Below are 68,035 nucleotides of genomic sequence, written 5' to 3'. Positions count from 1 at the left end.
CATTTGGTCTTTGGAGCTTCCTTTAGCGTGCCTTTCTTACGGAGTGTGATTATCTCCTTTAGTTTGGGAGCTGTATTGTCTCAAAGTTGATGAAAACAGTAAAAAATGCCTTTGAATGCCATTTTGATCCACTTTGAGACAATACTGCTCCCAAACTAAGGCCGATAATCGCACTCCGTAACAAAGGCATGCTAAAGGAAGGTCCAAAGACCAAATGCCCGCTGAGGGAGGACGAAATACCGCCTCGGATAAGACGCAGTTGCTGCTTAAAAGAGGCCTAAAACACGAGTTTTCAAAGGCATTTTCGACCGTTTTGAACAATTCTGCCAGCCGGGAAACAGCCGCGACTCCAGGTGACCCCAACCACCTCGCCGCGACCCCTCGAAATTTTTTCGCGCCTGCCTGCTCGTCCGTCCGCTCGCCCGCCATCGATTGCGCTGGAGCTGTCGCGACAAAACTCGCAAACATGCGCCATCTAGACATGCGGCCGGGACAGCCGACAGCCCGGCGGCTCCCCGGAGAGTCCTGGAGACTCTAGAAGCGGAGGACGGACGACCCCCGTCCCCGTCGGCGTCACCTCGCCTCCTTCGCGCGACAGTACGCTTTTCTGAAGCGCGGCAAACCGAAACCGGACGCTCGGTGCGGTGCTTGGCTTCGGCGTGGCTTTGCGCTTCGCTCAAGTCCCCGACGGGCCCCGACGGGCACGCGAGATACGGCGGAGTTTCATTGCCGCGGTGGTCGGGCTGCCCTGGGCTGCCCTGGGACGTCCCCGCTCGGAATGAGGGTCGGTTTGCTATGACCAGTTTGGCCGCAGATTGCCACGGGCCGGCCCCCCTGCAGGGCCAGGCGGGGCCTGCCTGCCAGGAGGAGCTACACTGGGCGCGGGGTGACATCACACCGGCGGGGGGAGAGGGAGAGGCAAGGGAGAGGGGGAGAGAGAGAGAAAGAGAGGGGGACGGATCACATATCTTGAGAATGAAGTTGACCCTTCCCTGGCCAGCCGTCGCCAGTTCCATCATCGTGACAGGGTGCCACAAAAGCTCGCGCACCCCCCGCCCCGCCAACAACAACAAGTCCAACAACAACGAGAGGGGCCCTAACGGGCCAAACGGAGCGAGCATTGGGCCGCGGTAGTTGGCGCCCTGATTCCCACCCACACCTGACCGGGGAGGGGCGGGGAGAGGGAGGGAGAGGGAGGGAGACAGAGAAATTGGCCGGCGTCCACGGGGGCTGCTGGCTAACTGGCTAATCCGCCGGTGGCTAATCCACCAGCGGCTGATCCAGCCGTCCGCCAGTGGCCACAGGCGCCACAGGCCACAGAGGTCGGCCCGGCCGGGCGACCTGCTGTCCCGGCCTGGCGCTGGCGGCACCGAAATACCTTCCGGGTCACACGTGGTGTGAAAGACACCGTTTTAACCCCCACGAGAAGGACTAGTGGGGGGAGGTTCCGGATTCAGAGCAGAGCCGGGCAGGCGGTCAGCCCAACGCCCCGTGAAGGTAGACAGCCCCGAGATTATCTCCACCGCAAGTCTTTTCGTCGCTCTGTCTCTCTCAACCTTGCGCCGTGCTCAACGAGTGCGAGAGAGAAAAGCAGCAGCGCTCGGCGTCCACCCGCAGAGAGAGTGAGAGAGACAGAGGCTGGCCTACCTCCTGGGGGCAGCAGCGCGCACTCACTCGACACACTGCTAAGCTGCACTGCCGGAACGGGAACCCCTTTCCTTTTCGGATCGTCTGCCGCGCACTGCCGCGCACTGCCGCGCTGCCAAGCCAAACCGAGCGTGGCGACGAAGAATAGGGTCGCGAAAACGCCACCGGGCCGCGCGCCACCGCCTCACCACACCACACCGCCCCGCGCACGCCGTCCCGGCCGTCCCGGCCTGCTTCAGTGCTTGCCCGGGGCACGACACGGGGTAGGCTGGCACGCCCCGGGGGGTGAGGGGGGGCCTTAATTACGGAGGGGGGGCTTAATTTCATGCAGCGTGCCCCCCACACTGAGGCGAGAAAGGAACGCAAGAATGTCCAACGGGCCAGGGGCGCCAGGGGCGGCGGAGGGGAGGGGTTGGCGGGCAGGGGGAGGTTGAGGCCGCGGGGGTGCGCGAGGGTTATTAGGGCGGAACACACCGGCAGACAACGAGCAGCCCGCCCGCGCGCGCGCCAATGTTTTCGTATAATAAATGAAAATTCTTGGCCGAACTTGAGAAATCTTGCCGCGTTTCCGTAAGGGGAATCGCAGCAGCGGCCCACCCACATGTGTCTTGAAATTTTCCGAGAAACCGATCCTGCGACCCCACCAATGGATTCCTCGTTCGGAGAGCAATCCATTGGTGGGGTCACACGTTCGCTTCGAGTCCCGTTCAGCGACTCTGGAGCTCAAAACGCGTCTAGAATTTTGGCCGCCGGTTGTCTGGCCCACTGTGCGGCGGCGCCACACTGGTTGTCCGCGAACCGGATCCGCCCGGGGCGTGGTCGGCCACAGTGTACTCACTTTATCCGCGGCTCGGTGCGGATGGGCTCGAAGCGGGGCCGCTGCTCGTCGTTGTCGCTGTCGCCGTCGCCGTCCTCGGGCCGCGCGTTCTCCTCCTCGGACTCGTTGTGGTGCTCCAGGTGGCGCGCGCCGCCGGCTGCCGGCTGCCGCTTCGTCGTCGTCGCCGTCGCCGTCGTTGTCGTCGACGGCGTCGCTTCCGCCCCGGGCAATTTCCTGCGCCAAACAACGTAAATTGCATGAAACGCGCGCCAATGCAGAGCGACGCAGCGCGACGCAGCGCGCGCCTCCCCCTCCCCCTCCCCAGCGCCACGCCTCGGCACTAAAACAACCTATTTACAGGTGGGCGGCGCGGCGCGAACGGCGGAGCGTCGTCGGTGCGCGCCGAGGCGCCTTTCACGATTGCAGATGTCATGGACGCGGCGCGGCCGGGGACAGGACGGCCGGCACGGGGGCAATAAAATCTAGAGCAGCATCCTAAAGACTCAAAGGCAGCAGCCCTGGGAGGGGCGGGGCGGGGCGGGGCGGGGCGGGGCGGGGCGCTCGCCAAACACAAGGACCCTTTCTCTTGGCCGAGGCACCGAGGCAGCGGCTGGACGTCGAACAAACGATCGGATCGCGTCGGAAACAACACATGGCGCCCCCCAGTCGCGGGCCTGCCTGGGCCTGCCTGGGCCAGCCCGCCGGAAGTTCGTCTCGGACATGTTTTTTCTGGGCGACCGTCTCTCGCGTGCGTCTGGCCGCCGTCCGTCCCGTCCGCGGGTTCGAGTACCGCTACCCGACTCAGAATTACGGCGGCAAAAAATTGAGACCGCGCTCGATTCCAAATCGCCTCGCTGCTGATTGGTGGGCGCCGCGGCGCCGCCCTCGGGACGAGTGATGAGGAACCCGACCCGACCCGACCCGGAGGAGTTCGGCCTTCGGGTCAAGACGAGACAATGGCACGGCCAGGCGCACCCAGGCGGACATACCCCGCGCTCTCTCCGAGTCGCGGGGTAGAGACGCACATCGATCGCAGGGACCGAAGTCCTGCAGGACTGACTTCGTCACCTGTCCCTTGCGAGCCAGTGACTCGAACACGGGGCACTTTAAGGCCAGCGAGCGCCTGGCGGGTAGGCCGTCCCGGACGCGGCGCTGCCGCCGGGACGGCCTACGCTGCGAACAGGACGGGGTTCGCCTCGCCTCGCCTCACCCGCGGGCCGCGCATTAGAATTGTAATCCGTTTCCTTCCTGTTTTTCGTTTTTCACGCAAACATGCTTTTGTGCCGCTCCTTTACTTTGGAAATCCAGGTCGTTGTTTGACGTTGTTCGTCGCTGTACACGTCTCCGCGACTCGGGGCCTCGGAGCAGCGCAGTCATGCAGCCCCGCCGTGTTGTGCGTCAGTCGGTGCGTGGGATGGGTCCGGCCGCTTCGCCGCTTTGCCGCTTTGCCGCTTTCGAGTTGGGAAACAGCGTCACTTTCGATTCCCGAAAGCCCCGCCCCGCACTAATGGCCGTTCGCAAAGACGGAGAAAGGGGCGGGGGACGAGAGGGAGAGAGAGAGAGACAGAGAGAGAGAGAGAGAGAGAGAGAGAGAGAGAGGGGGGGGAGAGAGAGAGAGAGACTGCTGCGACACGTCACGGCGAAGCGATGACAATCGGACCCTGTTGCTGTCAATCACAGCGGGTCATTCGACGTGCGCGCCACGGCCAAAGAGAGAGACAGAGAGTAGAGAGGAGGAGGGAGAGAGAGAGAGAGAGAGAGAGAGAGAGAGAGAGAGAGAGAGAGAGAGAGAGAGACGCGGCGCGCAGCTCGCCGTGGGGCCACGGTGGTGTGGAGGCAGCGGCTCTCGCGCTTTTGGACGGTGAATCGGCCCTACCCCTCCAGAGCCCCCTCCCCTTGTCTTCACTGCACACACACGGTGAGTGGCTTTTGACCGGCGCAGCAGCTTCCAGCTTCCACCCGGCCTGGAGCAGCGCTACGGCAGGGATGGAAGGGAAGGGAAGGGAAGGGAAGGGAAGGGAAGGGAAGGGAGAGAAGGGGATGGTTCTCCGATGGCTGGAGGCTGCCGGGCTGGCTAGGCAGCCCAAATTTTTTTCATAAAGAGGCCCTCACTAGGAAGACTCCCTGTAAAATTTTTTTCCCAATCGGACCAATAGTTTGGGAGAAAATGACAAAAAACCATTTTCACCCTTTTTAGCGCAATTTAAGGTTGAAAAATTTCAAAGTCCCAAAATGCTGCTAAATTAAGGTCCCACTTCCCCAATGCTTTTCTTATTTAAAAAAGCATATTAAAAAGTAATTTTGAGCCACTTTGGAGTCAGCTGACTTTACGTGTTACCCCAATCGTGTAACATTATGGGAAATTTTTAAACGCAATTTTCATTTCTCAAATACTCCGACTCAGAACTGGACCGAATCAGGCCCAAAGCATCCTATATAGCCCTAAGAAAATATCCCAAGTAGTCGTAAAAAATATATTTCATTTGTGGATTCTGGAGCTGACTTTATAATTTTAAAGTCTTTGAAACTCGATGAATTAACTGTTTTGGACTCAGATGCATATTTTCTCCATCCGAACAACTCAGATGGAGCTCAAAACAGATTCTTAACTTCAAGAAACTTTCTCTTTTTTGTAAATGAGCCCAAACCACCTGGGGGAAGGGGTAAAAATTTCCCTCACAAAAAATTCCACTGCTTTCCGGCAAAATTCCTAAAATGTTACTCGATTAGGGAAAACGCTTAAAGTCAGCTGCCTCCAATGTGGTTTTTGACATAGCAAAAACATAAAAAATCTGTTTTTGGATAAAAGAAATAAAATGAACACCAAAAAAAATAATGTTTATCTGATGAGACAGACCCTTTACCTTATGCTGGAAATGATTTTTTTCAGAGGGGAACCACTTACTATAAATTACCTTGTTTTCTTCTGGTGGTCATGTAATTGCTTTTATCAAAAGACAGATTTTTGATGCTTTTTTTGCTATGCCCAAAGCCATATTGGAGGCAGCTGTTAAAGCGTTACCCTAATCGAGTAACATTTTGGGAAAATTTGCCGGAAAGCGTGGAATTTGTTGTGAGGCAATTTTGACCCCTTCCTCCAGGTGGTTTGGGCTCATTTACAAGAGAGAAAGTTCTTTAAGTTATGAATCTGTTTTGAGCTCCATCTGAGTTGTTCGGATGGAGAAAATATGCATCTGAGTCCAAAACAGTTTTAAATTTATCGAGTTACAAAGACTTAAGATTATAAAGTCAGCTCCAGAAACCACAAATGAAATATATTTTTGACGACTACTTGGGATATTACTTAGGGCTATATAAAGGGTGCTTTGGGCCTGATTCGGTCCAGTTCTGAGTCGGAGTATTTGAGAAATGAAAAATTTCGTAAAATTTCCCATAATGTTACACGTTGGGGTAAAACGTAAGTCAGCTGACTCCAAAGTGGCTCAAAATTACTTTTTAATATGCTTTTTCAAATAAGAAAAGCATTGGGGAAGTGGGACCTTTAAATTTTGCAGCATTTTGGCACTTTGAAATTTTTCAACCTTAAATTGCGCTAAAAGGGTGAAAAAGGTTTTTTGTCTTTTCTCCCAAACTATTGGTCCGATTGCAAAAATATTTTACAGGGAGTCTCTCCTAGTGAGGGCCTCTTGATGAAAAAATTGGGAGGCCAAAACTCCACATTGACCCGGAAAGTTGATTTGGTTTGAGAAAGAATGCATCCCTTTCTCTTGGCCGAGGCACCGAGGCAGCGGCGGGGCGTCGAAAAAACGATCGGATCGCGTCGGAAACAACACATGGCGCCCCCCAGTCGCGGGCCCGCCTGGGCCTGCCTGGGCCAGCCCGCCGGAAGTTCGTCCGGACATGTTTTTTTTGGGCGACCGTCTCTCGCGTGCGTCTGGCCGCCGTCCGTCCCGTCCGCGGGTTCGAGTACCGCTACCCGACTCAGAATTACGGCGGCAAAAAATTGAGACCGCGCTCGATTCCGAATCGCCTCGCTGCTGATTGGTGGGCATCGCGGCACCGCGGCGCCGCCCTCGGGACGAGTGATGAGGAACCCGACCCGCCCCGGAGGAGTTCGGCCTTCGGGTCAAGACGAGACAATGGCACGGCCAGGTGCACCCAGGCGGACATACCCCGCGCTCTCTCCGAGTCGCGGGGTAGAGACGCACATCGATCGCAGGGACCGAAGTCCTGCAGGACTGACTTCGTCACCTGTCCCTTACGAGCCAGTGACTCGAACACGGGGCACTTTAAGGCCAGCGAGCGCCTGGCGGGTAGGCCGTCCCGGACGCGGCGCTGCCGCCGGACGGCCTACGCTGCGAACAGGACGGGGTTCGCCTCGGCTCGCCTCACCCGCGGGCCGCGCATTAGAATTGTAATCCGTTTCCTTCCTGTTTTTCGTTTTTCACGCAAACGTGCTTTTGTGCCGCTCATTTACTTTGGAAATCCAGGTCGTTGTTTCAATGCGACGTTGTTCGTCGCTGTACACGTCTCCGCGACTCGGGGCCTCGGAGCAGCGCAGTCATGCAGCCCCGCCGTGTTGTGCGTCAGTCGGTGCGTGGGATGGGTCCGGCCGCTTCGCCGCTTTGCCGGTTTGCCGCTTTCGAGTTGGGAAACAGCGTCACTTTCGATTCCCGAAAGCCCCGCCGGCCCCGCCCCGCACTAATGGCCGTTCGCAAAGACGGAGAAAGGGGCGGGGGACGAGAGGGAGAGACAGAGACAGAGAGAGAGAGAGGGGGGGGGAGAGAGAGACTGCTGCGACACGTCACGGCGAAGCGATGACAATCGGACCCTGTTGCTGTCAATCACAGCGGGTCATTCGACGTGCGCGCCACGGCCAAAGAGAGAGACAGAGAGTAGAGAGGGAGGGAGGGAGAGAGAGAGAGAGAGAGAGAGAGAGAGAGAGAGAGAGAGAGAGAGAGAGAGAGAGAGAGACGCGGCGCGCAGCTCGCAGTGGGGCCACGGTGGTGTGGAGGCAGCGGCTCTCGCGCTTTTGGACGGTGAATCGGCCCTACCCCTCCAGAGCCCCCTCCCCTTGTCTTCACTGCACACACACGGTGAGTGGCTTTTGACCGGCGCAGCAGCTTCCAGCTTCCACCCGGCCTGGAGCAGCGCTACGGCAGGGATGGAAGAGAAGGGAAGGGAAGGGAAGGGAAGGGAAGGGAGAGAAGGGGATGGTTCTCCGATGGCTGGAGGCTGCCGGGCTGGCTAGGCAGCCCAAAGGGAAGCAAGCCTCAGGATCAAAGCGTGAAACGCCCCACGCGCCGCCACCGATTATTGGCCAATAGAATAATAACGTGGCCCGTTTGCCTGGCACGGCTGCCTCGCACGGCCGGCACCGCAGGTGAGTCTCCGGAGCGACTTTTCCTCTTACAGTGGAGCGTTTTCGAATATTTCCGCGCGGTCGGTGCAATGGCGGGAGCAGGAGCATTCTCGGCCGTTTCGCGTTTTTCCGAGGCCATCCCTTTCCAGGGCGACGCGGCGACGCGCCTAGCAGCGCGCTGCGGCCACCGATAATAATTTCGGCCAATTTCGCTCATTTCCAAGCCATCGCGCGGCCGGGCCGGGCTGGGCAAGACCGTCGCGGCCGATGAACCGTGCGACCAGCGCGGCCGTTCCGGAGACTCGTTTCGTCGCTCTGTCTCTCTCGCACCCTTCCGGGACGCGCCGCGAGTGCGAGAGAGACAGAGCGACGAAAGTCCTCGGAATCAGCCTGCAGATCCACGAGGCCCGCCGGGGCCAGACCCAAGGCGTCGTGCCGTATGGGCAGCGGGCCAGTTCACCATTCGCCGTGAATGGCCCACACGTCGTTCGGGTCATTTGCACCTAAAAAGGCACGGCGTGGGGCGGCGCGGCGCGGGGCGCGGGACTTGTCCAAGCTACACGCATTGGCAACACGCTCCCTGGACGGCAAAAATCCCGAGCCGGAAGTCAAATTAAATCAGCTCTGCGTGAGGCCTGGGTTTAGGATCGCACAAAATCCCGGCAAGACAACTTTTTCCGGCGATCCTCTCTCTCTCTCTTCCGCCGCGCGGGGGCGTGCTTCCGGTTCCTGGCCGAGGCCCCCCTCCCCCTCCCCTTGGCCGCCTCACCGGCATCCTCGTCTCACCGCCCCCGCGGCCCCGCGCTCATTCCGAACCCCAAAACGACAATACTCCCGGCTATCGCGCCCCCTTCCTATAACTCAGCGATCAGCGCCGCGCCGCGCCTGGCCGGGTAGGCCTCGCCGCGCGCCTGGCTCGCCAGCAGGCCGGTCGCTCCGTCTCTCTCGCTCTCATGGGGCGTCCCGCACGGCGCGTGGGGGATGGAGAGAGAGACGAGCGACCCGGTTCGGAACCGACCCAATGGCTCGCCTGGCTGCCTCGAGATCACAGCCCGCTATTCAGCGCGAGCAAAGGCCTCGCATTCATCACCAGACCGACAGCCGGCGGGGCGGGGCGGGGCGGGGCGGGGCGGGGCGGGGCGGGCCGAGGCCTAAGGGAGGCCCAACTTACCGGCTCGCGGCCTCCTTCTCCTTCCGCGGCGGCGCGGCCTTGTTGGTGATGTCGACGACGGGGAGGGGCGCCGCGGCGGGCTCCTTAAGTGTACGTGTCCTGCCTCTTGAACTGCCGCCTGGGCGGCGGCCCCGGGGACGTCTGCGGCGTGGTGGAGCTGGGCCTGGGGATGCGGGACTGCGGGTGCAGGGCGGGCGACGGCGTGGTGGCACGCAGCTCGTCGGCGGGCTTGTCGGCGGTCCGCGGCGGCGTGGCGGTGGGCGTCGTCGGGAGGCTGCAGGTGACGCCCGCGTCCACGAGCTGCCTCCGCGCGGTGGCCGTGCCGGCGTCGCGGCGATGCACGCCCTCGGTGTTGGTGGCCCTGCTCGCCGTCGGCGTCCTCGCGTCCGTGTTGGTGGCCCGCGAGCTGGTGGGCGCGCGCACGTCGGCGAGGGTGGCCCTGGACACGGTGGTGGGCTTGACGGGCGCGGGTGCGGGGTCCGTGTTGACGCCGCGGTGGATGGCGACCGCCACGACGGGCGGGTCTGTGTTGACGGCGCGGTTCACGGAGAAGGGGTTGATGCGCTCGCCCGCGGTGCCGCAACCCACCGTGCGAGTGCGCGGTTTGGCTGGCGCGGCCTCCACGGCCGGGGCGGCCGGGGCGTCCGGGGCGTCCGCGGGCACGGCGCCCAGGGCGCTGAGGCAGACGCGCTTGGCGTCCGCGGCGTCCGCGTCGTCCCTGGGCGTCGTGGCCTCCGTCTCCACGCCGATGCTGCGCTTCCTCACGCTGCACTTGGCGCACACCTCGCCGTCGACGGTGTGGTCCGACGAGGCCGCGTCCCTCGTCTTGGCCACGCACGAGACGCCCGCGTCCGCGGTGGCGGGCCGCGCCGTGACGCCCGCGTGCGTGCGCTGCACGGGGGTGGGCTGCACCTGCACGCCCGTGTCGCGCGTCTCCTTGCGAGCCGGCGTGGGCGGCGGGGGCGGCGGCAGCGGCTCGGCGTCGGTCTGGCACCCGCGCGTCGACGCCGCGGCCGCGGGCGTCGTCTGCACGCCGCGGGCCGCGGTGCGCGCCGGCACCTGGGGGATGTCCTCGGTCCACGTAGCGGACAGCGACAGCCGCGGCGAGGGCGGCGGCGACGGCCGGTCCGTGCCGACGCCGACGGTCCGGAGTCGCGGTGGCGGCGGCATGACGCCGACGTCCCTGGTGATGACGGTGCAGCCCACGGCCACGTCCCTCGTCAGCACGCCGCGCCGCCGCGGCGACACCTCCCCGTTGACGGCGTCCTGGCCGCACGGCTGCGTCGGCGTCGCGGCGCCCGCTGGAGGCACCCGCACGTCGCCCGGGGCCGCCGCGACCACCGGCTCCTCGATCTTCAGCACGTCAAGGTAGGACACACCTGCCCCGAAAGAAATGAATCAGTTGAGACAATTCCAGCACACCCGTAAACTCCCCCATAGCTTCCTCACCGTTCTGCTTGAGGCCGTGCTGCGGCCTGGGCGGCGCGTCGCCGCGCGTCTTGAGGTGCAGCAGCATCTTGCGCTTCTCCTCCTGCAGCACGGACAGCTGCACCTGCAGCACGGGGATCATCTTCACCTCCTCCTCCAGCTCGCGCATCCGCTCCAGGCTGCGCGCAATCTGCTGCCGGATGTTCTGCAAGCACAACGAGATCGAGATCAAGACGAGAGTCGAAGATCAAGCGTGCCGTGCCAGCCAGCCCGTGCCAGTCAGTCAAACAGCGCTCGCCTCGCCAACACTTTGTTTTTTCTGTTTCTGTTTTCGTTTTGCGTAATTGAAGCTGACGGGCTGGCGTGTCCGCGCGTTGCGTGCTCGACGGCCGAGTCCGATCACTTGGAGCTGTTTTTCGAAATCCGCTAAATCCATTTCCAGCCGTGCTCATCCCATTACCGCGGCGCGGGACAGCCGATCCAAACCAAACCCACCGAACCCAGCTCCCCGATACACTGTAACACAGGCCACGCGGCCTCAGCCACGCGGCCAGTCGGCCACGCAACCTGCCCGCATTGCTGCCAACCAAACAAAATATTCCCCCGCGCTGCCTTCCATTAAATTTTTTCCACGATTTTTTTTTCGAAACGCCACGCGCAACCCGGAAGGGAAAAAAACCGTAGCAGCAGAACGTTGCCAAATTAGAGTAATGCTCCCTTCTTTTTTTTCCCTTTTTTATAAATCTCTGCGCGCGGCGTTTCTTTGGAGCGGACCGACACGGCGAGCCGAGGGACCCAATGACCCCGCCGGAGAACTCGTGCTGCCTCTGGCACTTGTTGTTTTGCTCCGCGGCGTGGCGCGGCGTAGCGCGGCGTAGCGTGCACGACTGGATTAGCGTTCGGCGTAAGACCGATTAATTTGATGCCCGGGCCGTGGGGCCGTGGGGCCGTGGGGGAGGGGGAAGGCAGAGGGGAGTGTAACTGCGGGGGCGGGGGCGCGGGCATAACCTAATTATGACGATGGAAAAATCACTGGTCTTCCATCGGCGCGGAGCAATGGGCCATCGCGCTGCGTCGCTGCTAGCGTCACCCGCACGCCGCGCCGCCACACGCGGACCTTCTTTATGCCGCACTGTTAATGCATAAAGCCTTATGGCGAGAGGGGCGGGGACGGGGAGGGGCGATCAATGTGTCGTCTGCTTTCGCTAAAAGCCCCGGCCTGGAGAGGGGACGTATCTCATTCAATAAAGTGGTCATTGCAGAGTGATTTAATGTGGGATCGGCTCCGGCTTGGCTTTCCAGTGGCGGCGCCGTTCACAGTGCGGTGGCAGCGGGGTGGCACTATGGAGAGCAGCCGGGCACTCCGTTCGACACGTCCAAGCGCCGTGTAAATCGACCATCGCACAGTGGGCCAGAAGACCGGTGGAGGCGGTGGACGCGTTTTGAGCTCCAGAGTCGCTAAATGGGACTCGAACCGAACGTGTGACCCCACCAATCGACTCCTCGCCCGGAGAGCAATCCATTGGTGGGGTCACACGTTCGGTTCGAGTGCTATTCAGCGACTCCGGAGCTCAAAACGCGTCTAGAGTTTTGGCCGGTCTGTGCACAGGGCCCGGCGCGTAGGCAGTCCGCACGCAGCCCTGTCGCCGGGACTGCCTACCCAGGGCCGACACGGGGCTCCAGCGCCGCAGCGCCGCCCACCAGAGACTTTTCATTCTGGTCGTATTTCGTTGGCGGGGCGTTTCCGGCGGTTTCCGGCACGCAGCCACCCAGCCCGGAGCCCGGAGCACGGCGCACACTTATGCACGCGCCGACCTGCCCGCCCTGCCCGCCCTGCTCCTCCGAGGTCAAGATTCCAGCGAGCCGAGCAGTGCGCGCTCCGTGCCATTTAAACGGTTGCCAGGCGGCCGGCATGAAAAATAGGACGCGAGGTTAAAAGCCGACGAGTGGCTGCGCGCTGCGCTGCCATGGCCCTGCCCGGCTCCGAATTTACTGCGGTGCATCGCTCCGGGAAAGGTCGGGGTGGAGAGGCCGGAGAGACCCGGGAGAGAAATTCGGAGAGACTATAAGGAGATTTCGGAGAGGTTCCGAGTTCGGGAGGGATTTTGAGAAGACAGATTTCGAAGGGACTTTAGAGAGATTCTGAAGAGGCTTGCGGGGGTGGGATTCGTAGAGACCCTGGAGAGATGTTCAAGAGGCCGCGGAAAGGCTTTGGAGAGACCGAGGAGGAGAGACTCGGAGAGACGTCCAAGAGAAACTCACCTGGAGGGCGGGCGCTTGGGGCGCCGCGCAGGTCGTGTCCGAGGCCTCCGAGGCCGCCGCCCACAGCCCGGCGTCCAGCGCCTGCTCCAGGTAACGCGCACTGGAAGTCCTGCCGCTGGAGATGGTCTCTGCAACATTAATTTAGTGCTCACAGCCTCGCCACGGCCTCCACGGCCTCCACGGGGCTCCATGCTCACAGGGTGATTCACGGCAACAACGGCACTCACGAGCAGGCCGAGTGAAAAAGGAACGGGCCCCGAGTGGGGGGGGGGCCACCAACGCAAACACACACACACACACACACACACACACACACAGAACGGCAGTGCACACATTGCTCGATATTTGTTCATGAGCGATTGCCAATGAATTGTTGCGAATATGCTAATCGGTGCGCAGTGCCCCCCACCCGCTCCCGCAGCGAGGCAGGGACATGACATAGGTGGTACTACACGGTGCGGCACGGCTGCCAACTTGCCAACTTGGCACGGGCCGAGTACGACCGAGTACCAGTCCCAGGTGCGCGCCGTTCCCTGTTCAATGGCCACGCCGGCCATGCAGTACGCTTGTATACAGTATTAGGCAATCCCGGGGGCAGCGCGCGCATTGCTGCCAACTCACGTCCGAAGAAATTCCCCCACACGACGACTGTTTGCAGGTTGGCAGCAGCCCGCGGCCGCCCGTCCCTAATCTGGGGCGGGGCGGGGCGGGCCGTGAGGGTGGCAGGCCTGCACTGCCACAACGTCTTAATTAATTAAGACAAACCCGGCCGGCAAACTGTTAAGTTCCACTCGGGCTGCGCACTGCACGAGTCCGTAAATGCTTAGCGCGTCCAAGTTAAAATGACTCCCCCGCCACCCCTCCGCGCCCCGCCCCGCCCCGCCCCGCCCCATTGAACAGTACAAGGGTCTCAGCCCCACAATGCCCCAGCGTGGCGAGGCGAGGCGCGGCGTGGCGTTGCGGTACGCCCGGGCTGCTTAGCGAATTACATTGTACTTACGGTGTGAACTGAGCAAAGCACTAGAGGAGCACGGGCAGGAAGAGCATTGCGCGGCAAAGGCAAGGAAAGGAAGAAAAGACAGAAAAGGGGGCGATGCGCGCGGCAGGCTGGCGACAGGTGGGAGAGACGCAGCGAGCATTGCGTGTAACGCAAAGGAATACACGAAGGCCGCATCATGCCAGTGCACCAGCTTCCCTGCGCGTGTGTGTGTGTACCCGTAAGCTGCGTTTGTGTGAGTGTGTCCCAAGTTTTGAGGGATTGTACACGCCAAACTACTCCGGCGGCGCTCTACTTGCCCCTCCCCTCCCCTCCGCTCTCCTTCCTTCACGAACAGAAAGGCGGCGCGAGAAACACGTGAACGGGTTGGCGGTGGAGCGGTGGAGCAAGCGGCAGGGTGAACGTCCTGCACAGTGTAGTACAGGGGTGCTGGAGGAGCTGCCGTGATTTTGGGCGGTAAAACGCCCGGCGGGGTGGCGGCGTTGGCGGCGCCTGGAACCTCTGGACACGCCCCACAGTGGGCCAGAAGACCGGCGGAGGCGCCGAAAATGCTAGCAGCGTTTTGAGCTCCAGAGTGGCTAAATGGGACTCGAACCGGACGTGTGACCCCACCAATGGATTCCTCGTTTGAAGAGCAATCCATTGGTGGGGTCACACATTCGGTTCGAGCCCTGTTCTGCGACTCTGGCGCTCAAAACGCGGCTACAATTTTGGACGCCTCCGCCGCCGTCTTCTGGCCCACTGTGCGCCCCCTCCGCCACCGGGTCGCCGCCGCCCCCGCCACGCGTCAGTGGCTCCAGCCGTCCAATATCCGGCCGGACCTGATTGGCGGCCGAATCGTTTTCGATGAAACAAAGTGACAGCGCGGAAACATTTAGAGAATTCATCCAGCGAGGCGCGGCTTGGCGCGGGGGTGGCGAGTTCGGCGGAACGCTCGATTCGGAATAAAACCGAAGAACGAATAACGCGCGGCTGCACAGTGGGCCTCGGCCTCGGCACGGGGTTGGCGTTGGTAGCCGCCGAGCGATTCCCACCGAAGTACGTACATCTTGTCTCGTCGCTCTGTCTCACTCGCTCTCCTGCGGGACGCCCCGCCCCCGCGAGCGCGACAGAGACGGCTGGCACGACAGGCTGGGGGATGGCCTGGCTCGTGCTCGGCGGCCACCTTGGCAACAACAGCGACGATCCCATTTAGATCGGCGAATCAATCACGCGCTGCTGGTGCTGGAGGTCCCCGCGGAGGTCGCCCCCGTGCCGCCGTCACACAGTGGGCCAGAAGACCGGTGGAGGCGGCCGAAACTCTAGACGCGTTTTGAGCTCCAGCGTCACTAAATGGGACTCGAACCGAACGTGTGACCCCAACAATGGATTGCTCTCCGAACGAGGAATCCATTGGTAGGGTCACACGTTCGGTTCGAGTCATATTCCGCGACTCCGGAGCTCAAAACGCGTCTAGAGTTTTGGCCGCCTCCACCGGTCTTCTGGCCCACTGTGCGTCGTGTGGCCGTGTCGGCCGCGTCGCGGGGCACGGCGTCACAGTGGCGGCACGGCGCGGACTCGTCGAAAAGCGCGACACAGGCCATTCATTCGTCAGATAGGAATCGATAGCATGACGTCTCCGTCACCCGCACTGCGCGCTTCATTAGGTGCGACAAGGAGACCGTGCGCGAGGCCGTGGCCTGCCGCCGTGCCGTGCCGCGCCGTGCCGCGCCCTCCACGCCAACCCCTGCTCCTCCACTCGAAAGCGACGTCTGATCGATGGACTCGTTTATACGTTTCACCGACAGGCTGCATCCGACTGGCGTGTCGACCGCGCGCGCAAGTACGCACGCGACAACAAACATTTCTTTTCCCGATTCCGTTTTTGAATGGTCGATGAATTGCAGAGCGCACCGATCGCACCCCGGCGGCGCACCCTCACTGTAAGTAAGTGGGCTGTCTCGAGCAGTGTATAGGCACGGGCGTGGCGGTCCCTGGAGGACAGTGACGCAGCGGGACAAGCATCCACCTTGACTCTAGGGATTCTTGAATACGTATCGGGGGAAGAACCGGTCCGAAAGGAGGAGGTCTTAAAACCACCCGCACGCTTACGGAGTACGATTTGCAACAAGCGTTTGGACCGGAGCCACCCCAAAACACAATTTGCTCCAGTTGCGCTTGCAGCAGACGACGCACAAAATAACGCTAATGGCACCCTGGGAGGAGTAGAAGCAGGACTGCTCGGGGAACACCGGCGAGACGATCTCCAAGCGAGGCTGGATTTGACGGTTTTTAGCGCGTGGGGCCCGCCGGCCTTTCCGCTTAGCCTGGCCCCGGCCTGGCCCCGGCCTCAACACGACAAATATTTGAACCGTGAGTTTGCGAAGACCCGAGCCTAGAGGAGGCCGTGGAGGCCGTGGAGGCCTCGTGGCGGGGGCACAAGGCCGCTGGACCCTCGAGATAGGGGGGGCAGCCGAGTGCTGCAGAAGAGCGCTTCGTCGCTCTGTCTCTCTCGCACCCTCACGCGGTGCCCCGCGAGTGCGACAGAGACAAGGACTTCGGGCACCTCGCCGCCGTGCCGCCGTGCGCGTGCAATGAATGCCCCATCACGCACACGCGTCACGCCGCCTCACGGCCAGGTAGGCGAGCCTAATTGCTTTTCGCGCCAAAATCTCCTCGTGTTTACCTGTGCGCATGCGCAGGGTGTAAGCAGTGTAGGCTCCCGTAGCGCGGCGCGGCGAGTTTAAACACTACCGAAGACACACACACACACAGAGCCGCAGTGCAGCTCTGCTTATTTGCTCGGGCGGCTGCAAGTAGCTCCGGCTTTTCTCGCTTCTTCTCTTTTCCTTATTTCCGTCTCGTCTTTGACCAGTAATGAAGTGGGGGATTTCGGGCTTCGGGTGATCAGGGCCGAGGCCGAGGCGTGGAAGGCGGCGCTTAGCGCGCCGAGGGTAGCGCGGCCTCAGTTCAGCCTCGGCCTCAGTCTCGGCCTCGCACAGTGGGCCAGAAGACCGGTGGAGGCGGCCAAAACTCTAGACGCGTTTTGAGCTTCAGAGTCGCTAAACAGGGCTCGAACCGAGCGTGTGACCCCATCAATGGATTCCTCGTTCGAAGAGCAATCCATTGGTGGGGTCACACGTTCGGTTCGAGTCCCATTTAGCGACTCTGGAGCTCAAAACGCGTCTAGAGTTTTGGCCGCCTCCACCGGTCTTCTGGCCCACTGTGCCTCGGCCGGGCCCTCCAGGGGATTCCATTACTGTTCGAGCAGAGTCTTATGGGCAATTCCTTTGCGCCGATCACACGCCGTCGCCACGTCGGGGAAGGCGGGGCGGGGCGGGGCGGGGCGGTTCGCGCCGTAATCGTGCTCTGATCTGATGAGGGCCTCGGCCAGGGCGGCCAGGGCGGTCGAGCTGTTTACTCCAAATCTGGGGTGATAGGTGGCTCCGGGGCGGCGGGGGTGGACGGGACGGCGCCGTCAGGGGGTGGTGGGGGTGGTGGGGTCTGTGGGGGTGCGTGGGGTGCTGCAAACAATAGTAACTAACTGTCGGCGCGTGTGTTTGAGGGTCCCCGCCGCTTCCACTGACCGCGCCAGCCACCGCCAGCACCGCCAGCACCGCCAGCCACCGTCAGGGGAGAAGTGGAGAGTGTATCCATCAGGTCAGCCATCCCCAAATTGGCGTGTTGCGCACACTGATTGCGGGATTAGCGGGGCTACCAACATGACAAACACAATTCAATCAGGCAGGCCGGTCCATGCAGACCGAGCACGGGCACACGATCGCACCGCGTTCGATCTGCCTGCCTGCTCCCCTCTCCAGCCAGCTACCCCCGGCCGGCCGTGCCACCTGCCCTCCAGCCGCCTCGAGCCACCCCATCAGCGCGCCTGCCAGGCCTAGCCAGGCCCTCGGCCAGGCCTGCCAGCTGCACCACCCCGCATGCACCCCCTGGCTGCCCCTGCCGACAGCCATCTGACTTGCACCAAGCTTGCAGCGTCACTTCTGAAACCCTCTGGCCTCTCCAACTACCCCTGGCTGCGTCTGACCCCGTCGCCTCTCCAGCTACCCCTGCTGACCTCTCCAGCTACCCCTGCTGACCTCTCCAGCTACCCCTGCTGACCTCTCCAGCTACCCCTGCTGACCTCTCCAGCTACCCCTGCTGACCTCTCCGGCTACCCCCGCAGACCTCTCCAGCTACCCTGCTGACCTCTCCAGCTACCCCTGCTGACCTCTCCGGCTACCCCCGCAGACCTCTCCAGCTACCCTGCTGACCTCTCCAGCTACCCTGCTGACCTCTCCAGCTACCCCTGCTGACCTCTCCGCGCGTTCGGGCGCTTCGTGCTCGGCGCCTTGGCAAGGTTATCGCTGGCTGCTCCGTCATGCGGCGCAAGTCGCCTCACCGCGGCAGGTTGGCGGCCTGGCTAGCCTGGCCCTGCCCGCCTCGCGACACGAATTAACTGGAAAACGGGCCGACTACATCGCTGTTTGCCAAAGTTGCCCTGACGGCTGACGGCGCCGAAGCGGGCCGGTTCGGAGGGGTAGTTGGGTCACTCCGTCTCGGTCGCACTCGCGGGGCGTCCCGGAAGGGTGCGAGAGAGACAGAGCGACGAAACGGCGACTTTCCGGAACGGCGCGGCTGGCAGGTGGAAGGCGACACGGCAGGCCGCCCTCCATCCATCGCGGTCCCGATTGAAATCGTGTCGCAAATCCCGCCGCCGGCTTGGCTTAGTCATCATAAACCCCAACACGCGAGAGGACCGGCGGGCCGCCGGGGACGGGGAGGAAACGAGAAAAAAACACGCCGAAAACACCGTGACAAAAGGGTCCGCGGTGCCAATGCGGCGCGCAGCACTGCCGAGCAGGGTGTAGACAAACAGCCAACACAAACGTTTTCTCATCTCCCCCACGCACCCCACACCATCCCCCGGCATCCCCCGACATCCCCTCCCCCACAAGATGTGCGATTGAAACGCATCGCACTGACGTCGCCCTGCTGGAGCGCGCCGGAGTCTGCTGGAAGCTGGAAAACATGCTGGCACACACACTCACACGTACACACACACACACGTACACACACACTCACACTCACTCACTACACACACACACACACACGCACGCACAAACACTCTGGTGGCGCTGCGCCTTTCCTCCTCGACGGCTTTTACGAGCACGCCGAGGATGCCGAGGATCAATACGGCGGACTCGGATTCGGCGATTCGATAACTCAATAAGTCTCGGGATGTATTCCTCCTTCCTCCGACTCGGGCGGCGCGGCCAGAGAGGCGCGGCTCGCCACGGCGCGGTCATCGGGACGCGCTCCATATTGCAGTGCAGCGACACAATCAGTGAGGGGGAAGGGAACTTTCCATTAGTGATGGAAATGGCGGGGCCGTGGCGGCGACAGCGGCTGGGGCGGCGGGGGCGGTGCGGGGGCGGCGGGGCGGCAAGCAGGACTCGACTATGATTCTTTACCGAGCATGAATGAGTTACGGGAACGGTTTCCGATGGGCCATAATGCCGCGGCGCGGTGGCGCCGTGGCAGTGTAGGTATTGCGCCGAAGTAGGTCGCCGCGTCGCCAGGACGTCCGAGCTTCGTTGGCAGTGGCGGAGAGGCATCGGACTGTCCGAGGCTGTGAAACTTTAAACCACCGATACGTTTGTGTGGCGCGGAATGGGGTCAAATTGAACTTGGAGCAGACTGCTCCGAACAGGGCCACGCTCGTTTGGCCCTTGGATCGCCGTCAAACACCAAGGCCATTCTGTTCAAGCGGTTCAGGCAGCTTTGGGTCGTTTCTGTTCATCGATTGCACCAAACTGCCCAGCATCCCACTGGCGTCCACTCACTCCAGTCTACTTCCTGTCTCTCCCACGTGGTCACACCTTCGCGGCGCTGGGGGCAGTCCGGGCGAGCGCGAACGGGAACACCCACACGGCGGCGCGCGGCGCAGCGCCGGGAGCCGCGACGCGGCAGCGGCGATACCCCGCGCCGGGGAGACTTCCGTCCAGCCGACGCGGGGTATCTCCGCGAGCGGCCCGCGGTGCGGCGCCGGGCCCGCTGCACGCCGACGACGTCTTTCTCCTCCAGCCTCCGTCCAGAAAAGGCATGGCCACGCCGGGACTCGGCTAGACCAGACCAGAGCCCCAGAAGCTCGGCTCACCTATGTGGTAGCGGCGCGGCGGTATGCGCGGCGGCACCGGCGGTCCCGGAGACGCCGGCAGCGGCGACATGAGCATCGGCGACATGGGGATCGGCGACAGCGACACCGGCGCCGGGCTGGAGCGCTCCAGGGCCTCCTCGAAGTCCTGCACCGCGCGCTGCAGCGCGTCCCGCACCAGCACCGAGGCGTGCGGCGGCAGCGACACGGGGGACGGCGGCATCTGCAGGCAGGGCATGCAGTCAGTGTCTGGTCGTCGCTCTGTCTCTCTCGCACCCGTGGACAGCGGCCCCTGTTAGAAAGAGAGAGCGAGGGCGGCCTGCAGTCCAAACAGTGCGCGTTATTGGCGCACCGCTCCAATCATTCGCAGCCACGCGCGTGGGCGCCTATTGGACAAGACGGAATGGCGAGGGGGAAAGGAAAGGGGCACCGGGAGGCGGAAAAAAAGAGTGGGGTGAATGGAAGACAGCGAGGCAGTCGGCCGGGTGACAAGAGGACATGCACTTACGGAATGCGGCCTTGAATGGCACACCGGCGCCGCGGTTCGGCGTCGCCGCGTCGCCAGTGCACTTGTTGGAGCGCGTGCTCTTTGACCGGCTAGCTGGCGAGATAGTGCACTACTCTGGGTAGGGTACACTGCACATGGAGCTTCCAGAAGGCGGCAGGCCACATCGCGCCACGGTTGTCGCGCGGACCGCGTTCTGCGGGGCACTGCCAGAGGCACTGCCAGGGGCACTGCCAGGGGCGGCACAGACGGGACGGCCAGTGTACTAGCCCGCGGCAGACCGCGGCCAGACGGGGGACGAGGCCGACGAGACCGACGAGGCCCATGAATTGTGTTCCTGACCTACGCCACGGCGGCACGGAGGCCGACCGCAGAAATGACCCCGAGGCCTGACCCATGGAGGCTTGGCGGCTTGGCGGCGGCCAGGAGCACGTCAACGGCGGCAACGGCCAGCCGGCTGATGCCACACCGTTAGCGCTTTCGTCTACGCCGCTGCCTCTCCCGCAGGGGTGCGAGAGAGACGGAGCACTGGGCAGTGCAAGGCGACCCCCCACATTCTTTTGTGTCTGCATCCGGCGAACGTTGCGAGCGTTAGAAGTGATTGAAGCGGAACGCGGAACCCACCTGCGGCATGGTCTGCTCGATGGTCCAGACCTGCGGCTGCTCGGGGGGCGCCACCAGGCCTAGCAGGACGTCCATGGACTGGCGTTGGCGGCGGCGCTCCCGGCGACGCGCCTTGGTGGCGCTCTGCGACGGCGACGACGCCCCCGCCCCGGACAGGCGCTCGCAGAAGCGGACGAAGTCCAGGTCGATGTGGTAGCCGTAGGGGCAGCAGTCGCAGGACGCCGGCGGCGGCTTCCTGGGCGACTCCTTATCGGCGCGGGCGGAGCGCGGGAACGTCGCGTGCTTCGTCGCGGCCCCCATCGCCGCCCCCGCGACCGCCCCCGGGACCGCCCCCGGGCTGCCGACGGTGCCGTAGTGGTCGCGAGGCCTCAGGTACACAGTCTCCATCCTGGGGAACGAGAACAAGAGCGTGGCGTTACACAGAGCAGGGCAGAGCGACAAACTGTGATGCAAAACCCAGCCCCACTGAGGCAGCACGCTGCCGTCACTCCAGCACTGGACAACAGCTGGAACACGCACTGAGGAACCGCGACGCGTTCTGCGAACGACGAGACGAACCACCGGCCGGCCGGCCGTCACGGCGAGCTGCTGATGATGCGACTATCAGATGACATGACGCCGTGTTGTCACTCAAGAAGCCCACTGCCGGTGCTCCACCCGATGGGTGAATCCACGCAACTGCGCTTGCTTCCCGGAGCAGATAGGTCCTGGCCCGGTCGACAGTTCGTTACCCCGTGCAACCGGATCGCGTTCAACACGGCCAGGTTGTTTTCCCGCGCGTCGTCATGTCGTCGGCTTGGCAGAAGGGCAGAGGCAAAAGTCGTTGAAACAAAAGCGTGGTCCCGCCCAGCGCATGCGCCTGGCCTCGTGCGCGACCCCTGCCGCGAGGCTAGGCCAGGCTTGGCGCGTTGGCGGCTGGTGCGCCGCTGTTGAATCTTCCAGCGCTGTAGCGCACGGTGTCGCGGAACGGAATGGAACGACAACGGCCCTCGGAGTCCGCTCCGCGAGTCCGAGGCGAAAACTGTCCAGTTCCAGGTTCCAGGCGCAGAATCACCGTGGCGACCGCAGGTCCGCAGCGACGCCGCCACCGGCCGAGTCGAGCTTTCTCCGCGGTGTCACCCGTCCGTCACGCCGTCGTCACACGGCCACGTCACGCCCAAGGGCCGTCACGGACGTGTCACGGACGCGTTCCATTCACAGGTGTGACACGCACGGCGACAACGGACCCCTTTGATAACGGCCTGCAGGCCGGCCTATCGGTCTTGCACGCAGCGCGCCGCCGCGTCACAAACACAACACCGACTCGCGATAGCGATAAAAAGCGAAAACCCTGCGGCCCGCGCCGAGCCCTGCGCCCTGCGCCCTGCGCACACACTGCAAGGGCCCAGGGCCCGGCAAAGGACACGCCGGGCACGTGTCGCACCGCGGCAAGGCTGTGACGTCACGCCGTGCTGGGCGTGCTGGGCGTGCCCCTGCAGGGCGGCACTCCGCCAAACGGCAAACAGCACTGCGGCGAAATGTCACGCCAAAGGGTGGCCGCCAGGTGGGCGGGGGTTGGCGGGGGTGGCGATGGTCCCCCGGGGACGGCCCGCCGGCCGCCGCCAGGTCGCCGCCGCCGTTCGAACACGGTGGCGCCGCCGCGGCCGTAAGGACGAGAGGGTCCGGCGGGGCAGGGAAGGGCCAGGGCCGGCCAGGGCCTTGGCCAGGGCCGCACTGTTGCCAAAGTTGCCGCTGGACTCGTCGGCGACTCACTCTCCTGAGATTGCGCGACCGCCGTCGACTTGGTGAGGTCAGTGACGAGGCTGAGGTTGACGTTGACGAGGGTGGCATCGCGGTGCGCTGTCCTGCTGCCTGCCTCCGCGGCGAGGTGACCTTGGCTCCTATTCACTTTCTTCGACGCGCTGCTGCCTGGCGTTGCTTCGCGGTGCTTGGCGGTTCGCGGCCACCTGTTAATGACTGGTCCTTCCACCAGAGTGCGCCGCGTCTTGCCGCGGCGCCGCGTGATGCTGTGCGGTGGCTCACGGTGTGTCAGGCTGGCTGTGTGGGCCTATGTGGGCCCGGCCCGTCGCGGCCCGTCGCGGCCCGTCCGGGCTCGTCCTGCTAGACGGCCAGCGCGGCCAGCGGTGCGTGTGCTGGTCCTGGACGGCCGGAATGGGTCCCCGACGTGGGCGGCCGCGGCTTGGCTTAGCCCGGCCAGGCCCAGCGTATGAGAATTTGCAGCGCGCTGAGCTGGCCGATACACTGGCCGAGGGCGAGGATGCTGCGCCGAGTCCTGGATAGGGACCCTCCTGGAGCGGCAGGTGGGCAGGGCAGGACGGCAGGACCTTGCAGCGCCAGGCAGTCAGGCAGGCAGGCAGCCACCCGGCGGCAGACGGCTGCACATGGTGTTGTTGCCTCCAGGTGCGTCCCCTGCGCGCGCCGCACCGCCGCGCCGTCGAGCCGTTCGACGCCAGCACGCTGCAAATGACGCCGTCGTGTGCTCGACGGCGACCTCGACGTCCTGGAGCCGTCCTTCGGGGACTTACCTGGAGGTGTGTTCGTTCGGAACAGGCAGTTGTGCTGCGGCAGGCTGCGGCTAGCTAGCCAGACCGAGCCAGCCGCTAGCCGCGCCGACAACAGGTGTGCTTACAGCGGTACATCGCAGTAGACTGAGGACTAACTGAGGCGCGGGCCCACAGAGCGCGGGCCGGGCGCGGGCGCGGGGAGCGGGCTCACCTCCCTCCTGGTGGGCCTGGCGCAGGCCTGGCGGCTGGCGGGGCTGGGTAGGGCAGAGCCTGGCCCCGCCTTGGCGGCTTGGCGGGCACACCGGGCACCGGCCGCCACTCTGCGGCCACGCCCCGGCTCCGGCAACCAGGACCAGCCAGGACTCGGCTGGGCTTGATCGCGACGCCCGGCTCGACTCGGCTGTGGCTGCAGCAACGCCCGCAGCCCGCAGCCGCCAGCGCACGCCGCCGCGCCGCGCCGCACGCGGATCGGATCGGATCGGATCGGCTCAACTCGACATCGGACCGGACCGACCGTCCGAGTGGCTCTCGCGGCCTAGGGCCTAGGGCTGCCACTCGTGGCGTGGCACTCGTTGCCCGCTGGCCAAGTACTTGGGCCGTCGGCGTGTGTCTGGCACTGCTCGGCCGGGAGTGCCGAGTCGAGCACTTGAGTCTGCAAGCCTCTCAGCAGGACCGAGGGAATTCCCCGTTGAGAGCCGTCTGCGCCCGCTCGACTTGGTCTGCCCAAGATTATTCGACTTAGCCCATTTTCCCTCTCTTTGCGTATGTGGAGGTGCTTCTTGGTTTTTGGGTGTACCTGCCGAGGTACCCTCAGGTTGTGAACCTGTAGGTAGAGCTCCAGTGTCTTATCCCTCTCTGCTGCCGACGGTTCCCGACCGTCGTTCGGGTGACTTCGGGCGTCCGTTCGTGCTCCGTCGAGAGATCCTGGAGCTGGAGTCGTGTCCCTATAAAGACGTTCCCCTCCCCTCTGACCCTACGCGTCAAAGGCACGCACGCCTCCGCGCTCCGCGCCTTGAAGCCGCGTAGTTCTGCTCAACGCGTTGCTCGCCATGACTTGGTTGGGCGGACGGGACTTGCGCCCTGCCTGGGCCTGGCCAACCTGAAGCAGGGCCTCCTCGTGCCCCCACCCCACCAGGCGTGCTGGTCAGACTGCTGTTCTGTGCGCCGCTACTCGCGCGCCCACGCGCGGCCAGAGACATCAATGCGGGTCAATGAGGGAGTAAAAGAGGCAGAGTAAAACAGAGGAGTAGTTCATTTATTGTTATCAATGGAACAATGTTACCAAGTTATTCGATAATACTTAAGTGAGGTTCGGGGACAATTTTTGCGCTTTTTATTACATTTTTTAAAATTTTTCTTTGTACAGGTATGTTTATCTTCTAATTTCCACAACTGCTAGTGAGTGATGAATCTTGCACATAAAACTATGAATATTTTCAGGGTTGAAAGGCATATTAGAGATAGCATGTAACTGGTAATGCGGAAGAACACAAAAACATTCAAGTATACACATAAAAAAATAGAAGTGGATAATCTGGGGTGCGCTTTAAGCCCCACACTTGCAAAAATGTTAACATACAACTTACAAGCACAATTATCTCTTGTGATGAAGTGTTATGAAGTTTGAAGATAAGTTACCCACCAGTATATACAAGTAGTTATACTTCATTTCAAATACAACTCACAGATCTGATGCAAAGTAAAATATTACAAAAAATGTACAATATATAGCATTGGAAGAATCAAAGAAAACATGGTCAAAAATTCTGTTTGTTGGTTGACTCACTTTTTGACATATACTATATAAAAGCCAACAAACTACCAACCAAACCTTGTAGTAAATCCACATCACCTTCTATTCTTTAGAGAATAGTGTGCACCTGCCACATCAAATGTATTGGATGGTACCTAAAAAATACATCATTCAACTTCACAGATATTGCATCAGTCATCAATATAGGACAAATATACCAACTGCTATTGGATGACACATACAGACCGAGAATTGCAATTTAGAGCAGCTGGGTGGTGTTATAACAATCACAATAATAACTGAAGATTAAATCACATAAGCTTAAAAGGCAAACTAGACAAAAAGAAAATCTAGTCTTTGACTAGAGATAATAAATAATTCAGTCTAAAATCAATTCTTACAATGCAAACAATCAATCTGTCTTGTGCAAAGGGACACTTGAACCGGTCAACTACTGTTAAGGTATGTTGATTGCACATAAAATTGCTCTGCAAATAAAGAGCAATAGCAAAGAAAAAAAACATTTATGGCACCTTTGCACTTCCGTACCTGACCTGACCTTTCAAAGGAGTGGGAAAAAATTTAAAAAAGAAAGAACAACAGGACAGCACAGTCCTAAAAAATAACTTTAAGAAAAATCCACAATGCCATTAAAATATAACATGGCACTCAAATTTAAGCTATGGTCTCAAAGAACCCAAAAAGGCAAAAAAGATTAAGTTAACAATATCCAGAGCTAGGCTCAAAGCTGGAGACAGGAAACACACACAAGTCTACCTGAAGGTCCTAATGACACTTGACAATAATAGAAGGCTTTGTGTTATCAACACATATACACCAGCAAATAAGTGGACTAACAATAATCTAATGAACCTAATTTGTTCTTCCCATTGCAGCTGCAGTTGTCTTTGACACCGGGCTGTCTGTCATTAAAAGTGCTGTACATTAAAGTAACTTCCCATGGCCCACATTGAATTTGTTTGGACACAGATGTATATGAAATGTCTACATCTGCACATTCAAAAAGTTACTAAGGGCTCTAGTTACATGTATTTACACCTAGCACCACTAAGCCTGCCATGAGTGCTTATTCTGAATAAGTCCCACAGAAATAATACATTTGAAACCATTGTAGAAAGTAATAAAACAAAAAAAATACACAAATCCAACCTTAAGAACACTTCAACCTGACTTCAAGCTGGAAAGCACCTGTCCAAAGTCACATATATCCTGATCACATTAAACCACCTAGATGTTTACAATACTACACAATAAACACAGTTTTGTACATGAATGACTTGTGCACTTATAAACAAAATGGTAAAGTAAACAAAAGAAAAAAAAACAGTACAATGTTCAGGTAAGCAACACATTTTCTAAAATGCAAGACAATGAACTATGCCACAACTTAGTTACCGAGAATGAGTAACAAATGTTTTATATTGAATAGAACCTGCCAGATCAAATTTTCTGATTGAGCATGCAATATCGGCATATTGCAATACCAGTCAATGTTAAATAGCTCAGAAATAAGAGGAAAAACAAAAAGATTCTGAAATGTTGGACATATCAATTTTTTGAAAACCAAATTCAGAGAAGAAAACCACTGAATGTTGTCATACCTACTATACCAGTAGGATGAAGACGACTGGAATAAGATGAATTGAAAATTTAGATTCACCTTCACCTCTCAGTCCTAAAACGCAAATAAATAAATAAATAACAAGTGGAGGATGCATGATCTATGAATGCGAAGTATGAATAACACAACAAACGAAAATAAAGAGAAAAAGAAAAGAAACCTGAATATTCTACCAATATTCCAAATATTAACTTGAAGATGGCGAGGTAAAAGTTGTCTTTATTTGACTAGCTCAGAAAATTTAATTCATCTTTCATTATAAAAGGCAAAATCAAAACTACAGTTGACATTTAAAAAAAAGCATAAGACAAACCACACATTGCTGAAAGACCAAGTCTTTTATGAACATCGGGAGGGAGTTTCTACTGTTTCAATTTCAAAAACCAACCCAGTTACCTCCAAGCAATTTAAATACGTCTTCATACAATCAGATAGAGTTGATAAAATCATTCACTTAAAAATACACAAACACATAAATTGAAGAGCGAAAAATTAAATCAGCACTCTTCACTAATCCCTAAGTAACAAATATGAATACTTTTTCTTGGAAAAAGTTTTCATCCAAAGTAGCCACCATTGACACAAATTCATTATTTTAGAAGGGAAAAGCTCATTACTAACTTCTCATTGCTTATCCTTGCATTTTGAAGAGGAAGCTCCACTGTTCTTTTCAAAGAACTCTTTCCCTCTTTTATCACAACCTTCTTTTTTCTTGTGAGTTTCCTCCTCTCTTATCACAGACTTCAGCAGTGGTATAAACGGGATACATGGAGTACTGGGAGTACATGGCGTTGTTGGGGGCGGTGGGGGTGGAAGAGAAGGCATAAGTTCTCTCATGGCATCTTCCCTGCTCCCAGGGGGTGAATCCTTTTCCTCGGCGATGCGAGGGAGGGGAAGCGGATTACGGCCGTCGATCGGAACGATACCCTTCACACACATGTGACCTTGGCCTTGACCGCTATCTTGAGCCTCAGAATCATCCTTTGGTAAACTTCGAATGCCAGACAAGTCATCTGTTGAGTCTGGTCTTATCGAGAGGGGATGCTCTGGAGGTTTTGATTTGAGCCCTTTGTCAAGGGATGACGCTTTCGAAAGGGGAGAGCGTGATGTTACTGTGGAGCCTGAGGCGGAGCTCGCAGCCACACTCACCTTGGGTGAAGGGTTATTACAAAGAGGCGATATGGATGGGGCACCAGCTTTGCACTTGCTTTCGGCGCTTCTAGGATGGAGACGGTCAGGAGACAGGGCCCTCCTAAGAAGCGGACTTCCTGGTTCGGCACTTTTGGGGCGAGCGAAACCTTTTTTTCCGCAACCACCAGGAGTTGAAAGTGATGACCCAGGGCTGTACGACTGAGTAGTGTTAGAGCTTCCTGGCTGGTGAACAGCTGGGAATGCTAAAGGTGAAGGTGATCTAGTTGGTGAGGACGGCAGTGGGGACGGCGATGGAGTCCGTGCAAGCGGAGATAGTGGAATATGCCCCACTGATTTCCGGCGCCCAGAAGATGAATGAAGATTCTTGGCTGCACTGTGCAGTTTGTGCTTCAGCCCATGCAGAGTAGACGGTCGCTGGTAATGCGGTGTGGCTGCCGCAGGGCTACTGGCAGCTGAGGAGCCTGACGAACTTGATGATGTGTTGGGTGAATATGGCTGAGCAAGCGGTTCCGCTGGAGGAAACGACACTCTGTTGGAGGATGGCGAACGAAGAGGTTTCACTCGGGTTCCAGAATCTTGACCAGTTAGAGACCAAGGCTGTGAACGAGTTGCAGGCTGACAGCCTACACCAGTTAACAAAAACTGAGGCCTGCTCTCCAGAGGAACAACAGGAGCTGACATTGGACTTGATATGCTGAGAGGCTGAGCCAGGTCCACACTTGCCCGCTTGTTGCTGATTCTTTTGAAAAGAGACGGTTTGCGGCGTTTGTCAATCAAGTCCCTCTTCTGTCTTCGTTGTCTGTTCAAGCTTCGTCGGGCGAGTTTACTCTGTCCTGGTTCTCGACGGTGACCACCAGCTTTAATGGATGTATTTTCAAGAGGTGTTGATCCTAAAGTGACATGATCCCCACCACTCAGAAGCAAGTGAAGGACTTGAGTATGGAATAAACCTTGAACAGGCTCTCCATTGATATGAGTGATCAAGTCTCCTGGGTTCAAACCTGCCTCAAATGCTGGACTTCCTTCATCAACAGCCTGGAGAATAGACACAAGATAACAAAATACAGAAACATTCAATGTTAAGGATGTTACTATAATAATTAAAACAACTAGTGAAGCTCACCATGACAAGATGATGCATTGTGTAGTAATTGGTATCTCCATAGTACACTCGAATTGTGTTGACAGTGAAGCCAAAGCCCCTTGCTCCTCGCTTGATAATTATAGGAGGCTTCAGGTTTGTGACCAGAGGAGAAAGTTCGCGACAAGGTGAAGTGTCTCTGGAACTGGCAGTGCTCGAACCCCCAGGAGAAGGCATTGACTGAGGTGCATCATCTGCTGCAAGAGAAACGTTACAATTCAATAATTTGCAGAATTCAACACATGGGCAACATGTTAACACTATGAAAAGATAAGAAAAACTTACTCAAGTATACAGTTGTGGGAATCATTAGAGAAAGACCACTAGCAGACGCACTTTTAATAACAGGTCTTCCCCGCGCTTTAATGGAAGAAACTGGGGAGCTTTCAATAGTGCTACTAGACGTAGATGGCATGCTAGGGCCTGGTCGTACTCCAACTTTGGAAGAACGTTCATCCAATGAGACAAATGCTGATCGGTCAGGTCCTTTCAAAACTGGAATATTGATCCTGACAGAATGGAAAAATACAAATCAGTGCTGACTCAAAACATAGAAAAAGAAAACAATTTTTTTTTTTCATCAAACTACAAGGATACTTACATGTGCTTTTCATCCTCAACTGAAATTGAAAACCGAGGAAGAGAATCCCTTGTATGCAATCTTCTCTTTCTTTGAACTTGTGGTGAAACATCGTCACTTTCTGTTTGTGAAGATTCTGGAGTGCTGAGAGAATGGTGATGGACAAGACTGGCGTGGTCTCCACGGCTCTCTGATGATTCCTTGCTTTCATCCAATTCCATGCTACTTCCAACATTCGATGAAGATGATTCAGAATTGCCAGAATCATGAGGCAGGGATGATGCAGTTGATGCAACTGAGGTGGCCGATTTTGTTGTCTTTGGAGAGTCAGAAGTATTTGACTGAGCTCTACTCGGAGGAGTAACTTCTCGATAAGCAGAAGACGGCAAGGTTGATGATGCAAGTGATGACATTCGGCGTTCCTCGGATCCATGCACTTTTTGGAATCTTGGTGAGATAGATGAAAACCCAAACAGCATTGACTCATCAGTATCATCTGTATCATCACCCATATCATGCTTGTAACGATCCATACGAGCTGAAATACAAACAAAAGACAATGTTTATCAAAAAGGTCTAAACAAAGTAGGCTTGAAATAAATGTATGATGCAGAACGCACTGTCAAAATAACTGGTGTCGTCCTCATTGTCCAGCTGGGGTACGAATTCAGCCTTCTGACGAAGCAAGCTTGTCCAATCTAGGCCACAGAAATATGGGTGATCCTTTACTTCCTGAGCACCTCCTGTTCCAAGCCTGATCAAAGGATTGTGCTGTAGAAGCTGAGTAATTAAATCTTTAGATTCCAGTTGTACAGGCCAATCCTTTTCATCAGGCCATTCAATGTCATCTGGAACACATTTAAAACAGATAATGTTATTATTATTTTAAGGAACTTACAGGAAGCGAAACACAAATCAAGAAACAGAGTAAACGACGTACCATTAACAGTATGAGCAAAAAGCTCTTCAGGAGTTTCACCAAAGAATGGAACACAACCAATAAGAAATTCGTACAAAATAATTCCCATAGACCACCAGTCAACAGGTTTACCATAACCTTGCCTAAAACATATTACAGAGTTGTTAAAAACTGAGTTCATAAACACTGTGCAAAGGTAAAACTTATTATAAAAAGCCATCCATTAAAAGAAAAAGAGTGTGTGAATTGTTCTCACCTCAATATTACTTCTGGGGCAATATATTCAGGAGTCCCGGTAACCTGTTTGTCTGAGAACTGGCGTGTTTCTCTGTCTAGGTATCCTTCATACAAATTTGTTGTTACTGAAGAAAGGCAAGATGAATATTAATAGGGCTTTTCATTTAACAGATTACTAACACAAATCAATAATCATTTTGAAGCTACTTACAAGACATGAGACCCATCTTGCTCAAACCAAAATCTGTTAGTTTAATGTGACCTAAAGCAGTAATCAGCAGGCTGCAGGAAAAAAAAGAACATGGAATAAGAAATTGTAGCAGATAAATCAGGAGGGAAATTATGCAGCTACGGTCAAAGAACATACTTGTCAGGCTTTAAATCACGGTGTACAATTCCATAACTGTGCAAGTACTCCACTGCTAGCACAGTTTCAGCAAAATAAAATCTAGCCATATCAGAAGGTAGTGGGCCAATGCTTTTCAACAAAGCTGCACAGTCGCCCCCTTCAACATACTCCATAACGAGGCAAAGATGTTTCTGCAAAGCAAATGAAGAAAATTTATAGCCACATAGCTCGTAGTGATATTTGAAACAAAGAATAATATTTAAACAATAAAACTTATGGAACATACCTTTGTCTCAAAGCTGCAATACATACTCACAACAAATGGATTATCAGTAAAACTCATTATGTCCCTCTCTGTGAAAACTTGATCCACTTGATTCCGGAGCATTAGATTATTTTTTGAGATCTTTTTCATAGCCACACGCTGTCGTGTCTCTTTAACTCTTACTAAGTAAACTGCGCCATAGGCGCCATTTGAGATCAACTTAATCACTTCAAAATCATCCTCTGATGGATTCTGAAAGCATGATTAAAGCATTTAAGGATTAAAAACGTTAATGTTAACACACAAATTTGCTTATACACAGTACTACAAAATTCTTACCTTGAACTCTTTTTTGCTGCCACGGTGTAAGATGCCGCGCCCTTTCTCAGTAGTAGTAACACAAGCTGCCGCTGCTGAGTTTGGTGCGGTAGATGATGGTGGAGGTGGCGAAATGTTGATGGAGCTCAAGTCTTCATCCAATTCTGCACTCGAATTTTTAGTCATTCCCAGCTTGCCCAGAATGTACTGAGGTATGTCTGCCTTCACTTGATGGGCGAGCTTGGCTTGACCCTCAGCTTCCTCAAGCATATGATAGAATTCTTCAGGATCAAACTCCAAACATTCGAGCAAACGAGCAGGCCGTGATATGATCAAAAGAAGCCTTCTGACAACAGTCCCTACTCGTCCTGCGGCTTCGATGCTCTTTTCTTTTGTCTGGAAGAACCCAAGACAAATACAGAACAAGGCAAACAATTTGAAACAAAAATAATATTTATACAATGAGAAAATCAAATTGTACCTCACTAAGGAGTCGTTCAAGATTTTCTGACATGTCATAGAAATAACGGCTAGATATAAGCTTCTCTTCAGACTTTTGCAGACAGTCTCTCGCCATTTCAACAATCTGATGGAGGACGAAGCGTAAAATGGGCAAATCTTTAAGATGAAGCTCACAATCGCCTTCTGTAACTTTAGTCTCATTAATAAAAGCTTTCAAGCGCTCCTCCATTTGTTGTGTTGCCTGCAAACAAATAATTAGGTTGAGTTACCAGATACTTTGAAATGATTGTTAATTTAGGATTATTTTCCATACCTTGGGAAACCTTTCTTTATACATAGTATTCATTACAATAATGTCCGTGTCCATGACTGGAGAGCGGCTTGGTGAGCTGTAAAGTGAAGTTGAAGTTAAAAAAGTTAAGAACAGAGTAATCTTAACATGGAAATTAAACCACTTGAATTCAGTACCTTAGACTACGCGATCTTGGACGGCTTAAAGGAGACCTTGGACTGTATTCGTCATGAACACAACTGTGATGGGCTTCGTTCGAAAAGTGTCTTGTCAGCATCTGAAGCTCCTCTTTAGTAGGTAAATTAGGCAGTTGATGAAGGCGTTCTTGTGATGAGCATTGTGACTGAAAAGAGGGAATGTTTATTGTAAATCCACTTTAAGACCCATTAATGCAGAAAATAACAGCAGTGAAGATCTTGGGATATCAACAGGAAACAAAATGATCAAATTTTATACACAACATTTCAAGAAGATTCTAGACAGGAGGCAAAGCATAGCATGCGCACCTACACCAATGTTTGGTCCCCAAAATAATTTTTTCTTTTTTTTCCTTTTTTCAACTGGGGAGGGAGGTGAAATTCATTACTTGTTACTTTTAAAAACCCGAGAGTGCGAGATACACTTACAAATTTTAGCCTCCGTTCCTTTTGAAGAATATATTGGTCAAATCTAGAGCGATTATCCTAAAAACAAAACAAAGCAAGCAGAGGTGTTTGTAGCAATCTTTTGTGGTGATAAGAGCAGTTAATCAATGCACTAAAATGTAAAAAGAGAAGCCAAGCACAAAACGACAAACAAGTGCACCTTGAAAACTTGGTTGAAAGCACAAGAACAAGCATAATGGAATTAAAATTTAGAGAACTGAGAGTGCAATACGTATCAGCCTCCAAATAAATCAAGGCCTGTCAAATTGAAAATATTTGATGTAATGGAGATAATAATTAAGCATGCTGCTATGAAAAGGTTAAAACTGTTAAATAATCAGGGCCAAAAAAAAAAAAGAAAGAAAAACAAAAGACAAGAAAAGAAAAGAGGGAAACGTGAAGTGAGAGGAAAAACGGGGGTATGCTACAGTTTCGAACACTTACAGATACACTTGAGCTTCCTGGTGTCGTCCCATAACCAGATGACGGAAGAGAGGCCACAGACCAGCGTCTGCCTTCACACCTGCACAAGAAAAAGTTCTCATGTCAAATCGTGACACAAAGGAGAAACAGAAACTGAAAATATAGGCAATTCCCAGACTAAATTGGAATATTTTTTTTTATCTTATTTATTTATCACATACCAACAAAAATGTCAAAGTTAAGTATTATTGCAACAGGTAATGGACTAACATTGATTTACATGCTAACTAGACATTTCCAAAATTCAATCAATCCTAAATAGGTAAGACATACCCTGAGGTGGCTACTTTGGCACCGAATTTGCTACTTTCTTACCCCTACTAAAACCCAGGACCAAAAAAAAAAAAATCTGGATTTCTTGATGACGTCAGTTTTTAGGAAGGATATTAACAGGTAGGCTTATTCACAGTATCAAGCAACAACATAAAATTCATACATGAAAAGAATCACTCAGCTGAAGTAAACATAGTGTTTGTGGGTCTTTGAAACAAAGTGAAATGGTTGCGCTGTATTAATTGAAAACCATAGTGACAAAGACACAGTCACAATTTCAACTTTAGTAGGGGATGCTTGATGCTTCCATAAATGAAAAACAATTTGTACATTCCCAAGCCCAATGCACATAGAACATAAATTTCTTGTGAGTATAGCTGTCAGCACAATATTGATCACAAGGTAAAATTGTTAAAACTGTTTGAGGAGATTATGCCTCAGAAGGTGGTAAAATAGTAAAACTTAACCCATTCAAAAATGTGATCACAATGCCGCTGTAAAAAATATGCTTTACAAATGTGTGGGCAACAAGAAGCTTCAGTTACTTTAAAAGCAATATTGTGACTTAAATCATTTTAGTGCTCACATGCTGTGTGTTTTGAAGTATGAACATGTGCTCAAAGTATGAACATCAAAAACTAGCAGCTAGAACAGTACGTAGATCTATTCTTAAGTGAGTGCATCGCTTATCAATACAGCTCTAACATTACTTGACATCTATACACATGCCATCAGATATTAATAAAATAGAAGATGCAAATGAGATGGTACAGTTGTCACAATACACTTACAGACTTCTCTTGTTTTTCTTATCCTGGTTGACCCTGGTAAAATATTAATTTTATTTATAGCTATTGATAGCTTAGTATTTTGTCAAAGATGATTTACATAGGAAACATTTTACAACTGATGACAACTAAAATTTGGATAAAACCACAGGCATTCTTTGGAAAGTGTTGCCATTATAAATGTTGCAAGTTTACAAAGGAGACTTGTCATGAATGCTTTGAAAGTGGTGTGCATTCTAGGTGAAACCAAGTACACTGGTCAGTTTAAGTATATTTCAGGCTTACCTTCTGATGGGAGCATAGGCAAAGTGTTGATTGGGAGACATCCTGGGACTTTCAAGCGGACTTCCTGCACGAGAAAGAAAAAGGGTTTTAATTCATTCCAGTGCAACCACAAACAAAAATCAGCACCAAAAACATGTCTTCAGCACTTACCAGACATAGGAGAGAGGCACCGAGGCAGTGTTGGAGATGTTGTTGAGATAAAGCTTTTTCTCTGACTAACTCTGCTGCTTCGCCTTGATATGCACAACTCCTTCTGCAATAAAGAAAGCATACCCCTAATTAACACAAAAGTCAAAACTAACGGGAGAGTTCTCATGCCATATTACGATGTAGCTTACCATTGTGTTTGACAATGAGGGAGCAGACTGACCCAGAGTCGATCCATGGATGCGAACTAAATTGGATACTTCTCCTGCGCCTGAGTGTCCACCTGAAAACACAAAAAAGACGGAGGCTGTTCTAGCAAAAGGTCACTCACTGGTAGAGAACCACAACAACCCTATGATTGAAATGGTCAAAACAAGCAGAAGACACTGAACAGAGTAAAGACCTCTACCCCCCACTAAGAACAAACAAAACAACAAACAGACCATCGCACGGGTACCACACCTGACCCAGACGATTGTCCCCACCTGATAAAGTTCCTGAAGGAGGGTCCTTGGTGTCAGAAAATCGCCGGCCTCCCCTGTCGTGGATTCCAATAGACGGTTTGGACTTGCGCATGTTTACAACGGGCTTGGCGCTGGAGAGGCTGGACGGCCCACTCGCTGTGGAGCTGGAGCTCGCCGTGGCCTCGGGTTCGGCCCTTTCGGCCGCCAGCCTCGGCTTGCCCGCCCTGACCACCCGACTGGTAGCTTGCTCCATGAGGCACCCGTCTAGCTACTTGCGGCCGCCCAATGGTGCAACGCGAACCCAAAATCGGAACGGCCGAGTAGCTCTGCTCAACACAGTGCTAAGGCCATCCTTGCAAATTGGGTCACCACCTACGCACTGCGCTCGCTGGGCTTGAGGACCGAACGGGGATCTCTGCCTCAGGGTCGTGAGTGTGTTGGTCGCGCATTTTGGGCTATTTCGGCACTCACTAAAAGCGGCTACGTTAAATAACAACAGAAAGTTAATGCCTAATCTTATCTACCATCCTTCAGCGGCCATCTTGACACTAAACAAATTTATTTTGGAGGCACGGCACAGGACATTTTCTCAAAGGCTATGATCCATGTGGCCAGGGTTTTCTCGGCCATAAAGTTCTCGTTGAGGCCTTGTGAGGCGTTTTGGGGCAAAATAAAGTGACAAAACGCTGAGAATGTGTGGAGTAGAAGATTTTATGCACATCAAAGCGCTCAAAGATGATCTAAATAGGCACAAAAGCCAAATCAAGAGGAGGTCCTGGCCCACTGAGAGAAGCACGGAAAGAAAAAGAAGATTTCCGGAATGTTACGTGTTTCCTTCCCTCTTTCCCCGCCCCCTGCCCTGCCCGCGATATCTTGGGCCGAACCAAAACAAACAACATAACCTTCAGAATTACACCATTAGTCACGCATGTTGTTTACAGATGCGCGGCGCTTTCGCCCGGCAAACAAAACCTTGCTTTCGCGGGCATTCCCCGTAAGCCCCGCCCAAGATGTCGGGCACGCCACTGTTACAGTTTCTGAGGAAGTCGAAGAAAGCCTGGGTACGATTTGGCCCTGGCTGAGTTTCGGTAGCAGTTTAGGTTTAACGTAGTTCTGTCATTTGTTTTCGATGACAAAGCCGATCAAGAAGTGATAGCCCGGAAGTGACAGTCCGATTCGTTTCATGCATGTGGTGCAACACAAGTTCACTCACATGACAGAGCCATCAACTGTGCACGCCTGCCTTCACTGGGAGACTGAGTGTTCACTACTCCTTGCTTGGAATTGAGCAACTGAACCTTTACCTCTGACAATCTTCTGCCCTTTCCTAACTTGACAGTTTGCCAAGACCATGCACCTGATTGGGTGCCATTCGCCATTCCTTGATGGCTTGCCAGGGTCATTTATACTCGGTGCATTTTCAATTAATGGTCTTGCATAAATTAGTTTTCTGAATTTAATTGCATTTCTCAAAAGTACAATATGATCGACTTTAATTTTCTCCCTTGTCAAAAATAATTTTGCCTTTTTTAAAAGTTATTTTTTTGGTGGATTATTTCAGAACCATCTCACCGATTCTCCTGCATCTCTGGACATTATCCATATTATACTAGGTAATGAGTCATGCGACTTGGATTCAGTTGTGTCAGCACTCTGCCTGGGTTTGCTGATGCACAGCCAAGGCACAAGAAGCTCATGTATCCCTGTGCTTAACATTCCTCGTGAGGAGTATGCTTTGAAGACGGAAGTGACTTATTTCCTGAGCAAAAATGGCATATCTGAAGACTTGCTAACTTTCCGGTAAGTGTCTAGTTCTCAAAATTGCTTATCTTCTTGGTCTGTCAAAAATGTTGAGTGGCCCATGGGGGGATCGAACCCACGACCTTCGCGTTATTAGCACGACGCTCTAACCAACTGAGCTAATGGGCCAGTTGGTACGATAGTCATGCCAAGGCGATACAGCCTCAGTAAGCCATAGCTTCCAATCGCTATCACCAGATCCAAAACACTGTTCCCGCCCGGGATCGAACCGGGGACCTTGTGCGTGTGAAGCACACGTGATAACCGCTACACTACGGAAACGCTTGCGCCTCTGCCGATAGGGACGAGGTGGACTTGGCGGCGCTGCACGCGGCCGGGCGACTGCGGCTGACGTTGGTGGATCACCACGCGCTGCCGGAGCGGGACCGGCCCCTGTACGCCAGCTTGGCCTCCGTCACCCCCGATGGTCAGTGAGTCAATCGGAGCGCATGGATGCTTTCCAGTGGGCATGCAATAAGCGTTCTTGCGCGCTGTTCGACTTTCCAGAGCCCTCGGCCGTGGCTGTCCTGGACCACCGGCCCCGGGACGCGGTGGCAGCGGCGGCCTGGCCCCGCGACTGCGAGGTGGTCATCAACGTGGTGGGCTCCTGCGCGTCCCTCGTCGGGGAACGCATCCTGGCCCTCGCACCCGAGCTGTTCGACGCGCAGGTCGCGGATCTCATCCGAGGTACGTTCTTGCAACGACAATTTGGCCCAAAAGCTGAGAAAATCCTTCCATGTCGGTTATTTTTGTATTTCTTTTTTCAGGCACGGTCCTCTTGGACACGGCCTGCTTCTCGGCGCAGGCGGATCGCACCACCCCGTCAGACACAGCCATCGTCTCGGCGTGCGAAGAGCGCGGCACCGGCCACGCGTACGTGACGCGGCCCCAGTCGCCCTCGCACGTGCACCTGTACTCTGCCAAAATAATTGTCGATGAATCCAAACTGGTGTTTTCAGGAGTGACCGCTCGGCAACGTTCGAGGACATCATCGCCGCGCGCAAAGACGTCTCCGAGCTGACGGCGCTGCAGATCCTGCACAAGGACATGAAGGTCGTGCGCGGGCTGCCCCTCCCCGGCATGCCGCTGCTAGTGCAGGTGCGTCCCCGATCGCTGATTTCCGAGTTCGACCGCCAGTCGGGACTCAGACCTTGAAAACCGCTGGCGCTTCTGTCGCAGGACTTCTTGCAGCGCGCCGACGCGGCGGAGGCCCTGGCGGCCCTCTGCGCCAAGCACCTCTCGGACGCGGCCGTCGTCATGGGCATGAGCTTCTCGGGAGAGGCGTCGTCCACCTTGAGGAGGGACATCGCCGTCTACAGCGCGGGCGGCAAGGAGCAGCCGGCGAAGACGGTGAGCCCCCTCCCCTGGCACTGGAGGTTCACCTTGGAACTGCGACTCACCCTCAATGACCTTCTGCAGCTGGTGGAGGCCCTCCAGAAGGACGAGAGCCTGCAGCTGGTGGAGCGGCCGTGCGCGCTTCCAGGCGTGTCGCTCTTCGACCAGCGGAACACCAAGTGCTCCAGGAAGCAGGTGCTGCCCTTGGTGCAGGCGGCGCTGTCCGCCTAGAGGCGTAGCGGCTCGGCCCCGGGGGCCTCTACAGGCTCAGGCCATCTCGCTGGACTGCATTGCGTGGATCCGTGGATCGAATCCACCACCAAATCCGCAGCGCAGCGCCGCCGGGTCCTCCCCCACGGCGATACCCCGCGCCGCCAGGGCGCCTCGTGGTTGCCGGCGCGGCCGCTAGGTGGCGCTGTACGCCAAGCTGCAGCGCTGCGCCGGTAATCAAGGCGGGAAGGCTGCGCGCGAAACGCGACTTTTGGCGCGCGTCGCTCGCCGTGCGACGGACGAGGACGGACGAGGACAAGAAGACCGCGCTGCGGCGCTGTCTTTCTGCGTTTCGGAGCGCAAGGTCAGGATGGGAAGTGTGCAGGCCGCCACGCGCCGCCCGTACTGCGCCATGCCCTCTACTGTACAGAGACACATCGCCGATGCACTAGATAAATAAATAAATTGTGGGCCAGGTCGCTTATTGATTGTTTACCCTGACCTCCAACAGCACCAAGTGCGCCCAGGACTTCCTGATCGCCGCGGCGCGCCGTGCTCCGTGAATGACTGCGCCACCGTGATGAGAGGAGATGAGGAGGGGCGGTTTTGGGCGAGTCTATTTCGAGTCGTGTGCCTGCTACTCCACTGCCACTCGATCGAACGCGGCGCCCCATTGAACTGCACCCTCTCGAAGGTCGCCGTCGTCGTGCACCTCTCGAAGCCCTGCGAGGCGGGGCGCGGGTTCGAGACCTGTCGGAGCGCCGCGCTTTTTCCACGGAGTCATCTCAGCGGGGTGCGGGTCTCCATCGCCTGATGCCGGAGCTTCCATACCGCCGGCCAGGTCGCATAACAAGGGATATTGCAAATTCCCTCGATACCTCGGGACAAGACCAAGCACGGCGCACAGTGGGCCAGAAGACCGGTGGAGGCGGTCGCAATGTAAGCGGTCTTCTGGCCCACTGTGCGACGCGGCGAGGCGCTCGGATTCATCGAGAGAAGAAAAATGACAGCACTGCTCTGGCACTGTGCTCTTCATTCACACTACACGACACACCACAGCGGGGGCCGGAGAGGCCAGCCGAAGTGGCCAGCCAAGCCACGCGCGAAGAATGCTGGAGAGATTCCAAGCGGTAGTCTTCCAGTGTCGGGGAAAGGAGAGGGGTGGGGAAAGGAAATTGGTGCAGCCCGGTGATTCGATTACTTCGACGGGAGAGCAGCAATATTGTCGCTTCGCTTCAGACGACCGGATCGTCATTTCGTCTTTTTGCGCGACCCCAATTGGAATTCGCAGACGAGTCCAAGCGCGCCGGTTCGGGGTTGGTTGCGCGGAGCCCCGCGCAGGGCGGCAACCCAACGGCCGCCTGCGTTCGCCGCGTTGCCTGCCGTCCGGGCGGCTGGCCCTACGCCCAGGCCCTATGCCCAGGCCCTACGCCCAGGCCCTACGCCCAGGCCCTACGCCCAGGCCCTACGCCCAGGCCCTACGCCCAGACCCCCAAAATCTAGCAAGAAACAGGAAACTCTGCGCCTACGCTAGATAGCACTGATTCATCCTGTCTCTGTCACGTCTAGAAGGAACGCCCCACGAGTGCGAGTGAGACAGTGACGTTCGGCGTCGCTCGGACAAAGTTTCTCGAGCTTCCCGAAAGTCCATGGTCCTCTCATGAATCCGCGAGAGCTGCACTCGACTGTCCTCAGCAAAATGACTGTATTCGCCCCCCCCCCTCTTTTCCACGGTCCCGATCCTCCTAGTGTACTGGTCACTTGGCTCGGCCTAACCTACCCGACGGGACGCCGGCGTGGCCAATGTCTGCAGCTCGCCGCGGTTGCCGCCGCCGCCACCGAGTGCCAAGACAGCCAAGGCTGGGCGGGCCGGGCTACCTACGCCTTCGCTAACGTCGCTACCGCCGCTACCGCCGCAGCAGCCCCCCTCCTCGCGCCCTGTTTCGCGTGTCCGTTGAAGGTTACTGTTTTCGGCAGAGCGGCAACCTGAGTTCTGAGGCCTCCTGGCCGGCCCGGCGTCCGCCCGGCCGACTCTCCTACCTCCTCCTACCCGGCCAGCCTAAGCCAGCCCCGACGCTGCCCCGTTTTCTTGGTCCCGCGCCGCACCGCCCCGCGCTCTCCTCGTCCTTCCTGCCCAGAGTTTCGCGTTTCGGCAGTTGGCAACAGTGTTGGGCGAGATCAGGGCCCGCCCGCAGTGTGCGAGCTGCAAGGAACGCGTCCAAAAAGCAGGCGGGAGGGGGGGGGGCTACTTGTTTGCAGTTCACTGCCAAGGTCGACCTGCTGGTTTTGCAGGCTGCATCCGACGGCGCCGAAGTCCCCGGCCAGTAAACAGGGCGGGCGGGCAGGGCTGCACTTCACTGCAACCCTTGCCTGGCCGCCGACTGCAATCAACGGCAGCGTGTGCTACTTTCGTTTTATTCCCATTTTTTCCAGCCAATCCCATATACTGCCTGCCACACCGTAGGAATTCCGATGACGGCGGATGCGTGCTGCAAGGCGTGCTCGGCCCGCACACGCGCGTGTCATTCCGTCACTCGGAGCGTCGCGTGACCTTGTTGCCCTGCTCGAGGGACGCGGCGCACGCACCCCGCCACGCCACGCCAGTGCGCGACATTTAATTCCAGCGTCCGTCACCCGCGATGTTTAAAAAGCGTCAGGGCGTGCGTTTGCTCCACGCCAATGTGCCCCCCCCCCTGCCCCCGAGTGGCGCGGAGCGACGTGGAGCCGCGCGCCGTGGAGGCAGGCCGCCCCGCCACCCCGCCGTGGCTGGCGGTACAGCCTACCCCCGTTCTCCGGGCGCTCGGCGCGCAGCGCTGCGGCCGGGCCGGGCGGACTCCCCTGCTGCTGTCCCGACCCGTCCTCCCCCCGCCCCTCGGCCTGGCCTCGCACTTTTATTTCGTGTCGGCCAATTATTTCGACTTCCCTTGGTTTGTGAAAGCGGAAGTGACCATCAGCGGCGCAATGAGTTCCCTTGTAACTGCGATGTAGCTAGAGACTTGAACAGGCGGGAGGACGAGAGAGTCTGTAAATGTGTAAATGTGCCGGCTTGGCATTTTCTTTCTAAGGATTTCGGGTTTCGTGTCAATAAAAGGCAGGGGTAGCTTTAAAATCAGAGGACATATATTTTACATGTTTGTATAAATACAAGTAAGCAGCATCACATTCTCACAACTAGACATAGGACATCTACATCACACACTCACTCTTAAATGACACCGAAAGAAATAGAGAAATTTTAGGATTTCACATTTTCACTCATTAGGAATGCTTTTATTTAGCTACTGAGATACACACTTTAACAGTAACAATGGCAACAGGCCCCATGAGACCTGGACCGAACTTCCCAACAAGTCACTTTCACAGAGCCCGACCTTTGAACAAAACTAAACGGCGAGGTAAAACAGCTCCGAAAACACGTAGAGTTCTGTTCAAGGGGCGAAAACTGAAGCTCTTATGCCATTTCAAAACCAAACCACGACGCCCCTACGCATCACAATCTTTCGAATGACTTCTGCAAACTCCCTCAGTCTGTCAAATTCAGTTCAATTCTTACCGATACCTGCTTACAGTACATTCTCCTCGCAGATCAAATTACTCATCCGACTACCATCTGCATTTACTTTCCAAACGAAAACAATATCAAGAGACACGAAAAAAATCACACATACTTTTAACATCTAAAACACTAATGTCATATGAGGTAGAAAATACTTGACAAATCAGATGGCTAGGGGACAGTTTGGCGACCACGGAACAAAAGACAAGCTGCCGCAGCAGACCCACAGGCCTTCCCACGCAGTTCTCAAGACCACCCTCCTCCGAGCGTGCCCGCTAACAGTCTTTGGGGTTCATAATTAAATACATTTAGCTTCGAACGGGCGGAGAGGGGTAGCTCGCTATGGTGTGGTCAGGTGCCCCGGGGCACTGCGTTCAGCTACCTACTTTACAACGAGAGGACAAGGGCGACTTGTGGCGGCGAAAGCTGCCCAGGCCAGGCCGATTTAGTTAATGTATCCAACAAAATTATCCAACAAAGAATAAAGCTTTGGAACAAAAGGGCTCTACCCGAGACACACCCAACTTGCGCGTCAATCAGCTCATTTTGACGAAAAGAAAAGGCGGGAAATTTTAAAAACTAGGAGACTAAAAAGGAAGTGAGTGGCACTCTGAAATATAGCGGTATACGAGACGTACTGAAGTCTTGGAGGCGCTTAACAAGTATCTATTTACAGAAACAACTAATGCTTTCAAAATTTTCACTTTCGAGGTGATAAATTTGTAATTTTTAACTTAATATTTATATTTATTTGGATCAACTTGGTAACTTGCAGCGGGTTTAGACCGTTGGTGGAAAGCCGCAATGTATACGCACTGGTAGGTGACTTTATGTCTCGAAATTTAAATTGAATTGTTTGCAATTCTTTACTTTTTGTGTACTGAGGTGCCCTTACCGCCGATGCGGCAACTTAAATGATTCACACGTCAAAGACAAACCATGAGCAAACAAAAATACTTGACACATTAAAATTTCCTACTCTCGAATGATAAAATATCATGATACAAAATATTCAACCGTTATGTCATGAGACTATATTATTTGGTTGCTAGTAACATGAACCGCAGCTCTTCATACCGAACGAAATACATAATAGATAGGAAAAGATTACATTTTTCAGGTAGAATGGGTGAAAGGAACAGCTACACATCCTCCATTCTCAAAATTAACGTTAATTTGCTAAATGGAGAGTACAAAAATAGCCAATGCTTCAACTGGATTTATGCACCAACAGCTCATGTGATGACCTTCTAATCTGAAAAGCTTAAGCTTTGTATTCAAAGAATAGGAATATAAAGAGCAGGTTTTGACTTTAAATCTCCTGAGATACAACAAAAAGACTCATACATAAACAACAGATACCAGTTCATTTGGCTTTCATCAACTAGAGGTTGAAATACATACAATTTATACATTATAATCAAAGACAACATAGAAAGTATGGTAAACAGTCAGTGCGGCACAACAAAAATAAACAGATAAACAATAACAGTCTAAATCATGCAATGGTATTGAGTCAAATCATTTACATAATAAGTACATAACTACTATAGAACACATGGCAACACTTCGACTGCATATATTTATAATTCAATTTACATTTTCATAATATATATTTCTTGGGCACAATATAATTTTCTTCAGTTCATTAGCCCAAGCTATATCATTCTAAGTTTTGTACACTTACAAATACAATGTAACAAATCACAATAAGAAACTGTAACGATAACCACTAACGCTCTTTGATTGCAAGAGACACCGCGCTGGGCGGCGCCAAGTCGTCCTGGGGCGCACAGCCCGGCGCCGCCCGCGACGGACTATTTGGTAACTGAAATGAAAAACAAAATGCGAGCACCGCGGTGCACCGCAGTCCGAGTTACTTGCCGGCCCGGGCGAACTGGATGACGGACGAGTACCGTTGCTGCTGCTGTTGCTGCGGAGGCACGACCTCCGACTCCATGGACTTCTGGATCATGCGGGCGCGCTTCTTGGCGGGCAGGTTCATCTCGTTGCGCGTGACGGCCAGGTCCATGGGGTCCGGCGACGACGCGGGGCTCCGGCTGGGCGAGGAGGCCGGGCTGGCGGGGCTGGCGGGGCTCAGCGGCAGCCGCATCATCTCGGTGGGCTCCTCCAGGTAGGCCGGCGGCGCCACGACGGTCGTGTACCGCGACAGGGCCTCCGGCACGATGTACACGTCGGGCTCCGTGACGGGCAGCTCGCGCGACGACGGCTCGGACGACTCAGGGCTCAGGCCCTCGTCGATCTCCAGGGTGAGTGATGAGGACGACGGCGTGGGCGACGCGTCGCGGGCGTCGCGCTCGGCGGCCGCGGCGGCGGCGGCCAGCAGGGCGGGGTTGACGCCGTGGTGGTGGCCGCTGTGCAGGTGCTGGTAGGCGGACGGCGGCTTGGGGTACAGGTAGTAGGACAGGTCGCGCTCCACCTGCTCGGGCTGCGGCCGCTGGTAGTCGTACTCGGACTGCTGGTGTTGCTGGTGCTGCTGCGGCGGCTGCAGGTGGATGACGTAGTTGCTGCCCGGGCTGAGGCTCGGGCTGTGGCTGGGCGACGGCGACGCCTGCACGCCCTGCCGCAGCGCCAGCTCCACGTCGCTGTCGGCCTTGTTCTCCTTGTCGCTGGACGACGACGCCGACTCGGACACGTCCCCGTTGAGCGCGGGGGGCGTCGGCTCGGCGTGCGACTTGATGTGCATCTCCATCGTCTTCTTGGACGTGAAGGTGTGGTTGCAGATGGTGCACTTGTACACCTTCTCGCCGTAGTGGGCCACCTGGTGCAGCTTGAGGACGTGGTTGTACCCGAAGGACTTGCCGCAGATGTCGCACGAGTAGGGCTTCTCGCCCGTGTGCGTGCGGTTGTGCACCTTGAGCTGCTTGCTGCACGTGAAGCCCTTGCCGCAGATCTTGCACACGTACGGCTTCTCGCCCGTGTGCGTGCGCATGTGGATCACGAGCTGGCCGCTCTGGATGAAGGTCTTGCTGCAGATGTTGCACTTGTGGGGCCGCTCGCCCGTGTGGATCCGCATGTGCCGGTGCAGCTTGCCGCTGTGCTCGAAGGCGCGCTCGCAAATGTCACACTTGTAGGGCCGCTCCTTGGTGTGGATGCGCCGATGCACGCTCAGGTTCTCCTTGACGGAGAAGGACTTGTTGCAGTACTCGCACTGGTAGGGCTTCTCGCCCGTGTGCGTCCGGTTGTGGCGGGTGAGGCGCGCCGGCACGGCGAACGTCTTGCCGCAGATGTTGCACTGGTACGGGTCCTCGCCCACCTTGCCGTGGGTGCGCATGTGGTTCTGGAAGGCCGCCTTCTGGTTGAACGACTTGCTGCAGATGTTGCAGGCGTACGACAGGGGCGAGGTGGACGAGTCGGCGGCGAGCTCGGCCGGCTCGGGCGCCGGCGGCGCCGTGGACGACACGCCGGGCATGGTGGTGCTGGTGCCGCCCGCGGGGGCCGGCGTCGCGACGGCGGCGGTGGGCGTCAGCGAGAAGACGGGCAGGTCGGGGGAGCAGACGACGCGTCTCACGGACGGGTCCTCGGAGCTGCCGGGGCCGGGCTCCGCGGCCGCAGACGTGGGCCGCAGGGGGCTGAGGGTGCAGTCGGCGCCGACGGGCACCAGGTCACGGGGCCGGCCGTCGAGGCCCACCGCTAGGGCGCTGCCGGCCAAGTCAGAGTTGAAGTAGCCGACCATGTCAGACACGCGACTCCACAGGGCCTCTGCAACAGGAACGAGAGACCACCCTTAGCATGCATGGACACACGGGACAAAACACACTGCAAAAAACACTTTTTAATTTTCTAAAAAGTCCGTGGGCCACACCGAAACGCACTGCTCCCGAATTTCCCAAATGGAGACGCACTTTTGAGGAATATCCGGGACGGCGTTCCGGCCCGCCCCCATCCCGTCCCCACGCCGCCAACACTGGCGCGGTGTCCGCGGCGGCGTCACCATAGCTACCGTTCGGGGGGCGGAACTAACCACCAGTCGGGGCTCATCCCGGTGACCTACAGCAAGCGCGCCTACACTAACGCAATTAAAAACGAATTAAACTAACTACCGAATTAGTTTAAAACTTGAATCTCAAACTGCGTGTAACGTGATAAAGATGTTACGACTAACCGTTCACGAGGAACGACACAAGAAATTTGCTCCACAACACGGTTCCCAATTTGCACTGGTGAGACTGGGTCTACATCGGCCGCCTCGCGGGTCGCGTCGCCGTGCGCGTCGTCTGCTCGCGGTCCCCGAGGACGCCGACGCCGGCCGGCCGGCGGTGCGAGAGCGAGCCGAGCGGGCGGCAGGGAAGTCACAGCGCCGGCCGCACAGTGGGCCAGAAGGCCGGTGGAGGCGGCCAAAACTCTAGACGCGTTTCGAGCTCCAGAGTCGCTAAATGGGACTCGAACCGAACGTGTGACGCCACCAATGCATTGCTCTCCGAGCGAGGAATCCATTGGTGGGGTCACACGTTCGGTTCGAGTCCTGTTTAGCGACTCTGGAGCTCAAAACGAGTCTAGGATTTTGGCCGCCTCCGTCGGTCTTCTGGCCCACTGTGGGCCGGCCGGCCGGGGCCACGGCCACGGCGTCGGGGAAGTCGCGGCCGCGCGGAAGCGCGCCCAGGCCGCACCGGCCACCCCGTGTACGCCCTCACCGTTGGGTCCACCGGGTCCGCCGGGCGCAGGGGGTCCTCCTGCACCGCCCCCGGGGGGCTTGTACGCCTTCCACAGCGTCTTAATCCACTCCTTCTGCGTGCGCTGCCAGATCTCCGCCATGGCGAGGGTAATCCAAAAACGGCTGTTGCACTCGTTGCACTATGCACTGCACTCCACTGCACTACGCGAGCCCATGGCGATGCGGCACCGCGTCCTCACGCCGCGAAGGTCCTCATTCAACTGAGCGCGGCCAACTATTGTTGTGGTATTTACCTCGCCCTCCCCTACCTCCCCTCTCGCCGCGGACGCCTAGCCGGCCTAGCACGTGTCCTGCTGCTGCTGCTGCATTTTTTCGGGCACGTAAATAAACGGGAGGGGTGGCGGCGGTGGTGGGGGTAGTCTCATCTCCAGGACCGGAGGGGAGGGGGAGGGACGCATGCGCGAGGAACCGTGGCGAGAGGGGAGCGGAGTGGCGACCGCGTCGCGCTGGCCCGGCCTGGCCGCGCCGATCCGTGCCTCGTAGCGCGCGTAGACCAGGGCGCGACGACGTTCGACTGTTCTGTTCAAGCCTATGCAGCCGCGCAGCCGCTCTCTCTGCCTTCCCCTCCGACGGTGCAGCCGCGCCGGCTCCCCTCCCCTCCCCCGCCGCGCCACGCCCCCCGCGGACCTTCCAGGGCGGCACGTGGAGCCGGCCTGCGGCAGGGCCTGCCGGGCCTGTACTGCGTGGCGGCGGTCGTGTCGCCTCCTCTCTAGACCTAGACACTGCTAGACACCCGGCCCGGCCGAGCCCGGTACCTCAACCGACCGCCTTCTGGCCAATGGCCGGCCGGCTTGCCAAAGGTCACTGCGGTCGCCTTTTTGTCCTTTTTGCCGTCGTCCCCAAGCACCCGGTTGCGAACAGAAGCGATCCGCCGCGGCCGAGCGCGAGATCTTGATCCACCCGCACCCTTGTCGCGGCTTTGGAAAAAGTGGGCGACTTGCGAGGCTTGCGAGGCGCTACCCCCGGCTCCACGTTTCCACCCTTGGCGACGCTGACGCGACGCGACGCTAGAAGAGACGCGAGGCGCGGATAAGGCGGGCAAGCCAGGCTGCCACGGGCTCCACGGGCACAGGCAGTGCCGAGCGGCAGCGGTGGCAGCGACACTAGACAGAGACGGAGCGAGCGGTGCGACGGAGAGAGAGACTTCGGCGCGTGGAGCGGCTGAGGCGCGCGGTTTCCCCCTCCGCCGAGGCCGCGGCGCGGGAGAAACCACCGCGCTTTGCCGCCACGTGGAGCAGCGAGCCGATCACCGACCTCCATCAAGGAGGAGTATAGTGGGGACGCCGAAATGACATCACCGGCGACCCCGCTCGCCCCGCTCACCGCCCCGCGCGCCCCCTCTCGCCGCCCCGCGCCTCAGCCCGCGCCCGTCCCCTCTCCGCCCGTCGCTCGCCGCGTCTCTCTCGCTCCTGGCGTCAGGGGCGCGGGAACGCGTTGCCCGTCTCTCTCGCTCGTCCGGCCGGGCCGGGCCTGCCGGGCCACTGCGGCCGCCGAAAACGCCATTGCCCTCTGCGTTCGCCCTTCTCTCGCTCTGCCCTACCCCGCGGCCCCGCCCCGCCCCGCCAGGCCCTACCCTGCTCGCCAAAAATGTTGCCGATTTCTCGCATATTGCAACTATCGACCAAGGGGCGGGGGTGGGGGTGCAGTGTCCGAGGTACCCTTGGTGATCAATTTCAGCTCAATTGCAGCCCTTGAGGCTTCGGGGGCTCCCAAGGGCGCGGCGCCCTTCGGGCCTTCGGGCCTTCGCACACGGCGTCTCGGCTCGGCAAGGCTCGGCCAGGCAGCGGCGTCGCAGCCCTTCGGACCTACTCGCGACATTTCCATTCATTTGCAACAGCCCGGACCGATTTTCCTTGGGAGCGGGTGGAGGTGGGGGCGGGGGGAGCGGAGGGCCGGGCCCCCAAAAAGTAGCAGCCGGTGCAGAGGCCGGTGTCGTTAACCCTGCCATGAGCCTGGGCGGTGCTGGCGGTGCTGGCGGGCTGGCCGCGGCCTGGCCCAGGCCGTCCTGCCCTGCCTGTGGCTGGGGGCCGTCCCCAAAGGAGCGGGCCCGTCCCGGCGTGGTCCCGGCCCGGCGTCGCGGCGGCCGCGGCCAGGGCAACCAGGGGCACGGCCAAGCTCGGCTGGGCCATACCCACCGAGGGCTTTAGGCGGAGGAGCGGCGTGGAGGGAGGGGGCACCGGAGCTGGTCCCCTACCAGGCTGCGGCCTCCCGTACCGGCCCCCGGTCCCCGAGCCGCATCGCCCGGCCACTCCAAAAACCCGGGGCAGGCTCCAACAATTTCAACCCGCCAAGTCCGCCGCGGTGCAGTTGAACAAGGCCCCTGCCGTGGTCATGGAACGAGGCAGCGAAGCAGCGAGGGGCGTGGAGATAAAGCCGAGACTTAGTCCCGTCCGCCTCCGTCCGGCGCGACCAGCCGCCAGATATGATAAGGTTGAGTGAGGTCGCGGTTTTTCATGCACAGCCGCGCAGCCAGGTTGGATCTGGCTCGGATCCGCGAGGACGCGATCAAGTCCGGGTCGGCGGCGGGCTTGGACACGGCCGCGCCTCGGCCGCCGCACGACCTACCGTAACGAACGTTAAGCAGCGCCAAGAACGCCGAGAACTTGACGGACGCGTGCAAGGGTTGAACGGCGGCCTCGCGCGCCTCGCACCTCGGCGTCGAGCCGCCCCTGTGCCCTGGCCTGTCCGGGGCCAGGCCGTGCCCCACGCCCCCGCGGGGGTAGGCCGCACGCCCGCACGGCCGTGGGGGTGGCTCCGCGCCTCGCACCGCGCGCTGGGATCGCAGAAAGCAGCAAAGCAACTCACCGTCTGGGTTCTCAGTGGTCCATTTCATTGGCGACGATCCTCAGGGAAGACATCCAGGCCGTCGAGGGTTAGGGTAGGACTGGTACCGTGCGTCTGCGTGCGTCCTGACCTGAGCCACACTCCTCGGCACTCGTCGAGGGGATCGGTGCGGCTCGGCACGGCGCGGCGGGGTCGACTATCCACCACCACTCGCACTGCACGTCCAGGGGCAGGATACCGAACCAAACTGTCACTTTTTCCTAAGGGTTCACACACTTTTCGGTCACAGAGGGGACTCGAGCACTCAGGTCGGGAGACAAACCGTCCGCCCCGCGCGCGATCCAAAGCGAACTGTAGTGTTTACCTCCTACACGAGCTAGCAGCCGAAGGCGCCCGAAGGCCGACGGAGGGAGCCGAAGCGGCCTCCCCTCTCGCCCGCCACTGCCTCGCCGCCGCCTTCCTCAGACCCCGCGCCTGGCAGCGGCACGTGGAGGCTGAGGCGCGCGGTTTCGCCGCGACCCCGGTCGCGGGGCGGAGCGGCCCGAGTGCCGGTGGTGGGGGTAGCGGGGCCTCGAAGAGCGCGTGGAGCGGCCCCGGCCCCGGCAAGCCCCCCGCCACCCCCGCACCCCGCCCCCCGGCCGGCCGGCCCATGGATGGTGCCGCTCGCTCTGTCGCACCCGCAGCGCACGGCGGCGCCGCGGCGGCCCTCTCTCTTTCGCACCCGCAGCGAGAGACGGGCAGGTCGGGGCGGAACGGAACGGAACCCAAGCCAGCGCAGAATCACAATATTTTCCACGACAAATAAAGCAAAGCGAGCAAAGCGACTGTGTCGTCCTTATCGCTGCATCGCGCGTGCACATTATTTTAAGCGGCGCGCCACGCAACCCGCGGCGCCGCGACGCTCTACGCGACGCTCTACGCGGCGACGCCGAGGAGCAGCAGCTTGCCGGCGGATTCCGAAGAGCCGATGCGTCGCTCTGTCTCCGTCGCACTCACGGGGCGTTGCGCAGCGGTGCGAGAGAGACAGCGCCCCAGCGCCACGGTTCGGCGCCCCGGAGCGCAGCGCGCCCTTGCCCTTCACTACGCCTGGCCGGGCACGCGGACAAACGGACACGCGGACTTCCCTGACGCCCTCGCGCCCCTCGCTGACGCACCTCAACCTCATCGAGTGCTGGGAACATTGATCGCCTCGCTTAAGCACTGGCTCTTAACCGGCGCCACTTAGGGGGCCACTGATGATTTATTCCTCAGGCACATACGTGTCCGCTTCTGTCCGTGTCACAGTCCCTACGGCGACGTGACGGAGTCAACTTCGAAACGGAAGCACTCCCAGCACCGACGGTTTAATCACTCCTCGTTGGAGGGCCTCATTTTTTGCAGGTCCTAATTCTTGGCCATTAGCGACACTATTCATCTAGGAAGCTCACCGCGTTCAGAGTCCTCGGCGCGCCTCGCCGGGTCGACGACGGTGCTCCTGTTCGCGTCTCGGTGCCGACGACGTGCCGACCACAGTTTGATTCCGTCTCTCTCGCACCCCCACGGCCATACGCCCCACGAGTGCGAGAGAGACGGCGATACTGGCGACCGGCTGGCCGTGCGAAAACTGCAGCGTCCGCGCAGGAAACTTCCGCCGCGCACGTCCCGTCCGCCATGTCTTCCAGCGAGTGGGCGACACCGACACCGCGACGCCGGGCAAACGCCGGGCAACGGTGCAGCTGTCCCTCGCGCACCGCCGCGCGACGCCGCACGAGAGAGACAGAGCGACGCTCGCAATCAGGCGGCTGCTGGGACTCCGGACTCGGCGGCGTCGCTGGAGCAGGCGAAGCCAGCCGACGCGCCGCTGCTGCAGCCTGCTGCACCCGATGCAGTTCTTGACCCGACCCAGGACCGAGGGCCGCCCGGCCCGGCCCAGCCCGGCCGCCCTACCCAACATCCTGCCGAAAAGAGTCAACGACCCCGTCCTCCCCTCGTCGCGCCTCGGCACCACGGCACCACGGCACGCCGCAACCCTACCCCACCCCTCTCCCTCAAGTCGCCCGGCCACGCCAGCCGCGCCCGGCTGTGCGTTGCTGCGTCGGCCGCGTCGGCTGGAGGCGGCCCGTGTGTGTGAGTGAGTGCTCTCGCCCCTTCCGAGGGCTCGTCCCTAATGCACTCGCACCATGCCCTCGCCCAAGACGCCGCTGCACTCGGGATAACCTCGCCGGCAGCCTTTCGTCGCTCTGTCTCTCTCGCGCCCTTACGGCATGTCCGGTGAGTGCGAGAGAGACAGAGCGACGAGACCGACTCTCGGCATGAGTCTGCCGCCGCTGGACTTGTAGATGAACGGCGTGACGGCGTCGTTCGGTGAGGTTGGATTACTCCGCGCTGATTTGGGCGCGACGCCTCGGGCCTCGCGGCCGCGCTAACGCTCTTCCAGTTGGGCTAGGCCTGCCAGTGGCGTGCCACGCCTGCCAGGCCTGCCAGCTTGGACATTCTTTCTAGGAACGGCCCCGCCGGCCCTTGCGCCGGCCGCGCTCGCGTTTCGCAGTCTTTGGGTGTTTGGGGCAGCGCAGCAGTTTGTTTCAAAACTCTTCCACTGTGAGTCGCGTGTGTCGCGTTGTATTCCGGGGCCGTCGCACTCGTTGGATTGTTGCTGGAAACTGGAGCGGCGGTTCGGCGGACCGGCGCGTCGTCTGCTGGGTCCAACACCTTGCCACCTGGCGCCGCACTCGCCGCCCGGCGCAAAGCGCCTCTGCAGAGGCTCGTTGGTGCAAGCGGCATGGCAGTGCGGTACCGCGCTGTGTGCCTCGCCGTTTTGGACCTGGGTCAACGTGGCAGTCGAAGCAGTCGAGGCCCACGGCCCCGATCCGGGCCAACCAACCTGTCCCCGCCCCGCCGCGCCCCGCCGCGCCGCTTAGGCCCCGCGAGCGGTTCCGTGGCGGCCGCGGCCGCCCCGCCTAGCCCGCCTAGCCGCCGCCGCCGTCAGCACTTGGCACAAACACTGCCGCGCACGCAAAGCAGAATACACTACTGCGCACAAAAAAAGACAAACTTTCCGCTCCGGCAATTGTTCCGAAAAGACAGGTCAGTGCTGGAGGGCGTGAGCTGAGTTGTCAACCGACGGGGACCGTTCAGAAACACGGAGAAGAACAGTGTTGGTTCTCATTTTCCGCCGCCCGGTCTTTCTTGCGCCCCTGCGCACCATGCCACAGTGTGCCACGGAGACAGGGCGACGACGCGACCTGTTCGATCGTCAGGGGATCTGCTGGGAAGCAGAATGATCGCAGCGCTATCTGTCGGGCTGAAGCACTGACCATTGTGCGCGCGTTTTGCTTTCGGTTTGCTTGGTGTTCACCTTTATCGTGTACTACGTGTTTGAGAAGGGGCCGCGGGGCCAGCTTCGGGAACGTGGTTTGCGAACGGTCCCGAAGCAGGTGCGATTTAGCGATTTCTGAGGACCGTTTTCGTCTGCCCGTCTCTCTCACTCTCACGGGGCGTCACGTAAGGGTGCGAGAGAGAGCGACGAAGTAACACAATCCTTCGAAATCAGGCGGCGGCAGGTCCTCGGGCGCGCAGGGCCTTCGATTTAGCAGAGAAACTCGGGAAAATTCGCCCGGGAAATCGCCGCTCTGGCGGCCGCGGACCCTTTTCCGGTCAGACGGCGGTACCTGACCCGACCGGCCTGCCCGGCCTGCCCGGCCTCCGCGGCCCCCGCGCCGACCACACATCGAAAAGAGGCCCACTGGAGGGGCCCAGCCGCGCCCGGGGCCGGGCGGGCGGGGCGGGGCGGGGCGGGGCGGGGCGGGGCGGGGCGGGCGAGGCGGGGCGGGGCGGGGCGGGGCGGGGCGGGGCGTGGAGGCTGTTGAGGTAGGCTGGAATGTGTGCACCGCGCCCCGCCCATGGCTCGTCGATTCAAACTTGCCGCGCCTGCACCGGAAGACCGGAAGTGACACGAAGCCGCGGCCAACGACAACCATCATCGCGGACTTGAATTTGCCCGCGTCTCTCGAATCCGAAATGAATGACTCGAAGCAGGCGGTGGACGGTCTACCGCTGCCGGTCGAGTCCGAAGGCAGCTTGTTTCACCGCCTTCTAGCAACGGTCCTACGACTCGCCCGGCTTTCGTGCTGCCTATCTGCGCCTTTCGCACCGCGCCAATTGCCAAAGATCCCGCCAGTGACACTTTTTAACGACTGAATTCAGGAAACTCGCGCGGCCGCACCACACAATAAAACACATCGGTATTTTATTGTGGCGTTTTTGTTTGTGTTTGGTGTTTCCGAGGGTCACCGACGTGGAAACGTGTTGCTCGGCGGAGCGGAGCGGCCGGCGGAGAGACGGCGGAGAGACGTCGGAGACGACGGCGAGGCGGGGCGCCGCGACGCTTGGAGGGCAGAGGGCCCTGCTTGGCTTGGCTTGGCCCGGTGCGACGCGCGGGAGAAAGAGTCACCCCATGTTTGGGTTTCCGTGCCGAGTGCTGCCGAGTGCGCAGCACTGCACAGCACTGCACAGCACTGCACAGCCAGCCAGCTGCCTGCGCTCCGCTCCGCCCCTACCGCTTGCACCACCGCGGCGGTATCTTTAGGCGGGGTGTTGATGTGATTACTCGCAGAGGTGATAACGAAAAAAAAGAGAGAAAGAGGGGGGAGGGAAACCGGAGCGCGGATCACAAAAAAATAAGGGAATATTAATTCGGTCTTATGAAAGTGTCGAAAACAACATGAGGGGTGCGCGCCGCGTCGTCGCCGCCACTGGGTGACGGATTCGAGACGGGCCGGTTGGTTTATTTCGAGGTCCGCTGCCTACACTGCCTAGCACTGCCTAGCAGTTGACGTGCGGCAGGAAGTCAACGACCTCCTGGGCGTACTGAACCCTTCTCGAGCCCCTCAATTGAGCAACGCGTTTTTAAAGTGTTTTTTTTGCTCGTGGCACCGCGAATAGCCCAGCCTAGCTACCCGCGCTGGCCGGCCGAAACTCGCCTAGGACAACGACACCGCCGCCTTTTGGCAACTTTACGAGCCAGCGAATCGCTTTTTACACCGCGTCTTCTGGTCGGCGAGGTCACTTCGTCAAGACCTCTCTAACTTTTGTCAAACTTTTTCTGGCAGGAAGATGGCGGCACTGCGGTTCTGGGATTTTCCGATGTTCTTCCCTCGAAAAGCCACGATAACGGCGCGGTTGTGTAACTAGCGTAGGACATGGAGCATTAGGGCATGCCCTGCAGGAAGTGGTGCCGGCCCGGCGGCGTAGGGCTGGCCAAGGGCTGGCCAAGGGCTGGCCAAGGGCTGGCCAAGGGCTGGCCGATGACCCTGCCACCAGGCTGCCAAGCCCTACTGTGCCCACACGGTGCCCGCACGTGGAGAGGAATGGAGACGAAACCACGCGCCGTGCCTCCCTCACCTCTACGCCTGCTACGTCTCTACCAGCCCCGCGGCCCGAGGGTCCCTAGCCGAGCCGGGCCCAGCCGGGGCCACCACGAACTCGGAACCAAAATGGTTGCCGAGCGAGACAGACGCACGGCCTGAGCGCGAGCGAGCGAGACGGCGATAGATAAGGTCTGATATGGCCTGAGCGTGTGTGAGTGCTCCATCCCACCAACAGCCCAATAAACGGGCCGGGCCGACCATGGTCGTGGCACCGTGGTCGTGGCACCACCATGCATGCCCGGCGTGGCGGCGTGGTGGCGGCCGGGCGGCGCGGTCGAGCCCGGCCTAGGCCGAGGCGGTCGGGTTGGCCCGGTTGGCCCGGGCTGAGCGTAGATTACAAGGTTGACTGACTGTGCAAGAACTGACCCCGACAACAGCGTTCTCGGTATCTTGCAACCGGCAGGACGAGGCCTCCGGCGGCAGGACACGTCCACGTCCAGCGCGAGGCAGAGCGCCGCGACACTCGAAAAATTCCACGAAACTTACTTTTGCCACCTTCGGGTGGCTTCGACCGCGCCTTCCCTCTGCAAAAAGAAGAATAGATTTTGATTTTTGGGGGGCTTTAGCGCCATGAACGTAGAGGGCCGTGGCTAACCGTGCGCGGACGCGGCTAGCCCACGGGCAACCGCCAGCGCGTTTCTGCACCGCCACCGCACCGCCGTGGAGATCTGCAATCGGCTCTGCGCGGCAGTGGAGCGTGCTGCCTGCCCGCCGGCGGCGCACCAGGCCCGCGGGGAGGGGGAGGGGCTGTCTGTCCCCGCCGCGCACGGACGGCGCTGCAGCTGCAGCACTGTACTGACTGCCGCTCCAGAGTCGCTAAATGAGACTCGAATCGAACGTGTGACCCCACCAATGGATTGCTCTCAGAACGAGGAATCCATTGGTGGGGTCACATGCTCGGTTCGAGTCCTGTTTAGCGACTCTGGAACTCAAAACGCGTCCTCTGGCCCACTGTGCACCGCTCGTCGGCGACACTGTCATTGTCGCGCGCGTGGGCTCCATGGGGCGCCATGGGGCACCGGTGGAGCCCGGATCGGAAGCTGGCGGAAGCGCGGGAGCCTGCCCGGGCGAGTCTAAAACGGGCCGCTCCAAAAGGTCGGCCATTTTTAGAGTCCGCGGAATCGCCGCTTGGCCGGAACACGACCTGCCCCGAGGGGTGCGCAGCCTGCGCAGCGCGCGGCCAGGTAACAAGCGGCCCGCCCCGCCCCGCCCCGCCCCGCCCCGCCCCGCCCGAGACACCACAACAGGTGCAGCTCAGTCACTCTAGGAAGCAGGTGGCTCCAAATTGAGTCTTATCACCACCGGCCGGGCCGGGCCGAGCCGGCCCGTGCGTGGGGCCGTGGCGGGCCTAGTGTTCGGCAGGTCCCCGTCGACGCCCCGCCGTCGAGGATTTCCGGTGTTTCCAGCGCACCCTTGTCCAATCTTGTCATCAGCAAAGTCCCAACTTTGTCCTGGCCTTCGCCAGGCGTTTTCGCTGTGGGGTAGGGAAAACAAAAACAGCGACCGCAGAAGAAGTAAGTTAGGGGTAAATTAAAAACAATCTGAATTTTTATCATTTTTTTTCTAACAATTGTTTTATTCTTTACGGTAATGATACGGCGCATAAAGTTATGTGGCGTCGGTACCGGTACCGTTAGCAACACCTGCCAGTCGGCACCGCGCTCGACGCGCTCGACGTCCACGCAGATGTCAAAATGTTGCGCTCGTCGAAGAGATAAGCATCGCGGCGGAGGAGCGAGGGGGAGGGGAGGGGGAGGGGAGGGGAGCCTCCCTCATCCATTTCGGCTTCCACGCGGGGACCGCCAGGGGTGGAGGAATTCAGACGCTTGGCGGGAAGACTGCTCTAGACGGTCCAGGCAGTGTCGGAAAAGCACGTTCAAAACGAGTCCACCATCTCTACACAAAACTGATGAGTGCGTTGAAAATATGTCTACCCACTGTCGCGAGTTGTGATCTCTTCTGGCAAACAGCCCGCCGAGAGCGTTGGGTCAAATCAACATTTGTCAAAATTTCTCGTCTTTTAGTTTCTCTTGGGAATACGGTTGAACCTCCAACTACGGCACTGCGCACACAGCGGCCACCGTGGGCGGCCGTGGGCGTCCAACGAGAGCTCCCACGAACTTTTAGCCTCGCTTTTGGCGGAACGAGTCGAAAAATCAACGGCCAGCGTCAGTCTGTTGCCGCTGGATGCCGACACTCGCACTTGTGTCTCGCGAGCGCGGCTTCGGCTTTTGTGCGCGAAAACCATTAAACCGTCTGGCCGAACCCTCGTACTCCTCACCCTCCCCAATATCCAGCCCTCCCTCCACCCCTCCCTCCAGATGTCGCCTAGCGCGTCGCGTCCCTACCCGTCGCACCCTAGGGTAGGCTGGTCGGGGTCGTTCACCCCAAACCGATGCTGGAGCGACGCGGCGCAGCCAGCCCTACGCAACCGAGGGCTGCCCTGCCTGCCCTGCCCTTAGGCCGACGCTCCCCCTCCCATTAGCAGTGCGTTCCCCCTCCCATTTTTTCCCCACGTCCCCTCCCCTCCCCGCCCCGCCCCTCCGTCTGGTAGTTGTCTAGCCGGGGTTCGTTGTGTTCGGGTCAACGGTATGGCGGGCAGGGTCCGACTGACAATGTGAGGCCCAGACAGCTGTTGCCCCCGCCGCCGCAGCCGCCCGCCCCTGACCTGCCCGACGCCCGAACCCTTGAGCCTCCAACCTGCAGGCCTGCCTCCGGAGGGTCTCCGGGTGCCCGTCGTCCCCCCCCCCCCCGGTCCCCGGTGCAGCGGCAGTGTTGCCACAATAGAGGTGTAATGCCACCGCAGCGGGCTGAACCCGTCAAGACTCCGGCCCACAGTGGGCCAGAAGACTGGTGGAGGAGGCCAAAATTCTAGACGCGTTTTGACCTCCAGAGTCGCTAAGTGCACTGAGAAAACCTTACAAACTATTTTCGGCCTTACAAAGAAAATTAGTTTGTATAACAAAGTATTTTGAGCATACGTAAGCTTACAAAGAAAATACTTCGTAATTTACGAACTATTTCTTCGTATAACAAAGTCTTTTAGTTTGTTATATGTATGCTCAAAATACTTCGTAAGGTTTTAAGAGTGTGGTACTCGAACAGAACGTGTGACCCCACCAATGGGTTCCTCGTGCGGAGAGCAATCCATTGGTGGGGTCACACGTTCGGTTCGAGTCCCATTTAGCGACTCTGGAGCTCGAAACGCGCCTAGAATTTTGGCCGCCTGCGGCGCTCTTCTGGCCCACAGTGCGGCCACTCCGGCAGCACGGCACCCATCATGAAGTGTTTGCAGGAAGCCTCCGAGGACGGCGACACGCTGCGAAACGAGCAAAAGCGCCTCGAGCTGGAGGGAAGAGGAACTCGATATCTCGAAGGAGCAGCCCGCCAAGACGGAGCGATACGCCGGCGCGCTGTGCCATTATTGATCCGCCGAGGAGCGAGGAATCAGTGGCGGTGCAGCTCGTGCATTATTCATCGCATCGGCATTATTCAAAGTCGTTGCGAAAATTCAACGCGGCGATGCTGCGCGAGCGACGACGGCGGCGGCCGCGCTGATGAACCGCGAGTGACCCCGCTGCTGCTGCTGTGGCTGCTGTGGCTGCTTCGGGGGCACAAGCAGAAAAACGTTGGCCGTAAAAGTAGGGTAGCACTGGGAAAACGCACGGCAGCATGGGAACGCGGAGGGCCTGGCCCGCCGGCCCGCCGGGAGGACGAGGAAGGGGAGTCGCAGATAAGGGGGATCTGGAGGGGGAGGCTGCCATGCCGTGCATCGACTGCAGCTGCGATTCCTGGATTTTTATTTCCAAGCGCGCAGCAACGCGCAGCAACGCGCAGCAAGGCATTAAATTGGGCAAAAGAAATAAACGTGGACGAGGACGGCGCGCCGATGCAGCGGCATGCAGCAGGCCAAGGTGCCCTCCGCGGCTTGGCCCGCGCTGCATCTCCAACGAGCCGCGTTTATGTTCGAGGCCCGACACCATAAAAGCGCCTGTCCTGCCAGTGTCCTGCCCCATGCCCTCCGTCAATGTAATGAACCGGCCGAAAATTTCGCAGAGTGGAAACAAAAATAAGGCCCCATAAAACGCGGAGCGGTTCATGTGTTTTTCGTTTGTCCCTGCAGGACTGGTTCCGGGAGTCGCTTCCGTCGCTCTGTCTCTCTCGCACTCATGGGGCGCCCCGTGAAGGTGCGAGAGAGACAGAGCGACGAAAACGACTCTCGGAATCTGTTTGCTGGCGCGCAGCGTTCCAGCGCTCCAGCTCGCCGGCCGGCCTGTCCCCGCGGCACGAAGCGCGTGATACACTGCAGGTAGGGCCATCAGCCACGCCGCCAAATTGAAGCGGCCAGCGGCGCAGATAGCGGAGTGGCTGAACGGGAACGGGAGCCATGGCCTTTGGCCCGGTGCGGCACAAACACATTCGAAAACGCATGAAAAACCGGCCAGTGTGTCGTAACCAGATACAGACGGAGTTTGACGGAGCACAATTGCAATATTGGACTGGAGAGCGGCTCTCCCGACGCGTTTTGAGCTCCAGAGTCGCTAAATGGGACTCGAAACGAGCGTGTGGGCCCACCAATGGATTGCTCTCCGAACGAGGAATCCGTTGGTATGGTCACGCGTTCGGTCCGAGTCCCATTTAGCGACTCTGGAGCTCAAAACGCGTCTATAGTTTTGGCGGCCGGCGGCGCACTGTGCAAGGGTTGGCTCCTGCGTGACGGCGTGCCGATTTGTCTCACGCTTGTTGTGTCTCGGCCCGCTTCACGGGGGAGGGGGAGGGGGAATCGACCCTACCCCTATCTCAGTTTCGTTCGTGTACCGGAGGACAGGGACGCCCCTCCCGTACAGCAGTGCGTTCAAAACCCGCCATCCAGCTCACTTCTTTTCATTGCCCCCCAATTTACCCCCTGATATTTTCAGTTTTTTTTTTTTAAGTGGCTGATTTTTGTGCGCGCCGCTGGTTTGGGCTCTACGGGCCGGCGGGCTGGCGGGCGGGCGTTGCGGTGCGCGTCGCGATAACCGCCTGATCCTTGTTGTTCTAAGCAGTGCTATCAGGGCCACAACGTATGCGCCATTGAGCGAGCCTGAGGCGCGAGGACCGAAGGGAGGGCGGAGCGAGGCAGCGCTAGACGACTCTTATCTCTATTTGCATATTGAATTCCCGCCGCCGGGCCGCGAGCAGCTCTCAGCCGCCAGCCGCTTCAGGGGTCGATGTGCTAATTTTTTTTTCTAGGCCGCCCTTTTATCATTCTGTTTTCGGCTTTGGGCAATGGCGCCGCTGTGTCGCGCCGCGGAAGCCGCCGCGGCCTCGCAACCGTGTGGCGACGGGTACGCCAATGGTGGCGTCTTGACGCGAGGAGGGGCAGTTCTCAGGAAACTTATCTACACGGCGGCGCGATGTTGGCGATGTTGGACAGCACAGCCTCGGCCTACCTGTCGCGCCCTCCCCTATGACGCTCCTGTCGCTCCCGCCCCTCTGACGCTCGTCTCGCCCCCCGCGGGGCCCGCCCCCTGGCCCCCTGGCCCCCTGGCCGCGTGGCCTGACCTACATTCGGAGAGGGTTGCGCGAGCGCGCGATGCAGCTGCCTGGACAGGACCGGCAGCAGGTGGAGCACCAGCCTCGCCAAGTTGGCCAGCATGTCGATAAATCTTTGAACGTCGAGAAATTTTTAAAAAAATTTTCATGGTTGACTCGTCAGGTCAACCCTACCCTCCGTCCAGCATACAGACGTGGCGCCAAACTTCTCGCCGCCACCCTTCAACGCAACGTCACCGCCAGACCTGAGCGTCTCTCTCTCTCTCTCTCTCTCTCTCGCACTCATGGTGCGGCCCAAGCTGATTCCGAGCGTGTCTCTCTCGCACTCATGGGGAGGCCCATCGTCGCTCGGATTAATTGCCGCGCTAATTGGCCTCCTGGGGCCGCAAGACCGCGGAGAGCAAGTTGGTCCTCGCGGACGCGACGCGAAGGGCGCTCACGTCTACGAAGTACGGACCGCGGCGGCAACAGTTTGGCCGAGCTCACGGCGTCGTAGGGCTGGGCTGGCTCGGCGGCGGCTTGCTGCTCGGCTCGGCGCGCCTCACGGGCCAGCAGCTGCCAGCAGCGCGCCCAGATCGCTAGGTCACGGCTGCCACCCCACGGCCCCACGGCTCGAGGTGGTCGGGGGTACCTTCTACCCCCTCACTCGGGTCCATCCGAGTCTGGGTCAGATGGTGACGGGATGGGTATGCACGGCGTGGGGCGGGGGGCATGCCCGGGCAGCAGCGGGGGCCTCAAAGAATGATCAATAGCTGCATCGGAGGAGAGGCGGGGCGCGAAGCTCGGTCAGAGAAAGGCGGAGAGGAGAGGGTGACCTGGAAAGCCGAGCGCGCGCTACGCGACCGAAATAGACCGGTCACTTCATAGACGCTTTTTGGGAAGCTCCCGATGGCGGCCCGTTACTGTGGGGTGTCTATACTACTCGCCCCGCTCCGCCCCGCACTCGTCTACGCGAACGGAGTGTAAAATTGCTCGGCAAAGGCGCATATACAGCCCCCGCCCCGCCCCGCCAGACGCATCCTCTCTGCCCGGGCGAGGCAGGCCCCGGGCAGGCCCCGGGGAGGCCCCAGGCCAGGCGGCCCCAGGCCCCGGGGGCAGCGCTGCACCGCGCCGCTGCGCCGCGAGCTGCACCACCCCACCCGGGCCACTCCACGGCAACTCCACAGGTGCTGGCCCAGTGGGCCGCCCTGCAGTGCTCTGCAGCTGCAGCTGTCCCGCACCACTGCAACAAGTCGGACTGCAATGCAAAGTGCATCCAAAGTACCGACACCACGTCTGGAACACCCAGGCGCAGGCACGGTGTTTTGGTGGGAAGTTTTGACTGGCCATTTCAAACTTTTATTTTTGTGACGTTTGCGGGGCTGTATACTCCTCGCGGACGAGTCCATCCCGAGTCCGTCCGGCGAGTGCCACTGGGGCGGGTGGGGAGGTAAGCCGTCGTTCAACATTGGCATCCAATCCCGGGGGGAGGCTGCTGCAGGGGAAAGCGGGGCAAAAGAGGGGAAGGGGTAAGCGCGCGCTGACCTGGACCGCGATGCAGCGCGGCAGTCGCGGCAGCGTCAGATTGAAATGTAGGCCAGTATGGATCCAGCCTCTCCTTGCCCCGTCCCGGCCGTCCCGGCGTTGGACAGCCCGTCTGTCTCCCCCCCCCCTCTCCAAGGCGGCGCCGCTGCTGCCTGAGAGCCCCCTCCCCGCCGCGCCCCTCGCCCGGAGCAGCGAGTGGCGGCGGCACTCCTGGGGCCGTGGCTCGTCTGGCAGGCTGCCTCTCCAACTGCACGGCTGCGAGGGAAAGAGAATGTGAATCTGAATCTGTCTACTGGCAGAACACACTCAGACGCCTTGTCAGACATGCATGTTCTACAGGAGTATTTATAGCAAGGTGGCTCGACCCCGGAGGCGGTTGACCATACCATACCTTCGACATACGACAATAAGGGTTCGTCCCCATGTTAAGTAACGCCCTCTCTCTCGCACACACCGGCAGTCCATAAGGAGTAACAAGGACAGAGCCATGGAAAACGTTACGCAATAAGGGGACGACCCCCAACGTGGAGCACGGTCTCCCTCCAAATAACGATCCACACTCAATAAAATCAAAGCACACTCTTGTAGCAGCCGTTTTGTTGTGCTCAAAATCTTTGTCGTAAGATGTCTCAGCCAAGAGCTCATGTAAATTGTTGTGGACTGAGTCTGTGAGTCGGCACGACTCTCTCTAATCTCTCTCTCTAAGTCTCGCGCCCATAAGGACCGGATAGGTGCTTGCTCTCAGCCACCGTCTGCGACTCGGGGTCTGGGCTGGGGCCCCCGCCTACGGCGAGTTGTTGCAGACGGGATTAACCCAGGTACCTGATAGCACCGGTTCCCATCCCGAACACCAAAGTAAAGAAGCAGGCTTCCCCATTTAGACTGAGAAGGTAGATGAAGAGTTCATTTTATCTTCTCATTTTCAATTTTGAACACGCGAAGGACACAAACCGTTCGGAATAATTCTGCTGTTGTTCTTTGATATTCTTCTCCGAGTTTTTCTCTCTCACGCCCCTGCGGAGCGCCACTCGAGAGCGCGAGAGACAGATCATTCGCAGCCACCCCCTGGCAAGGGTCACCGTGCAGCCCGGTAGAATCAATAGGCGCATCGATGGAGCGCTAATTTTAGCGCTGGGTCTCGACTGGCCCGGCCGGCCAGGCCGCCAGGCAGGCTGCACCTGGAGTGGTGGAAGCAGGGGAAGCTGTGGCACCGGGGGCACCGGGGTGAGAGACAGAGACACAGGGGGAGGGGGGAGTCGAGTCTGCACCTTTCCCGTGGGCCGTCAGCACTGTTGCTCGAAAAGCTGGCAAAGTGTCGAAAATCAACTGTACCGACTTTGGTCGGCCACTGCGTCCAATCTAGCTGCGGTCAAAAACCTCCCTCAACGCTTTAGTATTCTTAAGGGCCTACTCTTTCATGCCCCGCCTAGGGGAGACTCTGACCGCAGGTAGTTTGGAAGCAGTGGCCTCGCAAAAATGGTCAAAAAGCGAATGAATCTCCGAAAGTAGCTGTTTTGGCTGACTTTGGGTGGCCACTGCGTCCAATCCAGCTGCGGTCAAAGGCCTCCCTCAACGCTCTTGTATTCTTAATGGCCTACTCTTTCATGCCCCGCCTCGGGGAGACTCTGACCGCAGCTAGTTTGGAAGCAGTGGCCTCGAAAAAATGGTCAAAAAGCGAATGAATCTCCGAAAGTAGCAGTTTTGGCTGACTTTGGGTGGCGTTTTCGGTGCCTGGCTCCAGCGAAGTGCACACCTTGGCCGCCTCGGCCGCTCCACCCCACGCCTTGCGGGCCTTGCGGACTTGCGCCCCTTGCACGCAGCAAAGCTCCCAAAGTGTTGCCACGGCAACGCCTGCTCCTTCGGCTTCGGCTGCCGGTCCCTGGTGTCCCGGCGCCTATCTGGAGGGGGCTGCTTGCTGCAGCTCGCGCGGCACGCGGGGGAGGGGTGTGGCAGGGGGAAGGGGGCAGGGACACGGGGAGAACGTCGGGAAGAGGAAGAGGGCCGACAAGACGGATGAGATGAGCGTCCAGAGGAATGCAAGAGATTAGCGAGAGATTTCAAACTCCATCCCACTCAGTCCATGAGTCGGAGTTGCAGCGACGGGGTGGGCTAACCCGGGGTAACCGTCAACCAACGCGCTACACTCGCGTCGTGGTTTTCAATTTGTTCCTCTGCGAGTTTCCCTCGCGCAGGTTGTCAGCCCTGCGCTGCGGCCAAGTCCAGGCCGAGCCGAGGGCCCGCCAGGTAGGCAGCCCTGCTGCCTTTCGCGAGCCACCCCCGTGAATGGACCATTGATCGCCCACCCCCGCGGGCCCTTTTCCACCCCCTGGGCCGCCCTGGGCCCTTCCAGCACTTCCAGCGCGGCCTGGAGGGCTCGGCTAGGGCCCGGGGAAGGGCCCGGGTAGGGCCCGGCCGCCCCCACCACTCTCACTTTCAGCGCCCCCTCCACTTTCGCTCTCGGGTTCATCGTCCTGCGAGGTTCAGGGTTAACACACGCCTCTCCGCGCCCCGCGCCGCGCAGCGGGGGAAGGGCCTAGGGGGCCCATGGGCCCTACAGCCCTCGCGCCACCCGCCTCCTCCACCACCACCAGCCCTCGCCTCGCCAGCCCCTCCAGCCGCGCGCACACATTCTCATATTCCGCGCTTCGGTGAGGAAATGACGACTGAAACCTGGTCGCAGGTTTAGAGAGGACAATCTGAGAAGCGTGTGATCAGCTACCTTGGTTCAAGAGCAGTGTTGACCCAAAGTTGGTCGAAACAGGTACAAATGTTTGGAAATCGTGATTTTGGCTGTCTTGGGGCGGCCTCTGTGTCCAATCCAGGCATGAAGTCGAGCCTTATCTACAGTATCCCTAACGGACGATTGGTCGTTGTTTATTTTCTTGCTTGTCTCAAATTAAGAGTAGGATTCACAAGTCAGTTACCTCTCGAAAAGTCGACCGAATTAATTTCTTTTCACTAACGCCACCCAATTGCAGGCGCGGATCCAGCCCCCCCCCCCTCGAAGGCGGCGAAGCCGCCTGAAGGTAGGCAAAAAGTCGCACATTACCCCTGTAGGTAGGCAACTTTCGCGACATCCCCCCCCCCTGAACCCGTCCCTGGATCCGCCCTTGCCCAATTGCCTTCTTACAAATTAGTGGACGGTGGAAAACGTGTGGTCGTTGGGGATCGACTTTCCCGGACACGAAACCTTCCGACCCCCAGGGGGGCCACCCCCGGAACACAGCCCCCAGCCAATCCGCCGCTTCCGTGGCGTGCTGCCCCCACCTCTGCCCCCTTTTCTGCCCCCACCTCTGCCCCCTCTGCCCCTTTCCATTCGTTTTATTGTGCAGGACGGTCGTTGGGCCCATGGCGATGTCAGCTCGTGTGTACAAGGCCAAGGCTGCCAGGCCATAGCCCTCCTCGAAAACACTTTTGCCATCACGCGAAAACAGCCCCCTCTTTCCCTATTTGGAAATTGGGGCCGAAAATTGTTTCTTTGATCAATGGGAGGTTACGTTTTTTGGTGCACATGATAAGCCTGCGGGTTTGTTTTATTGTTGTTCAAACACTATCGGTACCTGCGTAGGTTCGTAATGCGGCTCGCCGAGCAAAGCCAAGGAACTAGCGAACTGTCACCGGGGCAATAGTAGGGAAGGGATCTCGCTGGCCTCAGCAATTTCCTTGAAACGTGTCCAAGTTCCAGAGGGTTCCTGCGCGGCTGGGCTCCATGGCCCATCCCATAGCCCTGCCACGCGCGCGCTGGGCGCCCTTCACAAGGTCAGGTCCGGGTTCACGCGGGTTTGCTGCACCCTACGCCGGCCGGGGTTGGGGGCGCCATGCCTGCCGGGCCTGCCGGGCCTGTCCTGCCCTAGCGGCGCCAGTTCCGCAGTCCTCGGCGTCCTTGGCAAGGTTGTTGCCGCGAGGGGGCGGGTACGGGGGTACGGGGGTAGCGGCCCGGGGGTAGGCCGTTCAGGCGTAGGCCGTTCCCGGGCGAGGGGGGCGCGGGGGCCGCGGGTGGGGGTAGGCCCCGGCAGCCCCGGCCAATGCGGATGCGAGTTGGAAGGCCAGGAGTGCCGGCCGGCGGGGACGGGGGGGCTCGGCGGGGTTCGACGGTCAAGGTCGTCCAGACCGGGGTTCATCCGGGTTCACGCCGGCCTCCACGTGGCGGTGCTCTAGGGCTGCGAACTGCCAACGGCGCCAACGGCGGGGCGTGGCCGCGCCGGGGCCCTCCGACGCCATAGCGCCCTCTAGCGCCGACTTCGCCTCGCTGCGGCAAAATACAAGTGCGTAACCCCGACAAATTTTAAATCTAAACACACTGACGATTGATTATCTTTAGTGAAAATGAAACTTCAACCCTCGGCGATGTGCTGAATTCCGCCCTCTCACCTCGACGCGTCGATTCCACAGGGCGAGGAGGTGAGCACCACCAGGCCCCGGTTTCCATCCCTCTAATAAATACAAAACAAAGTAGCCGTACTTCGTAACGCGACACAGCGATCCGCGCTTTACGCAATGCGACGCCGTGCCACGCCGTGCCTGGCGGCGACGGCCGGGGCGGCAAGCGGCGGCAACGAAGCCCTGGTTCGGGAGTCAGTTTGCCTGCAGCGAAGAGGGAAATAAATGAAACGACGTCCGCTTTGGGCCTTTCAGCCTCTCAGTCCGATACGCTTGTCATTCCCCGAGTGCCCCGTCCCAACTGCACCCGCTAATCACGTGCAGGAGTTGACCAACTCGACGCGGAAAACTTTTAACGAGGGCGTTGTGTCGGCGCGAGTGTGTGCGTGCGGCTATTCGTACGCGTGTGTGTACGCGTGTGTGTCCGTGTGTGTGTGAGAGAGACAGAAACACAACCCAAACAAAAACGGTGCGGCACAGCGTGACATGCACATCGACATGTTGCAAAACAAAACTTGGTGAATCCATCGACACGGGGCTCCAGCCACTCCAGCCCGGGGCGCGGCTGCAGATTACTTTACACGCGGCGTCGGTGGCTCGCCACGCCACGTGAAACCCAACCCCCCGGAGGTTTTGGCCGCCGTTTGCAGTATGTATTTGGCTACTTTTCTCCGGCTGCAAGTACGAGGGTATATTTACGGCAGAAAAGGGGACAGGCGTTATTAGATCAGGATCTCGGAAGTCAGAAACACGACAGCTTGACGTCATTGAAGCGTTCGAGAAAAACAATGGGGCCTCTCTTTTTTAGACGTTTGGAGGGGGGGGGAGGGCGGAGGGCGACGCTGACTCTGCGTCAAAGTGACACTATTTTGACACCCATATCCACCATGAGTCTGTTTACTGACAAACAACAAAAATGGTTGTTTTGGAATTTTAGTTGTATTGCAAAAATAGAAATTCAATTATTAACTCAACAGATCCTGTTTTTTTCATTTTTTTAGGGTTTAATTCTTGTTTTGTTTTGTTTTCCTGCATCTAAAATGCTGTTTGCCGGCATAGTCTCTCTCTCTCAACACAAGTCAGCGTTGAATCGACGGATTTCCGCCTGAACGGGCGTTCCAAAGTGTTGCCAACGAGGTTGCCAAGCCTGGTCGCGAGACTCGTGGAGTGCTGATTCAGATTTGCAATTGGCAGCCGTGTGACGC

The 68,035-nt window shown here is 58.1% G+C and overlaps 4 protein-coding genes and 2 non-coding genes across 13 annotated transcripts in view; 1 reads left to right on the top strand and 5 right to left on the bottom strand.

Annotated features, from left to right (window-relative positions):
* Positions 1-20,016, bottom strand: part of LOC117651999 (KN motif and ankyrin repeat domain-containing protein 2) — a 37,550-nt gene extending 17,534 nt beyond the window's left edge. Inside the window, exons 1-5 of the mRNA XM_034396625.1 lie at positions 19,782-20,016; positions 12,649-12,776; positions 10,408-10,591; positions 9,053-9,482; positions 2,486-2,698 (exon numbers count right to left, since the gene is read on the bottom strand). Of these exons, the coding sequence (XP_034252516.1) occupies positions 2,486-2,698; positions 9,053-9,482; positions 10,408-10,591; positions 12,649-12,776; positions 19,782-20,016 (1,190 nt within the window). The remainder of the gene's footprint in view (positions 1-2,485; positions 2,699-9,052; positions 9,483-10,407; positions 10,592-12,648; positions 12,777-19,781) is intronic.
* Positions 20,017-24,645: 4,629 nt separating this feature from the next.
* Positions 24,646-37,016, bottom strand: LOC117651547 (microtubule-associated serine/threonine-protein kinase 3). 5 transcript variants are annotated; one of them, XM_034395640.1, is made up of 21 exons: positions 36,819-37,016; positions 35,333-35,424; positions 35,145-35,247; positions 34,995-35,058; positions 34,713-34,745; positions 33,610-33,688; positions 33,148-33,204; positions 32,698-32,864; positions 32,543-32,618; positions 32,249-32,470; positions 31,789-32,163; positions 31,471-31,701; positions 31,203-31,375; positions 31,047-31,117; positions 30,855-30,960; positions 30,620-30,741; positions 30,300-30,527; positions 29,701-30,217; positions 29,385-29,608; positions 29,082-29,296; positions 24,646-28,993 (listed from the first exon to the last, which is right to left on the bottom strand). In XM_034395640.1, the coding sequence occupies exons 1-21, from the start codon at positions 37,006-37,008 to the stop codon at positions 27,431-27,433; spliced, it is 4,908 nt and encodes a 1,635-aa protein (XP_034251531.1). In that variant the 5' UTR covers positions 37,009-37,016; the 3' UTR covers positions 24,646-27,430. The 5 variants fall into 5 exon arrangements, with proteins under 5 accessions (XP_034251531.1, XP_034251529.1, XP_034251532.1 ...); XM_034395638.1 differs by lacking the exon at positions 36,819-37,016 and adding an exon at positions 35,627-36,272; XM_034395641.1 differs by lacking the exons at positions 33,148-33,204; positions 36,819-37,016 and adding an exon at positions 35,627-36,272.
* Positions 36,467-39,429, top strand: LOC117651549 (exopolyphosphatase PRUNE1). Of its 4 annotated transcripts, none has more exons than XM_034395643.1 (8): positions 36,467-36,666; positions 37,167-37,405; positions 37,708-37,832; positions 37,913-38,092; positions 38,173-38,278; positions 38,365-38,503; positions 38,585-38,755; positions 38,825-39,429. In XM_034395643.1, the coding sequence occupies exons 1-8, from the start codon at positions 36,616-36,618 to the stop codon at positions 38,969-38,971; spliced, it is 1,158 nt and encodes a 385-aa protein (XP_034251534.1). In that variant the 5' UTR covers positions 36,467-36,615; the 3' UTR covers positions 38,972-39,429. The 4 variants fall into 4 exon arrangements, with proteins under 4 accessions (XP_034251534.1, XP_034251538.1, XP_034251536.1 ...); XM_034395647.1 differs by lacking the exon at positions 36,467-36,666 and adding an exon at positions 36,674-37,080; XM_034395645.1 differs by lacking the exon at positions 36,467-36,666 and adding an exon at positions 36,879-37,017.
* Positions 37,461-37,534, bottom strand: Trnai-aau. The gene has a single exon. It is a non-coding gene; the product is annotated as a tRNA-Ile (tRNA).
* On the bottom strand, positions 37,615-37,687 carry Trnav-cac. Its single transcript has one exon. It is a non-coding gene; the product is annotated as a tRNA-Val (tRNA).
* Positions 39,430-42,048: 2,619 nt separating the features above from the next.
* Positions 42,049-50,368, bottom strand: LOC117651735 (Krueppel homolog 1-like). The gene is made up of 2 exons (XM_034396041.1): positions 50,008-50,368; positions 42,049-46,229 (listed from the first exon to the last, which is right to left on the bottom strand). Exons 1-2 carry the CDS (start codon positions 50,033-50,035, stop codon positions 44,383-44,385), a joined length of 1,875 nt encoding a protein of 624 aa, XP_034251932.1. The 5' UTR covers positions 50,036-50,368; the 3' UTR covers positions 42,049-44,382.
* Positions 50,369-68,035: the final 17,667 nt, after the last annotated feature.

Source organism: Thrips palmi, unplaced genomic scaffold, assembly GCF_012932325.1.
Source record: "Thrips palmi isolate BJ-2018 unplaced genomic scaffold, TpBJ-2018v1 HiC_scaffold_6, whole genome shotgun sequence".
In the NCBI taxonomy this organism is placed as follows: Eukaryota; Metazoa; Arthropoda; class Insecta; order Thysanoptera; family Thripidae; genus Thrips; species Thrips palmi.
Note: the sequence above shows the minus strand (reverse complement) of the source record. Positions and strands in the feature narration are given on the sequence as shown.

Excerpts from the sequence above, each read along its gene's own strand:
- LOC117651547 (XM_034395638.1), bottom strand. The coding sequence starts at position 35,858 with ATGGAGCAAGCTACCAGTCGGGTGGTCAGGGCGGGCAAGCCGAGGCTG. Across the intron at positions 35,248-35,332 it reads CCTCATTGTCAAACACAATG|AAGGAGTTGTGCATATCAAG; the intron begins GTAAGCTACATC and ends TCTTTATTGCAG. Across the intron at positions 30,528-30,619 it reads TTTTGCTCATACTGTTAATG|ATGACATTGAATGGCCTGAT; the intron begins GTACGTCGTTTA and ends AATGTGTTCCAG.
- LOC117651735 (XM_034396041.1), bottom strand. The coding sequence starts at position 50,035 with ATGAAATGGACCACTGAGAACCCAGACG. Across the intron at positions 46,230-50,007 it reads GACCACTGAGAACCCAGACG|AGGCCCTGTGGAGTCGCGTG; the intron begins GTGAGTTGCTTT and ends TTCCTGTTGCAG.
- LOC117651549 (XM_034395643.1), top strand. The coding sequence starts at position 36,616 with ATGTCGGGCACGCCACTGTTACAGTTTCTGAGGAAGTCGAAGAAAGCC. Across the intron at positions 37,406-37,707 it reads GAAGACTTGCTAACTTTCCG|GGACGAGGTGGACTTGGCGG; the intron begins GTAAGTGTCTAG and ends CTCTGCCGATAG. Across the intron at positions 38,093-38,172 it reads GGTCGCGGATCTCATCCGAG|GCACGGTCCTCTTGGACACG; the intron begins GTACGTTCTTGC and ends TTCTTTTTTCAG.